At 46.9% G+C, this 68,500-nt stretch overlaps 4 protein-coding genes across 4 annotated transcripts; 1 reads left to right on the top strand and 3 right to left on the bottom strand.

Annotated features, from left to right (window-relative positions):
- The first annotated feature begins 19,247 nt into the window (after window positions 1-19,247).
- Window positions 19,248-20,246, top strand: LOC142827691 (olfactory receptor 52R1-like). The gene has a single exon (XM_089777352.1). The coding sequence runs from the start codon at window positions 19,299-19,301 to the stop codon at window positions 20,244-20,246; it is 948 nt and encodes a 315-aa protein (XP_089633478.1). The 5' UTR covers window positions 19,248-19,298.
- Window positions 20,247-25,362: 5,116 nt separating this feature from the next.
- LOC102451476 (olfactory receptor 52M1-like) lies at window positions 25,363-26,304 on the bottom strand. The gene has a single exon (XM_006113774.5). The coding sequence runs from the start codon at window positions 26,302-26,304 to the stop codon at window positions 25,363-25,365; it is 942 nt and encodes a 313-aa protein (XP_006113836.5).
- Window positions 26,305-46,196: 19,892 nt separating this feature from the next.
- On the bottom strand, window positions 46,197-47,138 carry LOC102451709 (olfactory receptor 52M1-like). Its single transcript, XM_014568872.3, has one exon. It carries the CDS (start codon window positions 47,136-47,138, stop codon window positions 46,197-46,199), a length of 942 nt encoding a protein of 313 aa, XP_014424358.3.
- Window positions 47,139-56,158: 9,020 nt separating this feature from the next.
- On the bottom strand, window positions 56,159-57,100 carry LOC102451946 (olfactory receptor 52M1-like). Its single transcript, XM_075898372.2, has one exon. The coding sequence runs from the start codon at window positions 57,098-57,100 to the stop codon at window positions 56,159-56,161; it is 942 nt and encodes a 313-aa protein (XP_075754487.2).
- Window positions 57,101-68,500: the final 11,400 nt, after the last annotated feature.

The following is a 68,500-nucleotide window of genomic DNA, read 5'->3' as shown; positions in this document are numbered from 1 at the left end:
TACCTTCCCATTGACAGTAGAGGCCATAGCACAGACAATGTTCTGGTCCCCATGTGAGGGCATGGCGTGGTAATTCGAACATGCAGAGCTTTGCTGCAACTAGTGTTACATGTTTCCAACAAGTTTTGTACAAAATATGCCAAGTGAGAGGCCTGTAAAAAGCTGATGATTTACAGACTCTGGTTATGAGCTTTGTGTGCCTGCCTGGGTCTTTAGTTGGAGACCTGGGCACTAGCTGCGTGTCCATATTTCATGCTGAAAGACATCAGAGACTCCAAATTACACTGAACGGACTTTCCTGCAAACCTTCCATCTGGAATGTGGGTATTGGCATCCATCCACAAAGACCTGAGTCATGTGTTCTTGGGGGCTGGTTTCTGTGGCTCCAAACCCCACCTTGGGAGAAAGTTTCACCCACTGAGAACAATGGGATTCCCTCCACATGGACAAAGATATACAACGAGTCCAGGAAATCCCTCCATTTTGCCTCTATCCTGCTTCTCACCTCTGGAGGATCTTTGCTCTGAACTGAAGCTCTGAACAAAGGACTGTCTACCCATCCCAGCGGCTCCAGACACTTATCAAAAGTCAGCCATTTATTCCTTCAGTGCTACAAGCCTGTATGAAGATGTCAATGTATGTTAGGATTTGATTCATTAAGATATTAGCTAATTTCCTTCCTTCCTTCCTTCCTTCCTTCCTTCCTTCCTTCCTTCCTTCCTTCCTCAAAATAAACGTTTAGATTTTAGATTCTAAAGGATTTGATACAGCATGCTCTTTTGGTAAGATTCTAGGTCATAAATTAATTTGGGATTATGGCTGGTGCTTTGGGTTCAGAAGAATCTTTTTTATTTGGTAAGATTGGTAAAATTAATACCAGTCAATGGCAGGGTTCATGGACAACATGTCTTCTAGGGTATGTCTAGACTACATGCCTCTGCTGGCAGAGGCATGTAAATTAGACCACCCAACATAGTCAATGAAGCGGGGATTTAAATCAGCTGATTCAGCTGATTGTCGGCACAACGCGGCAGTCAAGACGCAGATTGGTCGGCAAAGAACGCCTTTGCCAACTGATCCTGCAAACCTCGTTTCACGAGTCATTGGTCGGCATACCCTTAATGTCCTCTAATGACAGGACACGTTTGGTTGATTAAGGGGATCATACAGGTTCAATAGATGTCAACATTCACTGTCCTAGGGATAAATATTGAGTTACAGATGAACACTGTGCAGTTTCAGCAGAACCCAAGCAAAGTGGACTGAAAACGGGCTCAGTGACCGATTTCAGAAAGCCGCTGTCCCTGGGCAATTGTCAGTGAATGGGGTGGTTTCTAGTGGGGTTCTGAAGATTTCTGTGCTAAGTCTGATTCTGCTGCTCAATATTTTCATCAAAAATCTGGAACTAGAAAACAGAACCTCACTGCAGATAGTTTGTGGACAACCCAGAGACTGGCTGAGTGGTATAATGAGAAGGCTAGGAGAAGCACACTGATTCATCTGGAGTGTTTTAAGCTGAGCCCACGCAAATCAAAAATTTTCACTCTCTACAGGAGGCCCCCAACTTGCGACCGCTTGAGTTCCGACCCCCTGCACTTACAACCAGTTTTGTAAACGTGGAAGGGGCAACCCCCCCGACTTACGTCCTTAGCCCGCATTTATGATGGTATATGGCGCCTATCGTAAATGAGGGTTTGAAATACAACGTCCCCAATTTGTTGCGCTGTCCCCAGAACCAGTCGCAAGTCAGGGGACTCCTGAATTTATAAAACATTTTTTCCTGCTGGGTGACAGAATATTCCTGCCAGAATATATGGAGATATACCTATCTCATAGAGCTGGAAGGGACCTTGAGAGGTCATTGAGTCCAGTACCCTGCCCTCATGGCAGGACCAAGCACCAACCCTGACAAATTTGCCCCATATCCTGAAGTGGGCCTCTCAAGAATTGAGTTCATGACCCTGGATTTATCAAGCTAATGTTCAAACCACCAAACTATCCCTTGCCCAAATGATCACATCATGTCATCAGCATCAACAGGCTCTCTCAGCGAAGCGAAAGCTGCCAGAAAGAGGGGGTTAGCAAGGGCAGCGAGCAGAGGGTGCAGGCCCCTAGTAATAATTTTAACCTCTCAGAGTAGGGAATGTGGGAGAAGCCCACAGCCCAGGGCACTGTATTATGGAACGCAGGGACCTTGGACGGGATTTCGGGATCATCATGGAGATCCAACTCCTCTTGAGCTCCCAGGCTACGTCTACACTGGCATGATTTTCTGAAAATGCTTTTAACTGAAACGTTTTCCGTTAAAAACACTTTTTGCGGAAAAGCTTCCGTGGCCAATCTAGAAGCGGTTTTCCACAAAAAAGCCCCGATTGCCATTTTCGCAATCGGGGCTTTTTTGCGGAAAACAGTACTGTGCTGTCTACACTGGCCCTTTTGCGCATAAGTCTTTCGGAAAAAGACTTTTGCCCGAACGGGAGCAGCATAGTATTTCCGCAAGAACACTGACGATCTTACATGAGATCAATGTTCTTGCGAAAATTCAAGCGGCCAGTGTAGACAGCTGGCAAGTTTTTCCGCAAAAGCAGATGATTTTGCGGAAAAACTTGCCAGTCTAGGCACCGCCCTAGTGTGATACAGGGCCCAAATGGGCTGATGGAATCCTTGTAGGCAAAGCCAGGGAGTGGTGAGTGGGAACATGGGATACGTGGTATTGGCAGACTGTGAGCTGCCCTGGGACCCACGTTTCAAAGGGATCTTGAGAAATTAGAGAGGCAGAAGGATAGGGCCACAAAAGTGATTGGAAACTGGAGAAAATTCCAAACACTGAGGCTGTGTCTACACTGGGCCACTTATTCCGGAAAATCAGCTGCTTTTCCGGAATAAGCTGCGAGCTGTCTACACTGGCCCCTTGAATTTCTGGAAAAGCACTGACGATCTACTGTAAGAAATCAGCTGCTTTTCCGGAAAAAACTATGCTGCTCCCGCTTGGGTAAAAGTCCTTTTTCCAGAAAACTGTTCCAGAAAAGGGCCAGTGTACACAGCATAGTAGTCTTTTCCGCAAAAAAACCCTGATCGCGAAAATGGCAATCAGGGCTCTTTTCCGGAAAAGCGCATCTACATTGGCCACGGACGCTTTTCCGGAAAAAGGGTTTTTCTGGAAAAGCGTCTTGCCAATGTAGACGTTCTTTTTCCGGAAATACTTATAACGGAAAACTGTTCTGTTTTAAGCATTTCCGGAAAATCATGCCAGGGTAGACATAGTCTGAGAGACTTAAAGGACTTCATTTATGTATCACAAATAGTAATAGTCTCTGTAATCTAGCAGAGAAAGGCAGCACAAGGGCCAGTGGGTGGAAGGTAAAACCTGACCAATTCTGTTGGAAATTAGGGCCAAATATTTAGCAGGGATGGTGCTTGCCTATTGAAAGAAATAGCAAAGGGAAGTAGTGAGTTCTCCAACTCAGCATGTCTGCAGATCCAGAGTGGAGGCTGTCCGGGAAGATCTGTAAGAGGGCCTGTCTACATTTGGAATGCTGCAGATGCCATACTGCTTGCTGTGTCTACACTGGGCCACTTATTCCGGAAAAGCAGCCGCTTTTCCGGAATAAGCTGCGAGCTGTCTACACTGGCCCCTTGAATTTCCAGAAAAGCACTGACGATCTACTGTAAAATTGTCAGTGTTTTTCCGGAAAAACTATGCTGCTCCCACTCGGGCAAAAGTCCTTTTCCGGAAAAACTGTTCCGGAAAAGGGCCAGTGTAGACAGCACAGTAGTCTTTTCCAGAAAATAACCCCGATCGCCAAAATGACAATCGGGGCTTTTTTGCAGAAAAGTGCATCTACATTGGCCACAGACGCTTTTCCGGAAAACGGGCTTTTCCGGAAAAGCATCCTGCCAATGTAGACGCTCTTTTTCCGGAAATACTTATAATGGAAAACTGTTCTGTTTTAAGCATTTCCAGAAAAGGGTGCCAGTGTAGATGTAGCCCTTTAGTGTAGACATTATATCCATCCACAAATAGGTGTTCCCTGCAGCATAGGTAATTCCACAGCCTGAGAGATAGTAGCTAGATCCATGGCAGAATTTGCTGACCTCATGGGCTACGTCTAGACTGGCATGATTTTCCGGAAATGCTTTTAACGGAACAGTTTTCCGTTAAAAGCATTTTCAGAAAAGAGCGTCTAGATTGGCACGGACGCTTTTCCGCAAAAGCGTCCGTGCCAGTCTAGACGCGCTTTTCTGCAAAAAAGCCCTGATCACCATTTTCGCGATTGGGGCTTTTTTGCGGAAAAGAAAGCTGAGCTGTCTACACTGGCCCTTTTGCGCAAAAGTTTTTCGCAAAAGGACTTTTGCCCGAATGGGAGCAGCATAGTATTTCCGCAAAAACACTGGCAATCTTACATGAGATCGTCAGTGCTTTTGTGGAAATTCAAGCGGCCAGTGCAGACAGCTGGCAAGTTTTCCCAGAAAAGCGGCTAATTTTCCGGAAAAAATGGCCAGTCTAGACACAGCCATGTTGTTTATCCTGTGGCTAGGCTGACAGAGCTGCATCTCCTGGGTGTGGATAACATAAGAACATATGAATGGCCGTACTGGGTTTTTTCTTGTATCGCTGTTTCTAAATAGGCAAATGCAGCGTATTGTTGGAGGCTCAGTGTGTCAGATACGATAGGTTTGAGGACCACTCTCAGCTCTGGCCAGCTGGGGGCCTTGGTCCAGTGTTGGACACCGCTGCACAGAAGGTCTATGGGGAAAGGGGAAAGCTGCCGAGGTCAGTGACAAAGTGTTCAGAGGCTGGAATACCAGATACACGGAACAGCTGAAGGGGCTGGGTGTGTTTAGTTTGGAGAAGTGGAGATTAAAGGGCAACATGAGAGCATTCTGCAAATCCTTCAAAGCCCAGCCCCCAAAAAGGTGAAAATGCTGTTCTGTCTTGCAGACTAACTGGAAGAATAAGAGGACAATGGAACAGAAGGTTGTGGACTCAAAGTTTTCCAAGTCAAGCAGGAACTTTAGCGTCTGTCTGCTATGTACATTGGACAAACATCTCAGACACTTCGCCGAAAGATCAATGCCCACAAAACAGACATTAGACAGGATCACAAAGAAAAAACAGTTTCTTGCCATTTCAACCAGAAAGGTCATTGTCTCAACAACTTAATTACCTGCATCCTGCTTCAAAAGCCTTTTAAGACTGCACTTGAAAGAGAATCCTCTGAACTGTTATTCATTCTAAAATTTGACACTTTACACCTGAGTCTGAACAAAGGATCTCGTTATCTTACCCATTACAAAGATAGCTTCCCCAATTATCACCTCTAATATCATTAGCTCACAGACATTTACCTCCCTGCTCCCATCCCCCTGCTGTTCTGAAATGTGATTTGTCCTTTCCATATGTGTTCATTTTTTAAAAATTGTATCCTTTGGTATATATGGTTGTGACAATTTTCTTCCACTATTTGATCTGAGGAAGTGGGTCTGACCCTCGATATCTATATAGATATCAATATCTCTACCTCTGTCTCTATCTCTGTCTATATCTATGGCTAAGTCTAGACTACAAAGGTAAGTCTGAAAAAGATATGCAAATTGTGAACCATAATTTTTTCATTTAGTTCTTAGTGAATTTCATTCTATTTTCCTCAGATCATGTCACTCCATTGTCTAGATCATTTTAAGTTATAACCCTACTCTTCAAAACATTCGAACCCTTCCCAACGTGGTGTCATCTGACAACTTTATAAGTGTATAAACCTCCTCACCTCAAAAAAGATATTTTGGCCTTGGAAAGAGTTCAGAAAAGGGCAACTAAAATGATTTGGGGTTTGGAACGGGTCCCATATGAGGAGAGGTTAAAGCGACTGGGACTTTTCAGTTTAGAAAAGAGGAGACTGAGGGGGGATATGATAGAGGTCTATAAAATCATGAGTGGTCTGGAGAGGGCTGATAAAGAAAAGTTATTTATTACATCCCTAAATAGAAGAACTAGAGGACACCAAATGAAATTAATGGGTAGCAGGTTTAAAACGAATAAAAGAAAGTTCTTCTTCACACAGTGTGTAGTCAACCTGTGGAACTCCTTGCCAGAGGAGGCTGTGCAGGCTAGGACTATAATAGAGTTTAAAGAAAAGCTAGATAATTTCATGGAGGTTAGGTCCATAAAAGGCTATTAGCCATGGGATAAAATGGTGTCCTTGGCCTCTGTTTGTCAGAGGCTGGAGAGGGATGGCAGGAGACAAATCACTTGATCATTGTCTTTGGTCCACCCTCTCTGGGGCACCTGGTGCTGGCCACTGTCGGCAGACAGGATATTGGGCTAGAAGGACCTTTGGTCTGACCCAGTACGGCCGTTCTTATGTTCTTATGTTCTTATGTTCTTATGATGTGCACAAATGGGAGAGAATCCAGAAAAGAGAAACAAAAATGATTAAAGATCTAGAAAACATGAACTATGAGGGACCACTGAGACAACTGGGTTTGTTTAGTCTGGAAAAGAGAAATCTGAGGGGGGGCAACTATAACAGTTTTCAATAACTTAAAATGTTGTGACAAGGAGGGTAAAAAATATTCCTCTGATCTCTGAGGAAAGGACAAGGAACAATGGGTTTAAATTGCAACAAGGGTGGTTGAGGTTGGACATTAGGAAAAACTTCCTATCTGTCAGGGTAGTTAAACACTGGAATGAATTGCCCAGGGGGGTTGTGGAATCTCCATCACTGGAGCTTTTAAAGTGCAGATTGGACAAACACGTTTTAGGGATGGTCTACATGGTGCTTTGTCCTGAGCTGAGGATAATGGACTTGTTGACTTCTCAAGGGCCCTTCATTCTGTGTAACAGTCCATGCTCTGCCTAAGCCCGGTGAAACTACCAGTAAATGAAGCAGAGAGGCCTTTATATTTACTGTCCCACAAAATAGGATGAAGGGAAAATTCAATTCCAATGAATGTCTGAACATATAACACTTAAATACAAAAAAATCCACATTTGACCTGTGGAACTCCTTGCCACAGGCATTACTGGATTGGGGTGCTTCGGTGAATGGGATTCCCTGATGGACTGGCCATGGCAGATGGCACTGGTGAGACCAGCTTTAGTAAAGGCTGCCTGACAACTTGAAAGGGAAAACCTCAGTTTCCACTGTTTGTAAATTTTCCAAGCATTAGTTGTTCAGAGTGAAATGTCCCCTGTGGGGTCTCTGGCCCAGATGGAATTGTGGGTTTTGAAAGTTTCAGATGTAACAATTCAGCCAACTTCTCAAATGGAACCAAGGAAAAACGAGTCTTGTCCATGCTGCTCTAATGAGGCGCCTGCCCTCTCTATGCATTGCATGATATAAGTCAGCGAACAGTCACCCACCTGCCCCGGATCCTAGCCAGAGCCCAGCGGAGGAGGGGCAGTCTCAGTGCGTTACTACACAGCCGGCTCCTCCGGTCTGAACTTACTTCTCACTCCAAGAGGTGAGAATGTGGCCTGAGACATCTATGGGCCAGGACCTCAGAATTTCACCTTGTATGTTACATCTACTAACCCCTGTCTCTCTGAAGGACGCCCTGTACCACTGCCATGCAGCCACCGCCTCAGGGCGGGAGACCTTCACCTGAGGTGAGCAAAGTGGGAAATTTTGTGCAGTGATACTGGAGCAAACTCACTGTCTGTGCGAAGGCCTCTGGGATGTTACTGGCCGTGCAAGAAGAACCCACGCTTAGGGTATGTCTAGACTACATGTCTCTGTTGTCAGACGCATGTAGATTAGGTTACCCAGAATACGGAAATGAAGCCACTATTTAAATAATCGCAGCTTCATTTAAATATAAATGGCTGCCACGCTCTGCCGACCAGCTGATGATCAGCTGTTTGGTGGCAGATCGGGGCAGTCTAGACGCACTATGGTTGACAAGGAAGCCTTTGTCAACCTGCGCAGGTAAACCTGGTTTCACAAGGCATACCGGCGCCGGTCAACAAAGGTTTCCTTGTCGACCGTGGCATGTCTAGACTGCCCCGATATGCCAACAAACATCTGATCATCAGCTGGTTGGCGGAGCGTGGCAGCCATTTAAATTTAAATGAATCTGCGATTATTTAAACCGCGGCTTCATTTCCCTATGCCGGGTAACCTAACCTACATGCCTCTATCACCAGAGGCATGTAGTCTAGACATACCCTTACTGTCTAGGCCATTGTGCCCACGTAGCACTGGCTTGGCCGAGCAGGGGAGCCCCTCAGCAAGAGACCGTACCTATGAATCCTGAGAGAGAAGAGTCTTCCCTCAGACAGCCGGGTCCCACACCTCTCAGCCCAGCATCTGCAGCAGCTTCCTACGCCGAGAGCCAGGAGAGGCCTGTGCAGTGTTTATAACAGAGCGCCGGGCAGTCCCAGAGGGGTTTGCTCAAATGCTAGGGGGGAATGTAAATAGGCTGGAGACCAGCCTGTCTCTGCTTCTGTGCTACTTATCCAGCTGTAGGAGTAAACAGCAATTAAAAGACCTTCCCAAAGTAAGGTGACAATTCTGGAGCTCTGGGCATGGTCAGGGAGGAATTGGCTGCTCTGTGAATTTGTGTGTATTTGGAATTATACCGATTAGGAACAGACAAAGGATAATGAGTACATCTCGCTAGGATCTGAAGGGGTATGTAGGTAATACACAGACAGAGGCCTGACAAGCACACATGGTGACTGGCAATAAGGGATCAGAGACCTGTAATTCTCCTCCATAACTATCATTATACGGTGCAGCCCCTTTCACTGAAGGTTTTTGGGAAGACCTAGGAATGTCAGTGTGATCATAGCCCCATTGTGCAGAGGCCGGACGGCAGAGAGAATCCAGGAGTCTTGCCTTTCTGGCCATGCCCACGGTCTCTCAGTCACCTCGAACCTTCATCATCCTCTCTAGGGCTGTGGCTAGACTACACTTCCCTGTCGACAGAAAGATGTAGATTAGGCAAGTCAAAATTTCTAACGAATCAGGGATTTAGCTATCCCATGCTTCATTGGCATAAACATGGCCGCCGTTTTTTTTTCGAAATGGAGCTTTTTGGAAAAAAACGGCAGTCTAGATGCGGAGCTGTCGAAAAATAACCCCCTTTTCAAAAGATCCTGTATTCCTCAAAAATTGAGGTTTACAGGATCTTTCCAAAAAGAGTTTCTTTTTCAACAGCTCCACGTCTAGACTGCCGTTTTTTCCGAAACAGCTCTGTTTTGAAAAAAAGTGGCGGCCATGTTTATGCTAACGAAGTGTGGGATATTTAAATCCCTGCTTCATTAGCAATTTCGACGTGCCTAAGCTACATTTCTCTGTCGACAGAGAAGTGTAGTCTAGACATTCCCTAGGTGACTCTGAGGGTTTCAGAACGAGCTGGCGTGTGGGAGCTCCCCGTCCATGGGAGGGGTGAACCCCGGGAATCCATTTCTGCTTCCACTCAGAGATCTGGCCCCCAGCACAGTCCCTGGGCCCTGCTTGAGGGAACAGGCTTAGTAAAAGCAATGCCAACAGAAGGTTAAGATAGGAACGGCCAGAGTGGGTCAGACCCAATGTCCATCTAGCCCAGTGTCCTGTCTGCCGACAGTGGCCAATACTAGATGCCCCAGATGGAATGAACAGAACTGGGAATCATCCAGTGATCCCTCCCCTGTCGCCCATTTCTAGCCTCTGACAAACAAAAACTAGAGACGCCAGTCCTGCCCAGCCTGGCTAATAAGTATTGATGGGCCTGTCCTCCATGAATGTCTCTAGTTCTTCTGTGAACCTGGTTACAGTCCTGGTCTTCATCAACAACAAGGGCCCTCTGGCTCCCTCTGCCCCACGGGCTGTCCTGGAACAAGGGGGACCTGTAGGCAGGACAGAGGCTGGATGAGCGTTGGCGTTGGGTTTGCTCTCTGCCCCTCGGTTCATTCCCTCTCTGTGTCTCCCGGGAGACCTGGAATCGGAGGTGCCAGGCTGAGGCAGACTTTCTAGCCCTGCCCCGGGACTGAACAAATTCTCCTCTCTGAGCGGATGAGAAGCCCCGTATCCATCTCTATTCCCGTTACCAACACTCTGTAGCTGGCAAGGGTGGGCTGATCTTCATTTGCAGCCACAGGCAAAGAAGAGGGTGAGCTGGACTATTGTCTTTATTACTTATTATGAAGATTTGTTTCATGGAAGCCTCCAGAAGCTTCCTTCAAGTTCAGGGCCCTTATGCTGGGCCCTTCACAAAGAACGACATTGAAACAGCCTCTTCTGCAAGGAGCTTAGCCATCCATTTAAGAGCAGACACTCACCCTTTCTAGTGAATGTGGCAGAGTATAGTACACAAAGGAAGTGATTATGCAGCCTGCTCTCTAAGAATTGCTGTGTCTGGCTCTTCATTGGGGTAGTTCCATCAGGAATGCACCTTGCCTATTGAGGGCAGTAGATTTCTACACCACAGTATAGTCTAGCTACATCATGTTCTGTTCTCTCCAAGTCCCATCAGGCCTGCATCCTCTGGGGCCCACAGCAGCCTGTTGAAGTTTTGAGAATATTGACAATGTACACAGCAGTGTACAAATTATGGGAGCTCAGGAGTCAGTTCATAAACTGCTGGAGGCTGGCTGGGTCCCATTGTGATGCAACTGGCCTCCTGGTAGACGGATGTAGGCTGGATGGTGAAGGAAAGGCAATCTTCTTACCTGATGGTCATTCAGAGGGATCTCCCTGTCTCCCTTGGTTAGGTCTAATGGAGGGATAAAGTCCGTGGCACCCAGCTGCTTGAGTGGTTGTTCACTTGGAGCCTGGGGTATGCACCAAACAGAGAGGAGACATGCACTCTCCTGAAGTCAGTGCGCAATCGGACAGCTCCATCCTGGGACCAGGAACTTGGAACTACCCCAGCAGCTTCTGGCTACTTCTGTACTATTCAGAGCTATTGTCATGTCTAGTTACGTCTGCACCTAATAACCCACTATCTGTTTGAGGGGGGCCTGGTGCCTGCCCTCATGTTCTGGCTGGGAATGGTGGGGACGTATTGGCTCGTCACCTTCATCCACCATGGCTGGGCTGACAGGAATGTGGGGAAGGCTGATATTAGCCGCTCTACCTGCTTCTGCTAATTGGAGTCGAGCTCCTGGCTAATTGCCACAGGCCTTGGCTCCATGGATTCATTGGCCAATGGCCCCTCTGTCCGGTTGTCTCTCCGGTTGTCTTATGTATAATAATTTGCCAAGCCTATGAAGGGTTGGCCAAGCCTATGGGGCCCACTTTGTTCCACAGCACCTGGTGGGTAGGGAGAAGGTAAGGCCTTTTATCCACGGGAATGTTCTGTTAGGGCTGCTTTTGCTAAGTCTGTTCCCTGGGGGTATGTCTACACTACAGCGCTAGTTCGAACTAACATAGTTCGAATTAGTAAATTCGAACTAAGCTAATTCGAACTAAGGCGTCTAGAACTAAAAACTAGTTTGAATTAGCGTTTTGCTAATTCGAACTAGCAAGTCCACATTGAGTGGACTCTGAACAGGGCTCAAGGATGGCCGGAAGCAGTGCCGGCAGGGCATCAGAGGAGGACTTAGAGCGTGGAGATGCTGTCTCAGGCTAGCCGAGGGCTGCACTTAAAGGGTCCCGACCCCCACCCCGGACAGACAGTTCTAAGGGGTGCCCCGCTTGAAAACCAGTCCTGGCTTGGAGTGCCCGGAGTGCCCACACTGGGCACATCACACCACTCGGCCATCAGCCCGGCTGCACTTGCCGCAGGCTGCCATCTGGGGAGAGGGGGCAATCGGGAGGCTGCAGGAGAGCTTCCACCCCCAGAAGCCCGCAGAGCCAGCCCAGTCCTCCCCATCGGGGGCTCGTACCCCATTCCTCCCTCACCTCATTCCACTTACCCCTCCCTAGCCCCCCTTCTTATTGATGTACAAAATAAAGATAACGTTTCTTCCAACATTGACTCTGTCTTTATTGAACAAAACTGGGGGAGACTGGGAAAAGGAGGTGGGAGAGGGGAAGAGAAAGGCTGGGAGAGGGGAGGGCAACTAACATGATCAGGGGTTGGGAACAGGTCCCAGATGAAGAAAGGCTACAGAGACTGGGACTGTTCAGCTTAGAAAAGAGGAGACGGAGGGGGGACAGGATAGAGGTCTCTAAAAGCAGGGGTTGGGTGGAGAGGGTGCATACAGAAAAGTTCTTCCTGAGTTCCCATAAAGAGGGACTAGAGGACACCAAAGAAAAGGAATGGGTAGCAGGCTTGAAACTAGTAAGAGAAAGTTGTTCTTCACAAAGCAAATAGTTAACCTGCAGAACTCCTTGCTGCAGGACGCTGTGAAGGCTACAACTAGAACAGAGTTTAAAGGGAAGTGAGATCAAGTCATGGAGGTTGGGTCCATGGAGTAGTCTTAGCCAGGGGGTAGGAGTGGTGTCCCTGCCCAAGGTTTGTGGAAGGCTGGAGAGGGATGGCTCGAGACAAATGGCTTGGTCACTGTCTTCGGTTCATCCCCTCCAGGGTCCCTAGGGTTGGCCGCTGTTGGCAGACAGACTACTGGGCTAGATGGACCTTTGGTCTGATCCAGGACGGCCATTGTAAGCTCAGGGCTCAGGGTCGGGGGTCTCAGTGGACCCCCATGATTCTCTTGCACACCTGCTCCTGGGTGGCCAGGCTGGCAGCTCTCCTGCCCTAGCCAGCCACTTTCCTGTGCCTAGTGCGGAGATCGTGGACAAGGTCCATGATGTCCGCACTAGCCCAGGAAGGTGCCCGCCTCTTGCGGTCCAGGGCAAGCTCCCGGGAGCCGCCAGCCTGGTCCCAGGAAGAGGGGGAGGGCTGGGGGACATCGGGTGGGTGGCTCTGTGCCGTAGCCAGCCCGTGCCCCTTTAAGGGGTCCAGGGCCGGGAGGGGGGCATAGAGTTTCCCTGGTGTTGGCCAGAGTGGCCACCAGGGAAACCTGGGGAGGGCTAGCCTCCCACTAGTTCGAATTAAGGGGCTACACACCCCTTAATTCGAACTAGTAAGTTCGAACTAGGCTTAAGCCTCATAAAATGAGGTTTTCCTAGTTCGAACTAAGCGCTCCGCTAGTTCGATTCAAATTCGAACTAGCGGACCGCTTGTGTAGCGGCTATGAATGTTAGTTCAAACTAATGTCCGTTAGTTCAAACTAACATTGTAGTGTAGACATACGCATAGAGTGCCCCCAGTGGCTGTGAGGCATTGGCAGGTCTCTGAGGGTGCGTCTACACTGCACCCTCACCTCGAAATAAGCTACGCAATTTGAGCTGTGCAAATTGAAGAGCTTAGTTGAATCTTCTTTCGGAATAGCTTATTTCATCATTTGGCCCCGTCTACACAGTGCCAAATTTCAGAATAAAGCACTATTCCGAAACGTCCCTTACTCCTCATGGAACAAGGTTTACAGGGGCATTGGAATAGTGAGCCCATTATATTTCGAAATAATGGACTTGTTCAAAAGACATGGAATAGCTCTTCTGGGATACTGGAAGCAACCCAAAATAGCGGCGCAGTGTAGATGTACCTTGAGTGGGAGCATAAGTGGAGTCCCAGAGTTCACACCTCACGGGAGCAGGGAGCTCCCACACTCCAGTTAGTTCTGAAACCCCCAGATTCACCTTGGGAGAATGGGGAAGGCTCCACCTCCCTCTTCCAGCCTTTGCTCAGCCTCCCACCTTAAGAACAGCCCCTGTGAGAGAGGGAGTCCTTTTCCCTCTTGACATGATGGATTGACAAGAGGATGTGTCAGGGAAGTCAAAACTCCTGGCTTCTCCCTGTCCTCCTGACACTCAAACTCTAGGGCTACGTCTAGACTGCAAGCCTCTTTCGAAAGAGGCTTTTTCGAAAGATACTTTCGAAAAAGCCTCTTTCAAAAAAGAGTGTCTAGACTGCAAGCAGTACTTTCGAAAAAGCAAGCCGCTTTTTTGAAAGAGAGCACCCAGGCAGTCTGGATGCTCTCTTTCGAAAAAGCCCTGTTTGCATTCAAGAACGCCTTTTTTCAAAAGAGCACTTTCAAAAAAAGGCGTTCTTCCTCGTGAAATGAGGAGTACCGCCGTCGAAAGAAAAGCCGCGTTCTTTCGATTTAATTTCGAAAGAACGCGGCTGTAGTCTAGACGCGGGTGAAGTTTTTTCGAAAAAAGGCTACTTTTTTTTCGAAAAAACCCTGAAGTCTAGACACAGCTTAGGTGACCTAGGTCTATTCATGTCTCCCGGAGTTTCAGTTCACCACCGAACTATGATCCCTTAGTGACAGCCCTGTGTGACTGCAGGAAATGCTCATGCCTTTCCTCAGTCTTCCTTCTCCGTATCTGTATCCATCCTGGGTATTTACTGAGAATCAGACTCCATGGAGACGTGGGCATTATCTCTTGCGTTCTTCCTAATCAACTATAATTGTTTAATACATACAAACCCCCAGAGCAGCCAATTTCTCCCTGATTCAGCCCAGAGCCCAGGAGTTCTCCTCTCCCTTTTCAAAGCTTCCTTAATTGCTGTTTATTCCTGAAGCTAGATACAGAGAACAGGAGCACCTGTAGGTTTGTCCCCAACCTCTTTGCATCCAGATGCTATTTCTCCCCCAGAGGCAAAGCAAACTCCTCTGGGACTGCCTAGGGCTGTTATAAAGAGTGCACACCTCTCTGTTGGCTCTCAGCGTGGGAGGCTGCTGCAGATGCTGACCTGAGAGAGGTGGAGATGCGGCTGCCGGAGGGGGATTCCCAGAGAAGACTTTTCCATCTCCAAATTCACCAGAACCATCTCTTGGTGAGGAGCTCCCCTGCTCGACAAACCCCAGTGCAACGAGGGCATGTTGGGATACAGAGTAAGTCGGGGGTCTTTTCTGCACTGCACGGCCATTAAACAGCCCAGGGGCCTTGCCACAGATGGTGAGTTTGTTGCAATGTCATGGGGAAAGATCTCACTTTTTCCTATGAGCTGCCCCTGGCTGATGGCCTCCAGCCCCAAGGTGGCTGCATGTCAGTGGCACAGGGGGATCCATCAGGAGGAAAGATAGAATCATAGAACACTAGGACTGGAAAGGACCTCGAGAGGTCATCGAGTCCAGTCCCCTGCCCTCATGGCAGGACCAAATACTGTCTAGACCATCCCTGATAGACATTTATCTAACCTACTCTTAAATATCTCCACTTGATGTACCATACAAGGCCAAATTGTGAAGCTGTGGCATGTAGTTTGTTCTGGCCACATTGAGGCAAAACTCCCATCGAAGTAAGACCAAGTAAAATCCTTTGGAGCCAGTTGCGTGTCAATGCACAGAGAGTGTTACTTCCTCCTCTTGCATTGCAGGGCTCTGGCTGTTAAAATCGGGTAGTGGGAGGATGTTCCCTGACTTTCAGCTGCTGGAAAGTATGGTGGTGCTCACGGTTGGTTGCCATGCAGGCAACGCATCTTTCCTCCGAACTTCATTTGTGATGCCTGATAGTTTCAGAAAGCAGTCAATGTGGGACACTAATGTGGGACACTCCAGTCCACATGGTTAACGTTCGAAACTGCAAAGGAGCTGGAAAAGAGGGGATGAAGTCAGACATATGAAGTGGGCATGAAATCACAAGTCCAGTGTGTCTCCCATCAGGCCTGGTAACAACAGCAACATTTGTAATCCTAGATGCCAGAGATCTAATAAAATACAGGACATAGGGGAGTCAAATCCTCACATTGCAGTTGCTCATAAAAGATCCCCAACTTTTGTTTTTCACTATTCAGCTTTAATGTGAAGGGGATGAGAGCGTAGAAAATAGGGACGAGGAAAAACTTTTAGTCTCCTTGGAGGCAGACAGCATGTCCCGAAGGAGAGTGAAACCGATGGGACAATCCCAAACTTGGATGAAAATGGCCAGATCCCTCATTTTGACTGGGTGTTACCCAGTGACAAGGCAACAGAGAATATGGATAAGAAACCACCAGTCTTACGACAGTCCCAGGTACTTCCAGATGTTTAGTGCCTGTTAACGTAAGAGATGAGTCTGGTTTTGGTTCTGTGCAGTGCTTTAATGAATAGTACAACATATAATTCAAAGATGTGGACATTGGATGCTACATAAATTCTATGTTCTTTGGTTCAGTCTCAGTGTTTTGGTTTTTTTTTTTTTAATATAACATGATGCTGGTAAATTGTGATGCTGTTTGATGTGAATGTGCCTGTGTGAAGATCGTGTCTGTTTCAGAATTGTAGCAGGGTCCAGAAAAGGGAAATTTTGGCCCTGCTATAGGCCAGTGAATCAGGTCAGGCAGATTGACAGAGCAGACAGGGCAATGAGGATGTCAGGAGATCAGGGCTGGTCTCATTATCTGTGTGGCCGTCTGGGCCAGAGAAGGGCAGAGTTAAGGGGAAAGAAGGGCCCGGGATGGGATGGGAGCAGAGCCACACTGGCCGTAGCCAAAGTGGCCAGAGCCAGAGAAGCAGCCAAGCAAGCTGGGGGCAGAGCAGAAACATTGACTTAGCCACCACCTCACTGCCATGTGGATTAACAAGTGTAGATGGCTCCCAAATAAATCAGGAAAAGCATCCAACCTGGTCTCCAGACATAGGGAGTTGGAGAAACCACCACTTTACTTTGCAGTTTCTCCCAACGGTCAATCACCCTCGGTGCTAATTGTTTGGCCTTTTATTTCCAACTGGAATTTTTCTGGCTTCAGCTTCCATCCACTGGGCCTTGCTTTGTTTTTCTCTGCAAGATTGCAATGTGAGTGATTACCACAATTTCTCCCATGAATTTCTCACTTGATCATTTTTTTAATACGATAAAGAGATTACTTTCTTTCAGGCTTTCACTGGTATTTTATCACATCTGCCCTCATTGTTTTTGTGGGGGCTTCTGCACCCTCTCCAATTTTTCAACATCCATTTTGAATTGTGCACACCAGACCTGCATATAGTCAGTTTCAACAATGCCATGTGCAGAGGTAAAATCCTTCTCCTTATCCAACTCACCTCTCTCTGGTTTAGGCATCCATGGGTCATATCCACCCTTTGGGCCACAGAATTGCACTTGGAGCTCATGATGAGTTGGGTTTCCACGGAGAGTCTTTTAGTGCCACTGTGTTCCGTGATATAGCTCCCTAGTCCTTGGGCCAGGCTGCATTCCTTTTCTGAGAGAATACATTTGCATGTGACTGAATTAAAACCTTTTCTTTGCCAGGATTCTTCAGAGCCGTTGGTATGCCAGACACGGCCTACTCAGTGTACCAACTCTGTCAGTCTTGGTTTTCTCCCCAAATTGTATCTGAACTGCTTTTGTCTGAACTCATGAAACTGTAGAACTGCCTCAGAGCTAGGACTGATTCCATGTGTTGCTCTACAGAAATTCTAGTGTTCATTTTGTATCTGAATATTTCCCTCACTCAAACAAATGTCTCTGAGAAATAGAAGTTTATCACATGTATGTAATGCCATTGATCAAACAAATGTGTCCTCTGAAGGATGTATTTGGGTTTGTTTCAAAATAACTTTTTTCCATGGACTGTATAGTTGACTGCCATTAATTATTCTCCTAGACTTCATTTTGAACTAATGCCTTTGTTTTTAATAATGTAATTTTTAATAAGAATGCCCCTCTCCCTTTTATTTCCCTTGGCTGTTGCCTGATTGTGCACTTCTGGGTCTGAATATGATGTGCGGTTCATTCGTCTGCTTGTAACTATGGTGTTTGACTCTCAGGTTCTTCCGTAGATGTTGCTGAACATCCTCCTTGACAGCTAATCTTCTAGGAAGCATCCCATCACCTCAGGTGATAAGAGAACCTCACACTGCCTCTTTCCAAATGCAGAACACAACTATTTCTTCAACACATCAACCTTTTCTGCAACTTTAAACTGTTTCCTTTCTCCCTCTAAGAACTGTCCTAATTTTTTTCTAGGAATTGTTTAGTTCTTCATATACTTACCAACTTCCTTTTTTCTGATTCTTAACCCTGCCATGAATGCATTTCTCCATGATTAATTGACTGTAATTTCTCAATTTTCATGATGCCTGATTTGTATTGCAAGTGTTCTATTTTTCATTGTCCATATATCTAATATATGGTTGTTTTCCCTCCTAATTGCTATTCACACTTTGCCTCTCAATTTTATTTTCATTTGCTTTTTTCGATTTGGTTTTTTTGTGTGTGTTTTTGTAGTTGTTTTTTGTTTGTTTTCTTTTGCCAAAGCTGTCTACATTGTTGACTGTGGAATCATTTTTTATTAACTACCGGTAACTAATAAACTCTTCTGAAAGATCTCCCAATTTTCATTCCCATTTCTTTCAGAATTTTCCTTGTAATCAGATTAGCTGATAATTCATCTCAATTGTGAAGCGCTTTGTTTTTATAGATATTATTGGCTTTGAATTAGTCTCTCTTTGCCCACTGCAATATCATCAACTCTCTTCTTTTGCTCTCTTCTTCTGAATCATGTACCCTCTTTGTGGAGGATCAGAAGTTAAAATAGGAAAAGAACAAGTTAAAACTTACTTAGAATTATTACATGTCTTCAAGTCAGCAGGGCCTAATGAAATGAATCGTAGAATACCAAACGAGGGAGTATCGGAGCCATTAGCCATTACCTTGAAAAAATCATGGAAGTCGGGAGAGATTCCAGAAGACTAGAAAATGGCAAATATAGTGTCCATCTATAAAAAGGAAAATAAGGTTAACCAGGACACTGTGGCTCAGTTGTCCTTACGTCTGTGTCAGGACACGATAATGGAGCACCTACTCAAGGAATTAATCTGCAAACATTTGGAAGACAAGAAGGTGCTAAATAACAGTCAGAATGGATTGGTCACAAACACATCATGTCAATCCAAACTAATAGCTTTCTTTGACAGCATCACAAGCCTTGAAGATAAGAGAGCAGTGGTAGATGTGGTATACCTAGTCTTTAGTAAGCCATGCGATTGAGTCTTGCATATTCTTCTTATCAATAAACTAGGGAACTACAATGTGATAAGGTGGGTGCATAAGTGAAGCTGGTATGGAAAGGTCTTATACTTTATCTTGGGTTTCATTGCATTACAGATCAATGAGGAATGACCACTAGGAATGATTGACGTACAGTGCCCCATTAAATATGGAATTGACATAAGTAGGGTCAGTTCTTCATAGCTCATTTCTCCAACTAACGAAAATGTTCTGTTTCAGTTTGTGAAGGGTGACACATTTGCTTCATCCATGAGAATAGCTTCCAAAAGTGCATGTATATCTCATATTTACATTGTCTCTCCATGCAGGTATTTGTACTGTGACCATCGCCTTTGACCCTGGGCACATACAGGACATCAGAGGAATATATGGTGAATGTAGGAAACAACCTTCTGCCTCAGAGTTGGATACCTTCTCGCCTATTCCATGCCTGATTCCAACACAACCAACTTCACCAACCCCTCCACCTTCATCCTGCTGGGCATCCCTGGCCTGGAGACAGCCTATGCCTGGATCTCCATCCTATACTGCATCACGTACATCATAGCCATATTGGGGAACTTCACCATACTGTTCATTGTGAAGACAGAGCCGAGCCTCCATGAGCCCATGTACTATTTCCTCTGCATGCTGGCCGTCACTGACCTGGTCTTGACCACATCCATCATTCCCAAAATGCTGGCAATCTTCTGGTTCAATTCCAGGGAGATCGATTTCAGTGCCTGCCTCACCCAGATGTACATCATCCACTGCTTCTCAGCGATAGGGTCAGGATTCCTCATGGCCATGGCGTTAGATCGCTATGTGGCCATCTGTGATCCCCTGAGACATTCCACCATCCTCACAAACCCTGTTGTAGCCAAGATTGGTCTGGCCGTAGTGCTGCGCGGCAGCATACTCGTCCTCCCCGAACTCTTCCTGGCAAGCTGGTGGCCATATTGCAAAACAAATATTATTCCCCACTCATACTGTGAGCACATAGCCTTGGTGAAGCTGGCCTGTGCTGACATTCGCATCGCTAGTTACTATGGCCTTTCTGTAACATTCTTGGTGATTGGAGTGGATGTATTTTTTATCACTGCATCTTATATCCAGATTCTCAGAGCCATCTTCAGCCTCCCCACAAAGGACGCCCGGATCAAAACTTTTGGGACCTGTGGCTCTCATTTTTGTGTCATTTTAGCTTCTTATATCCCAGCTCTCTTCTCCTTTCTCACCCAACGATTTGGCCACAATGTGCCCCGGCATTTCCATATTCTGATTGCCAATGTGTACATTCTCTTGACCCCCATGGTAAACCCCATCATCTATGGGCTGAGGACCAAACAGATCCGGGACAGGCTACTTCAATTCATTTCTCATAAAGGGACCTAAATTGTTCTCCTTTTGCTCTGGTTCTCTAACTGAGCTATTTGCAGAGCAGTTGTGATCAATTGAGTCAGTCCAACAGAATTGCCTTCTATGGTGAGGCAACTGGCTCTGTGGATATGGGGAAGGCAGTCGATGTGGTGTAGCTTGGCTTTAGCAACACTTTTGAGAGCGCATCTTGCATAATTCTTGCCAGCAAGTTAAGGAGGTATGGATTGGATACATGGACTGAAAGGTGGCTAGTTTGTCAGACTCAATGGGTAGTGATCAACAGCTCGATATTTAGTTGGCAGCCAGTATTCTCCAGGGCTGTGTCTACACTGGCACCTTTTTCCGGAAATGCTTAAAACGGAACAGTTTTCCGTTATAAGTATTTCCGGAAAAAGCGCGTCTACATTGGCAGGATGCTTTTCCGGAAAAGCCCTTTTTCCGGAAAAGCATCCGTGGCCAGTGTAGATGCGCTTTTCCGCAAAAAATGACAATCGGGGCTTTTTTGCGGAAAAGACTACTGTGCTGTCTACACTGGCCCTTTTCTGGAACAGTTTTCCGGAAAAAGGACTTTTGCCCGAGCGGGAGCAGCATAGTTTTTCCGGAAAAGCAGCTGATTTCTTACAGTAAATCGTCACTGCTTTTCCGGAAATTCAAGGGGCCAGTGTAGACAGCTCGCAGCTTATTTCGGAAAAGCGGCTGCTTTTCCGGAATAAGTGGCCCAGTGTAGACACAGCCCAGGTGTCAGTCCTTGGGCTGGTTTTGTTCACCAATTTCATTAATGATCAAGATGAAAGGACGGATTGCAGCCTCAACAAGTTTGTGAATGACACAAAACAAGGGAAAGAGGTAAATATGCTGGAGGCTAGGGATAGGGTCCAGAGTGACCTAGACATATTAGAGGAATAGGCCAAGGAGAACTGCAGAGTCCTGCAGTTGGCATGGCAGAATCCCCAGCACCGTTACAGGCTAGGGACTGACTGGTTAAGCAGAAGTGCTGCAGAAGAAGGACCTGAGGTTTACAGTGGACGAGAAGCTGAATATGGGTCAACAGGGTGCTCTTGTATCCAAGAAGGCTAACAGCATATTGGGTGCAGTAGGAGGAGCATTGCCAGCAGATCTAGAGAAGTGATTATTCCCTTTTATTCAGCACTGGTGAGGCCACATCTGGAATATTGCATCCAGTTCTGGACCCTCCACTACAGAAAGGATGTGGAAATACTGGAAAGAGTCCAGAAAAGGGTAACAAACATGATTAAGAGGCTGGAGCACGTGACGTACAAGAAAAGACTGAAGGATTTGCACTTGTTAAGTCTCCAGAAGAGAAGAATGCGGGGTGGGGTGGTGCAGGGTTTTGATATCTGCTTCAACCACCTTAGGTAAGGTTCCAAAGTGGAGAGAGCTAGCCTGTTCTCAGTGGTGGCTATTGGGAAAAATAATTTCCCTCTTGAGGTTAGGACAAGAAGCAATGGGCTTAAACTGCAGCAAGGGACGTTTAGGTAGCACGTTAGGAAAAAGTTCCTAACTGTCAGGGTGGTGAAACACTGGAATAAATTGCTCAGGGAGGTTGTGGAATCCCCATCTCTGGAGATATTTAAGAGCCGGTTAGACAGACACCTGTCAGGGATGGTCTAGACAGTGCTTGGTCCTGCTGTGAGGACAGGGGACTGGTTTGATGACCTCTTGATGTTCCTTTCAGTTCTAGTGATTCTAGGATTTCTCTTGGAGGGTGCTGAAGCACTGGAACGGGCTACCTAAAGAAGTGTTGGAATCTCCATGCCTAAAGGTTTTTAAGAGGAGTGCCAAGCCCTGGCTGGGATGATTCAGTTGGGGTTGGTCCTGCTTTGAGCAGAGCATTGGACTTGACCTCCTGAGGTCTTTTTCAACCTTAATCGGCTACGATTTTATGGTTCTAGGCCATCTTTTCTGAATACACTACTGAGAGTCAGAGACATTTAAATCCTTTCTGGGCATGTCTGTGCCATATTAGCATGATATGATGTGGAGTTAGTCTAATTACAACAAACTGAGTTGCCACTTTTCTCTCTGCTGATAACTGCACCCTCAAAACTCCACCCTTTGAGCCATCTAATCTGCCAAGGATCTCCCCCTGCCTTGCCTTATCCTCCTCAAGTCCCGTTCTCAAGTCCCATTCTTGCTCTTCTCTTCAACTTCACTGTAACATGTGGGGTCATTTTGACCTTCATGCCGCCAACGTGATCTTCAAGAGGAGGAGGGAGAAAACTTGTTCATCTTGGCCTCTGAGGATAGAACAAGAAGCAATGGGCTTAAACTGCAGCAAGGGAGGTTTAGTTTGGACATTAGGAAAAAGTTCCTAACTGTCAGGGTAGTTAAACACTGGAATAAATTGCCCAGGGAGGTTGTGGACTCTCCATCTCTGAAGACATTTAAGAGTAGGTTAGATAAATGTCTATCAGGGATGGTCTAGACAGTATTTGGTCGTGCCATGCGGGCAGGGGACTGGACTCGATGACCTCTCGAGGTCCCTTCCAGTCCTAGTATTCTTTGATTCTATCTATGGAGTATGGAATGGTTCATGGTTTTAAACCTGCAAGTCCAAGCCATCCAGGGTGTTTATAGTGATCACCCAGATATTGAGGGAAACAGCCTCTTTCGTCCTTTGAATCCAAGCAGCGGTTGGTCTTAGAAAATCACATGGCCACCCCAACAGATAGGGACAGAGCATGTCATAGTCCATGGAAGAGTGGAATGTAGAAAGAGAATTCCCGCCTAAAGTGGAATCTATAAAACCACGGGAAGGTAGCAGTTTTCTTTGGCTTTGGCTGGGATGGCACATCTAAGGGGATAACTAAAGACCACAGGGAACAGGAGACTTCCCTGGCTTCGAGGCTTATTTGGAACATGAATCGTTTATCATACATTCCTACTGAGGTTTCAGTGTTAGAGTTAACTATGTGTTTTCTGTTATTTTAATTTCACAGTCTAATTTGCTTTGTCTGTTCTCACTTATAACCATTTAAATCCTACTGTTTGTACTTAATAAAATCACTTTTGTTTACTATCAAGCCCAGTGTAAATAATTATTACCTGAAAGAGCAACCAGTAGCACCTCCTCCTTTCATTGCTAAAGGGGGCTCACCCAAATAATTCATTGGGGTTCTGGTCTCATTTGGAGAGCGGTATCCCAGGAAGATGGGCCCCAAACTACATTTTCCTCGGATCTGAAGTGGTTCAGTGTCTGTACGACTCATCACAGGGGTGGGGGGCGACCAGTGATCTCAGCTCTGTGCCTTGTCTGAAAGGACTCTGATGCAAGGAATACTCGTCTTTATTCAGCACTGGCGAGGCCACATCTGGAGTACTGCAGCTGAAGGGTATGCATGTGTTCATTTTAAACAAAATGTGGTTTGGAAATTTGGTATGCATAAAGAAGCATGCTGTGGCTCACCACCCTAGGAACAGTCTAGAAAAGACCAAGAGGAGGGAGGTGAACTCAACATGTGGAGTGGAGAAGTACAAGCATGTGACAAACAAAGCCATATATGGAAAGGTTGAATGTGATTGGTTTAGAAGTTTGTGTTATGTAACCTGTTATGTAACTGCCATGTGCTATAAAACAGCAAGGGGAGGGGCTCCTTGAATCATAGAATCATAGAACTGGAAGAGACCTCAGAAGGTCAAGTCCAGCCCCCTGCTCTAGGCAGGACCAATTCCAGCTAAATCAACCCAGCCAGGGCTTTGTCAAGCCGAGACTTAAACACCTCTAGGGATGGAGACTCCACTACTTCCCTAGGTAACCCATTCCAGTGCTTCCCCACCCTCCTAGTGAAATAGTTTTTCCTAATATCCAACCTGGACCTCTCCCACCACAACTTGAGACCATTGCTCCTTGTTCTGCCATCTGTCACCACTGAGAACAGCCTCTCTCCATCCTCTTTGGAACCTCCCTTCAGGAAGTTGAAGGCTGCTATCAAATCCCCCCTCTCTCTTCGCTTCTGCAGACTAAACAGACCCAAGTCCCTCAGCCTCTCCTCATAAGTCATATGCTCCAGCCCCCTAATCATTTTGGTTGCCCTCCGCTGGACCCTCTCCAATGCATCCACATCCTTTTTGTAGTGGGGGGCCCAGAACTGGACACAATACTCCACTTGCTCAAGGGGCTCTGGCTGATTTTAGTACCAGGGACTCTCCCTTTGTCCACATTGAATAACGTCTTGCTGAATTGAATTGAAGTATCGAAGACCCTTGATTCTGCCCAGCACCTGACTCTCTGGGAACCACAAAATCCCAACACATCCAATCCTAGCCCTCCCACCCCATTACCGAAAGGATGTGGACATATTGGAGAAAGTCCAGCCGAGGCCAACAAAAATGATTCGGGGGCTGGAGCACATGACTTATGAGGAGAAACTGAGGGATTTGAGCTTATTTAGTCTGCAGAAGAGAAGAGTGAGGGGGGATTCGAAAGCAGCCTTCAACTCCCTAAAGGATGATTCCAAAGAGGAAGGAGAGAGGCTGTTCTCAGTGGGGGCAGATGGCAGAATGAGGAGCAATGGTCTCAAGTTGCAGTGGGGGAGGTCTAGGTTGGATATTAGGAAAAACTCTTGCCATAGGAAGGTGGGGAAACACTCAGATGGGTTCCTTAGGAAGGCTGTGGAATCTCCATCCCTAGAAGTTTATAAGTCCTAGCTTGACAAAGCCCTGAGTGTGATGATTTAGTTGGGGTTAGTGCTGCTTTGGGCAGGGGTTGGATTCAATGACTGAGGGATCTTCCAAGCCTAGGATTCTATGAACTGGCTTTCCCACTTATCTCTTAACACACATTCCTCATTCTCACACCCACAAAACAGAACTGATTTCTTTGTTACGTACACACTATATGAATATTTAATCACAAACAACAAATTACAGTTTCAAGAAAACCCAATCATCATACTCAATTACTTATTTCATAACACTAATATTAAAACCTAAAACAGAATTATACAAATTTATTCCTGATTTTAGACACAATATTCTGGCTGGTGCACCTTTATCAATGGCCCTTGCTGATTTCAGAAAGGGTGGCCGGCAGAGTACACTGTGGCACATTACTTTGCATTTTAGCTCCATGGACACACTGAGAGCCAGATCCCCAGGAGAAAACTTTACACTATTTACGAGTAACAAGCCAGTGCAGACTGCTCCGGATCTGTTTGGTCTTTACTCCATAGAGGATGGGGTTGAGCATGGGGGGCAGCAGAAAGTATAGGTTGGCAATAAGAACTTGGACATGCTGGGGAAAATTCTGTCCAAAACGGTAGATGAGGGAGGAGAAGGCACTTGGGATATAAAAGATTATGATGGCGCAGAGATGTGAGCCACAGGTCAAAAGTGTCTTTTGTCGGGCGTCCTTTGTGGGGAGGCTGAAGATGGCTCTAAGGATCTGCAAATAGGAGATGGCAATGAAAATCCCATCCAGACCCATGACAAAGAACATCACAAAGAGGCCGAAGTAGCTATTGACACGGGTGTCGGCACAAGCCAGTTTAACTACGGCCATTTGTACACAATATGGCTCAGAGATGACTTTGGTTCTGCAATATGGCCATCTCCTCGTTAGTAAGGGATAGGGCAGTGTGACTATGCCACTGCGTAGCACCACGGCCAGGCCAATTTTGGCCACCAAACTGTTTGTCAGGATGGCGGAATGTCTTAAAGGATGGCAGATGGCCACATAGCGATCAAAAGCCATGGCTGCCAATATCCCAGACTCGATTGCTGAGAAGCAGTGAATGAAGTACATCTGGGTGAGGCAGGCATTGAAGTCTATCTCCTTGGAATTGAACCAGAAGATGGCCAGCATTTTGGGCAGGGCAGATGAGGTCAAGACCAGGTCAGTGATGGCCAGCATGCAGAGGAAATAGTACATGGGCTCGTGGAGGCTCGTCTCTATCTTCACGATGAACAGGATGGTGAAGTTCCCCAAGATGACTATGATGAACATGGCACAGAAGGGGATGGAGATCCAGACATGGGCCTCCTCCAGGCCAGGAATGCCAATCAGGATGAAGGTGGAGGGGTTGGTAAAATCAGTTGTGTTGAAATATGACATGGGGTAGGTGAGAAGGCATCCAACTCAGAAGCAGAACCGTGTCTCCTGCATCTATTGTATGTTCCCGTGACTTGTTTTATATGCCCAGTCTCTAGGGCGATGGTCACAGTATCGATACCTGGATGAAGAGACAATGACAATGGAGAGACTACTGCAGGATATTTTCATGGCTCCTGCAGATTGTTCAATCTTCACACACAGAGCAAAGATATTTTCATTGTGCAGAGTAGTGACTCATGAGTCACTGGTTCCACTAATGATAATTCTAGAAATTTCTATGTTTGATGAATTCCTAATTGTCGTGGTAAGATTAATAGGCATTAGAGGGGAACAGGAGTGTGGATATGTGTTATCCCTCATTGTTTTCTAATGGAAAGATACCAGGATAGATATTCAGTGCTGTAAGGAGTTCCTGTTAACCTGGTAGATAAATGTGTGCGAATGGAAAATAAAAATCTTTGATGAGACATGTTTTGGGGATACCTCCCAACTAGAATACACCTGAGAGAAAAGATCTGGTAGTCACTTGTAGCACCACCATGCCTGCATCAAGAACTTTGCAATTGATGTTAGTATGTATTCGATTCTCTTATCAATTTTTGTTTCCTTCCTTCCTTCCTTCCTTCCTTCCTTCCTTCCTTCCTTCCTTCCTTCCTTCCTTCCTTCCTTCCTTCCTTCCTTCCTTCCTTCCTTCCTTCCTTCCTTCCACAGAATGCTTTTTCTGTAAGATTCCTAGTTATAAATTGGCCTGGTCCTTTGGGATCAGAAGAACCTTTTTATTAGGTATACAGCTACACTGTGGGCAAAAGTCGAATTAAGCTATGCAACTTTAGCTAAATCAATTGAGTAGCAGAAGTCGAAATAGCTTAACTCGGCTTTTGGCACTGTCTACAAGGGGTATTCCGGGTGCTCCTGGAGGAGAACTGCAGTGTCCGAGGGAATTACTTGTATGTCTTCTTAAATTATATTTGATTAGTAACAAAACAAGGGGTAATGCCTAGGCCTTCCCAGGATCTGGTGGATGGGCAGATAGCAGAGAGACAGACCTGGAGAAGATACCAAACTGGGTGGGGTTGCAACTTCTTTGGAGGATAGGGACATAATTCAAAATGACCTTAGCAAGTTAGAGAAATGTTCAGAGGTAAACAGGATGAGGTTTAAGAAAGAGAAATGCAAAGTGCTCCACTTAGGAAGGAACAATCAGTTCCATACATACAAGATGGGAAGCGACTGTCTAGGAAGGAGCATGGCGGAAAGGGATCTAGGGGTCATAGAGGACCACAAGTTGAATATGAGTCAACAGTGTGATGCTGTTGCAAAAAAAGCAAATATGATTCTAGGTTGTATCAACAGCTGTGTTGTAAGCAAAACTCGTGAAGTCATTCTGCCACTCTACTCTGCACTAGTTAGGCCTCAGCTGGAGTACTGTGTCCAGTTCTGGGCGCCACATTTCAAGAAAGATGTGGAGAAATTGGAAAGGGTACAGAGAAGAGCGACAAGAATGATTAAAGGTTTAGAGAACATGACCTATGAAGCCAGGCTTCATGAATTGGGCTTGTTTAGTTTGGAAAAAAGAAGATTAAGGGGGGACATGATAGCGGTTTTCAAATATCTAAAAGGGTGTCACAAGGAGGAAGGAGAAAATTTGTTCCTCTTGGTTTCTGAGGACAGGACAAGGAGTAATGGGCTTAAAGTGCAGCAGGGGAGGTTTAGACTGGACATTAGGAAAAAATTCCTAACTGTCAGGGTGGTCAGATATTGGAATAAATTGCCAAGGGAGGTGGTGGAATCTCCCTCTCTGGAGATATTTAAGAACAGGTTAGATAGACATCTGTCAGGGATGGTGTAGATGGAGCTTGGTCCTGCCTTCAGGGCGGGGGGCTGGACTCGATGACCTCTCGAGGTCCCTTCCAGTCCTATGATTCTATGATTCTAAAATTCTATGCTAAGGATGATTGAAGGGGACACCAACAGCGTGAAGTTCTTTCTTTACTTGATTGGGATGCGTTGGAAATGAGGACCGCCAGTCTTGGGCTGCAAATAGCTCTGTCCCTGAACATTTTACCCTTAATGGATACTCTCAGCAGTGCCCTCCAAAGCCACCTTATAGCACCCGAATGGAAAGGGATAGAATGTGACCTGCTCTGGACATATGCTCGGTTTGGGTCGTCCATCTCTAGAGAGAAGACAGCTGATTGAAGGGGGTTTCTAAGCCAGGCTATGAGACTGGAGGAGGCTGCCATAGGACTGCAGGCTGGACAGGGATAGGGAAGTGAAAAAATGGCATATAATAGAATAGAGCAAAATACTTAATTCTCTCAAAAAGGCTCATTCCACAAAGCTGAGGTAAATAACCAGAGAAACTGACTAGGAGAAAAAATGCAGACAGAAAAATAGGCATGAAAATTGGGAGTTCTTTAATTAGAGATATTAGACAGGCTGTGTCCAGACTCAGGGTTTTTTTCGGGAAAAGTAGCCTTTTCCCGAAAAAACTTCCCCTGCGTCCAGACTCAAGCCGCGTTCTTTCGAAATAATTTCGAAAGAACGCGGCTTTTCTTTCAATGGCGGTAAACCTTGTTTCACAAGAAAGAACGCCTTCTTTCGAAAGTTCCTCTTTCGAAAGAAGGCGTTCTTCAATGTAAATAGGGCTTCCTCGAAAGAGAGCATCCAGACTCGCTGGGTGCTCTCTTTCGAAAAAGCGGATTGCTCTTTCGAAAGATCCGCCTGCAGTCTAGACGCGATCTTTCGAAAGAGGCTCTTTCGAAAGATACTTTCGAAAGAGCTTCTTTCGAAAGTAGCCTGCAGTCTAGACATAGCCACAGAGAAAAAGTCAAAATCCCACAGTTAAGCAAGTGTTCAATTATAGATAAAAATGTGGCTAAGTGTCAACTTAAAGGCAACAATTGGGGGAAGCAATATCAAACAAATGAGAAAAGGAGGAAGTAGTTGGCGAATAATATAGATTGTATATAATGAAGATCAGTAATGCTGATAAAAACACTAGGGAAAATTCCATGCTTTGCTGGGTTAAGGCTCAAAAGGGGAGGTTTTAAAATATAGTAAGAAGAAAGAAATACTAGAGAATGCATAGGCAAATTCTTGAATGAGAAAGGAAAGCATCTTCCAATTTGCAAGAAGATGTGTTCAAGAAATAGATTTGTGCAGCATTTTGAAAGAAGCAATAGGATGCACCAATCTCATATCAGGTGCTGAAAAATTTTCCAATCCAATGGCACTGAAAAAGATGGTTAAACAGCATCTGCAGTAGAACCGTAGGGTGTGTCTAGACTACATGGCTCCGTCGATGGAGCCATGTAGATGAGGCAGGACGACAAAGGGAAATGAAGCGGTGATTTAAATAACCGCCGCTTCATTTGACTCAAAACGGCTGCCGCGCTGTGCCGATCAATTGTTTGTCAGCACAGCACAGAACTCTAGATGGGGATTTGCTGAACCCAGGACCCTTCGTCGGCAGATCTTTTATGTCTTGTGAAACAGCATTATTTCAGAATAACAGCTGTTATCCCGAACTAACTTTCTGAGCATCTACACAGCAAGCCTGTTATTTCAAAATAAGTTCAATATAACGGGCGATTTATTCTGGATTCTGTATACCACATTCCACGAGGAATAACGCCTCTTCCAAAATAGATAGTTTGGAACAGAGGTAGACTGGGTGCCCTACTGCTGCTCTTTTGAAATAGCTCCTTTCCCAGGCCATTCAAAGTAATTACTCGCCCATGCTTCCTGGGGCTCTACAGTGAGGTAGCATGTCTGCATTAGGGGAGCCTGCCTCAGATTCATTTCAAGGCTTCCCTGCAGTGTAGATGTTCTATTTTGAAATAAGCTATTTTGGAGCATTTCTTCCAGAATAGCTTAATCTGAATTAAATGTGCAATGTAGACGTACCCTTAGAGTTCTGAACACCCCAAGGGTGCTAGAAGAGGGCTTGAGCCCTTGATCTCTGGCTCCCAAGGTGGGTACCTTCTCCACTGTGTCACTCTAGGAGTCCCCCCAATGTTCCTACATTTTGGGCCCCCCTTATAGGTCCTATGTCTGAAGGGTTATGAGCTAACAAGTCAACTTCACTTCACAAACCGAACCCAGCAGTGCACAATTAAGCATCATCAGAGTAAAAAAAAAATAGCAACCACGTCAAATACAGGACAGAACTCTGTTAAATGTAGAGATGTAAAATTAAAAGACATTGAAAAGACTTGACAAAGCTAAGACCCAATAAAACTGTTATGGGACTAGTTTAAAATGTGTAGGAATATAGTGAATGACACTCAATAATAGGTAATATTGAGAGCGGGTCTTGTAAAAACAATACTATTTCTTTCCGTAATAACAGTACATGTTTGGTTGATGAAGGAAACACACTGATTCCACGAGCTTCAAATTCTCTGAGGCTTTCCCTTGACTAGTGGTAAATGTTCAGATAAAAATGAGCAGTGCACAGAATCTGTAGAGCATGAGCAAAGTGGACTGAAAACTGGTTAACTGAGATCTGAGAAAGCCATTGTCAATGGCCCACTGTCAGTGACTGACTGATTCTAAAACAAAATACAGGACTATGTAGCACTTTAAAGACTAACGAGATGGTTTATTAGATGATGAGCTTTCGTGGGCCAGACCCACTTCCTCAGATCAAGTGGGTCTGGCCCACGAAAGCTCATCACCTAATAAACCATCTTGTTAGTCTTTAAAGTGCTACATTGTCCTATATTTTGTTTCAGCTACACCAGACTAACACGGCTACATTTCTATCACTATTCTGACTGAATCTAGTGGTCCTCGGTAGAGCCTGACGCTGTTTGATATGTCCATCAATAATGTGACGTAAATAGAAACTCACTGCAGATATAATTTGGGGATGACCCAAAGACTGGCCGAGTGGTACAATGAGGAGATGAGGAGGCCAGGGCAGGCTCATGGATTAATCTGGAGTGCTGTTGAGCTGAGTCTAGGGGAGAAAAATGGCAGGTCATTGTGAGTCACAGAAACGATTGGAAACTCAAGAAAATTCAGGACACTAAGAGGCTTAAAACTTCATTTGTGTATCTTAAATAGGAATAATGGGCTCCTCAATCTAGCAGAGAAGAGTAGAACAAGACCCAGTGTGTGGAAGCTAAAACCTGACAAATTGCTGTTGGAAATAGGGGTCAAATATTTAGCACTGAAGGTGATTAACTGTTGAAGCAAACAGCGAAGGAGAAAGGTGGATTCTCCAGCTCCACATATCTGCAGATCCAGACTGGATGGATTTTATAGAAGATCTGCTTGAGGGATTGACTACCCTTAAATGCCACAGCCACCATTGTGCTTCATTGCGGACACTAATTACATGGACAGCAGAGTTTTTCCCTGCATGGGGAACCCAACTCCCCAGAAGTGGTAGCAAGATCAGTGGTAGAATGTATTGATCTCATGCTGTTTACACAGTGGTTAAGTTGAAATAGCTACTTCTCTCTGGGCATGGATTTATTGCTGTTTCGAAAAAGGCAAACACAAGGTATTTTGGAGGCACAGCGTGCCAGCTACGTTAGGCGTGAGGACCACTCTCCTCAGCTCTGATCAGCCCCGTGCTGGGGACTGGGTCCAAAGTAGGTCACTTCTGTATAGAAGGTCTGTGGGGAAACAGGAAACAGGAAAAGGTGCCGAGGCCAGAGACAAAGCTATTCAAAGATGCAAGATGAATGTGACAGCTGAAGGAATTAGACATGTTTACTTGGAAATTCAGAGACTAAATGTGAACATGACAGTGCGTTTAGCTGTAATCTCAGGAAAAAACTTCCTTACCAGAAGAATAAGAGAACAATAGAAGAAAAGAATCAGAAGTTTGTGAAAGCTCCTTCTATGGAAGCATTATAAATGAGGCAGGACAGTTGACTGGCTATAATTCTACAATATAAACTCCTACAGTGGACCGGGTCTGAGTGACACACAAGTACAGGAATGACAGGTTGAAATGTAATGTCCTATATTACATATGGTGTAGAAGGGTAGCACTTGCTAAGGAAGGAGAAGCATGGCCTTAATTTGAGATGGACATAGGAGACAGAATTGTTGACAGTTGCTAGGTAAGGATAAAGGAGTAAAAAGTAAGGGTGAAATTATAGTTGGGACCTTCTACAGACCACCTGAGATGGAAGAAGTGTTGGATGAGGCTCTCTTGAAACAACTAGCAACATTATCCAAAGCACAGGTAGTGATGGGTGTCTACACCTACTTATAAGTTTATTGGGAAAGTCAAACCTCATAGATTATACAAGTTTTGGAAATGTATTGAAGTTTTGGGGTTTTTTTATTCTAGAAGGTGTAGAGTGCTACAAGGAAAAGGCAGCTTGGGCGAAAGTTCTCATGAAATGAAAGAATTCATGATTCTATGAAATGGTAGACGGGAAAAGAGAAAAAAAATATAATGGATTTAAGGGGTAGAGATAGAAATGTAGCCGTGTTAGTCTGGGGTAGTTGAAGCAAAATGCAGGACAATGTAGGGGGATTTAAGGGGGGCAGACTTCAGCAAACTCAGGGAGCTGGTAGCTAAGATACCATGGGAAACAATTGTAAGAGGGAAAAAACACCTGAAAAAAGTTGGCAGGTTTTCAGAGAAGCGTTATTAAGGGCACTAGAACAAACAATCCCACAATCTAGCAAAGATAGTCAACGTGGCAAGAGATCACCTTGGCGTAACCAGGAGATCTTGAATGATCCAGAAATAATTTTTTTTTAAAAAGAGTCCTACATAAAGTGGAAACAAAATGAAGTTAAAAAGGATGAATATCAACAAATAACACAAGTATCTAAGCACACAATTAGAAAGGGGAAAGCACAGAATGAGTTGAATCTAGTAAAAAGTAACAAGAAGACATTCTAGAAATATATTAGCAGCAAGAGGAAGACCAAGGACAGGATAGACCCATTGCTCAGTGAAGAGGGAAAAGAATATCACAAAGCTGAAATGCTTGTAGTGCTTAATGACCAGGGCTCAACAAACTGAGGCAAGAGCTACTCGCCAGCCCCTCGCCACGTATGCTCCAGACCGGCCCTGTGCATGCGCGCAACCCCGGTGAATGGGGCGCATGGAGTGACTGGCTGAAATCTACTCACCACGGGCGAGTAGAAACAGCAGTTTGTCGAGCCCTGTTATTGACATTGATTGATTGGTGTTGATTGGATGCCTAGTGGATGTCACTGAAAATGGGGGAGGCTCAGATGTCAAAACAGGAAAAAGAAGTTAAAAATTACTTATACAAGTTAGATATCATCCAGTCACCAGGTTCATCATGGAAGATGGGAGAGATTCCAGAAGACTGGAAAAGGGCAAATATAGCGCCTATCTACCAAAAAAAGGGGAAATACGGCAAGCCAGGGAATCACAGAAACTTGCCCTCATCCTCTGGGCCAGAAAAGATAATGGAGCAAATAACTTGTCTCCATGCCAAGGCCTCTGGGATGCAGAGCAGGAAGGACCCCGCACTTACTGTCTAGGCCGTCGTGCCCACGTTGCACTGGGTTGGTTGAGCAGGGGAGCCCCTTAGCAAGAGATGGTACCTGCGAGTGCTGAGAGGAAAGGATCTTCCCTCGTGTCGGCACGTCCCACACCTCTCTCAGCCCAGCGTCCTATGCTGAAAGTTGACAGTGGTGTGCGTACTGTTTATAACAGAGCGCCGGGCAGTCCCAGTGGGCTTTGCTCAAACGCTAGGGGGGAATGTAAATAGGCTGGAGACCAGCCTGTCTCTGCTTCTGTGCTACTTATCCGGCTGTGGGAGTAAACAATAATTAAAAGACCTTCCCAAGATGAGGTGATCATTCTGGAGCTCTGGCACGGGTCAGGGAGGAATTGGCTGCTCTGTGTATTTGCATGTATTGGGAATTATACGGATTAGGAACAGACAAGGGATCATGAGTATGTCTCGCTAGGGTCTGATCCTCTGTATGTGCCTATTGTGAAAGTAGAAAGAATTATAATGTAAGAGAAAGATGAATTGTGCTGTAATAATTGAATAAGTTAAAGGAATACTGCTTGTCTCTGAACAGGAAGAAGAAAAGTATGTTAATGTTGTTTGTAGGTATGCAGATCAATGTGCTAGCCAGGTGGGCCTGAGTTAACAGGAAAAGGAACATTAAGGGTACCTCTAAACTACATGCCTCCGTTGACGGAGGTATGTAGATTAGCCAGATCGGCAGAGGGAAATGAAGCCGCCATTAAAATAATCGCGGCTTCATTTAAATTTAAATGGCTGCCCCGCTCTGCCGATCAGCTGTTTGTCGGCAGATCGGGGCAGTCTGGACGCGCCGCGCCGACAAAGAAGCCTTTCTTGATCGGCACAGGTAAACCTGGTTTCACGAGGCATACGTTGTCGACGGAGGCATGTAGTCTAGACACACCGTTAGTTCGAATTAACTTTGATAGGCGCTACACAGGCAAACCGCTAGTTCGAGCTTAATTCGAACTAGCGGAGCGCTTAGTTCGAACTAGGTAAACCTCATTCCACGAGGACTAATGCCTAGTTCGAATTAACTAGTTTGAATTAAGGTCTGTGTAGCCACTTAATTCGAACTAGTGGGAGGCTAGCCCTCCCCAGCTTTCCCTGGTGTCCACTCTGGCCAACACCAGGGAAACTCTTCTGCCCCCCTCCCAGCCCCGGAGCCCTTAAAGGGGCACGGGCTGGCTACAGTGCCCGTGCCAAGTGCGAGTCTGCCAGCACCCAGCCAGCAGACCCTGCACCTGACATGGCTCGAGCCAGCCACCTGCTGCCACCCAGCCCTCTGCCTCTTCCCGGGACCAGGCTGGTGGCTCCCAGGAGCCTGCCGAGGACCACAAGAGGTGGGCACCTGCCTGGTCTAGTGAGGAGATCATGGACCTCATTGAGGTTTGGGGGAAAGCCTCCAATGTTCACGATCTCCGCACTAGCCACAGGAATGCGGCTGTCTACAGCCGTATGGCTGACAGCCTTGACACCAGAGGCCACATGCGGACCCGGGAGCAGGTCCACTGCAAGGTCAAGGACCTGCCAGCCAGGGGCCGACCCGGAGGCCTGCTCGCACTTTGAGGCCCTGGATCGCATCCTGGGGGTTCATGCCGTCCATGCCCCCCTGAGTGGTGATTGACCCCGGGGTAGAGGGCCCCGTCCCTGATACGGAGGAGGAGAAGGAGAAGGAGAAGGAAAAGGAGAAGGAGAAGGAGAAGGAGGAGGATGCCGAGAGCCAGGAGCCTGCAGGGAGCCTGCCCAGGACCCAGGACTCCTGAGGCATCCCACAGAGCATATCGGCTGTGTCATCCGAGGCCGAGGAGGGCTCCGCATGTGAGTGCCATCATGCTCCCTTTATGTGTACAGAGGGGATGGGGGGAGAAGGAGTCCAGGGACCATGCGCCTGGGCCTTGCCCACCATGGAGCAGCAGTTGGGTGTCATGCAGGGGCCCTGGCCTTGCAGAGGGGGGCTGGGTTTCACCCACCGTGTCCCCAGGGAGAACTGACCACTGCTCTTGTTTCACCACAGCCGCAGCACCTGAGACCTCAGGGTGCACCATCCCGCCTGCAACAGCCACCCGCACCCGGGACAGCAGGTGCAGCAGGAACCTGGAGGAGTACCAGCGGTGGCACCTCCGGCTACTGAAGCACCAGCTCCGCAACCGGGACCACTGGGTCCGGGAGGACCTGCGGCTGTGGCAGCAGAGCTTGGAGGCGCTGGAGGAGCAGAACCATGCCCTCAGAGGACACCTCCAGACCTTGGTGGGCGGGTTCCTGCCTCCTCCTGCTCCAGCCCCTGTGGCCGTCCCAGCTCTTGCTCCTCCTCCCGCCCCTGCTTCCCCTCCTGCCTCCTCTGCACCCCCCATCCCTCCTGACCCACCCTCCACTCCCACTCCCCCCCGACGCACCCGCACCCACAGTGCTGCGAGACAGAAGATCCAGCAGGACCCCCAGCCCTGAGCTTTCCCTTCCCTTCCTTCCCTTCTAGCTCCTTGCTCCCAGGTTTCCCCCCTCCCCTCTCCCACCCTTATTTCTCCCTCCCCCAACCCCAGTTCTGTAAAATAAAAATAGATTGTTGTTTTCAAAACAGGTGTCTTCGTTTAACATTAGGAAGGGAGGTTAGGGAGGGGAAAAGAGAAGGAGGGTAGGGTGGAAGAAAGCCCCAATGGGGCATGCAGGGAGAGTTCAGTCCTTCTCCTCAACCTGGAAGCTCTCCTGCAGGTCTTCCCGTATCCAGACGGTCCCCCGCCAGGCCTCCCTGATGGCAGCAGTGCGGGGCTGAGCGTAGTGGCCAGCCATGCAGTCAGCCTCAGCCATCCAGGCTGGCAGGAAAGCCTCCCCCTTTCACTCGCACAAATTGTGCAGAACGCAACATACTGCCACCACGGGAGGGATATTGTGATCTGCGAGGTCGAGGCGGGTGAGGAGGCACCTAAATCTGGCTTTCAATCATCTGAAGGCCCCCTCGATCATGATGCGGGCCCTGGTGAGCCTGGCATTGAAGGCCTGGCGGGAGGGGTTGAAGTGCCCCAAGTAGGGCTTCATGAGCCAGGGCTGTAGGGGGTAGGCCGCATCCCCCACCAGGCACACGGGCATGTCCATGTCCCCGACCCTGATGTGGTGGTCGGGGAAGAAGGTCCCGGCCTGCAGCCTCTGGCACACGGAGGAGTTGCGGTACAGCCGTGCGTCGTGTGCCTTGCCGGACCAGCCCACATTAATGTCCGTGAACTGGCCCTGGTGGTCACACACAGCCTGCAGGAGGATGGAGAAGTACCCCTTGTGGTTAATGTACTGGGAGGCCTGGTGTTCCAGGGCAGGGACGGGGATATGCGTCCCGTCGATGGTCCCCCCACAGTTGGGGAAGTCGAGGGCGCCGAACCTCTGGATGACGGTGTCTGGGTCAGCGAGGCAGACCACCCTCCAGAGCAGCACCTGGTTGATGGCCTTGACCACCTGCAGAGAGACACAGCAAACCGTGAATCACTGGGGTGTCTGGGTGGCTGGGAGTGTTCATTCCCTGGCACTGCACTCCTAGAAGTGACCCCTGCTGTGATCCTGGCCGCCACGGGCGGCGTGTAGTACAGCTAGGACAAACTGAACCCTCCCAGGCGGGGCACTGTCGCCTCCTCCCCCGCTTTTCCTGGGGCAGCCCATTCACTCCTTGCAGTGCCCTTCCGCCCCGGCCCAGGTGAGTGCCGCACCTGCATAAACACTGCTCCAACTATGGATTTCCCCACGCCAAACTGGTTCACGATGGTTCAGTAGTTGTCCGGAGTGGAGAGCTTCCAGAGGGCGATGGCCACACACTTTTGGAAGGGGATGGCGGGCTTCATGCGAGTGTCCCGTCGCTGCAAAGCAGGGGCGAGCCACTCGCAGAGCTCCAGGAAGGTGTCCCTCTTCATCCTGAAGTTCTGGGTCCACAGTCTGTCTCCCCAGCGCTCCAGGATGATACGGTCCCACCAGTTTCTGCTGGTGTCCAGACGTCAGATATGGCGGGGCATGCTGGCGTTCGGGCGCTGCTGCAGCTCCTCCATGGCCCCCAGGGAGGCCAGGTGGAGAGGTAGGGGGCTGACGTGCACCAGGTGGTGTCAGGCAGCCTCCAGCCATTGCTGGCAGACTTGCAGCAGCAAGTCCAAGAACTGGAGCAGAATGCCCAGGGTGAGTTCTGGCTCTAAGTTGCCAACTGCAGCTGCGTCCCCAATGGGAACTGCCGACACATGCAGGTGCAGAGAAAAATGCTTTGCTGTCCCTCGGTGAGGTGGGCAAGCAAGCGGAAAAGCTGAGAACCGGCTGTCCTGGGGGGGGGGGGTCCTTTTAAGCACAAGCCTCAGATAACCTCAGACAGCAGCCACACAAAGCAACTACTGACCTGATGCCCTGCCGGAACCGGTTTCAGCTGCCCTTAAATGTGACCCAGTGTCCAGTCAGTGTGGACGCGCTAGTTCGAATTAGAGAAATGCTAATTCAAACTAGTTTTTAAGTCTAGATGCGCTAATTCAAATTAGTTTAGTTCGAATTAGTTAATTCGAACTAAGTTAGTTCGAATTAGTGCTGTAGTGTAGCCATACCCTCAGGGTGTGTCTAAACTATATGGCTTCATTTATGGAGCCATGTAGATTAGGCTGATTGGCATAGGGAAATGAAGCCGCGATTTAAATAATCACAGCTTCATTTAAATTTAAATGGCTGCCGCGCTGAGCCGACAAACAGCTAGTCTGGACACGCCCGCGCCGACATGAAAGCCCTTTATCGACCTCCCTGGTAAACCTCATCCTACAAGGCATAACAGGGAGGTCGATAAAGGGCTTTCAGGTCAGCGCAGGAGCATCCAGACTAGCTCACTGAGCCAACAAACAACTGATCGGCTGTTTGTCGGCTCAGCGCGGCAGCCATTTAAATTTAAATGAAGCCGCGATTATTTAAATCGCGGCTTCATTTCCCATTGCTGATCAGCCTAATCTACATGGCTCCATCAATGGAGCCATGTAGTTTAGACACAACCTCAGAGACCTGCCCACACAGCACAAGCCCTTAGAAGTAGACTAACTCCACATTTTATCATGCTAATATGGCATAGACATGTCCGGAAAGGGTTTAATGTCTCTCTGACTCTCAGTAATATATTCAGAAAAGAGGTCCAGAACCATAAAATCATAGAAGATTAAGGTTGAAAAAGACCTCAAAAGGTCATCAGGTCCAACCCCAACTGAATCATCCCAACCAAGGCTTGTCACTCCTGGCCTTAAAAACCATTTTAGGCATGGAGATTCCACCACTTCCTTAGGTAGCTCATTCCAGTGCTTCACCCCTCTCCCCGTGAAATCATAGAATGCTAGTAGTGGAAAGGACCTCAAGAGGACGTCAAGTCCAGTCCCCGGCCCTCATGGCAGGGCCAAGCACTGTCTGTCTATCCTGCTCTTAAATGTCTCCAGTGATGGAGATTCCACAACCTCCCTTGGCAATTTATTCCAGAGTTTAACCACCCTGACAGTTAGGAAGTTTTTTTTTCCTGATATCCAACCAAGATGTCCCTTGCAGCAATTTAAGTCCATTGCTTCTTTCCTATCCTCACAGGACAATATTTTTTCCTAATAGCCACCACTGAGAACAATCTAGCTCCATCTTCTTTGGAAACTCACCTAAGGAGGTTGAAGGTAGATATCAAATCACCTCCCCCGTTCTTCACTTCTGGAGACTAAACAAACCCAAATCCAGCAGCCTCTTCCTGTAAGTCATGTGCGCCAGCCTCTTAATGATTTTTATTGCCCTCTGCTGGACTCTTTCCCATATTTCCACACTGTAGTAGGTTCACTCACTTTTATGCATGGATGACTCCCTCAGGGTGGCCTGTGGAGAAGTCACTTGCTGTGGGTAAGTCACCCAGGGTTGTGAGTTCAATCCTTGCAGAGGCCATTTAGGGATTTGGGGCAAATATTTGTCAGGGGTGGTACTTAGTCCTGCTGTGAAGGCAGGGGACTGGACTCAATGACCTTTCAAGATCCCTTCCAGCTCTAGGAGAAAGGCAATCTCCATTAATTTAATTTGTTCCAATGCTGACGTGCCCCCTTTGGGTGAGGTGTTCTATTCAGGTCACTGTCCTCTGGCAGTGACCACTCCGCTCTTTGTCTGCGCCCTCTTCTGGGAGGGAGTCGTTGTTCTTCCTTTGGTCCTCCTCCAGGGTCCTCCCTACTTCCTGGGACCCCTAGTTCTTCCCGGGAACACCCAGCTCCCTCCTGGAACACCCAGTTCCGCTGTACCCTCCTGGCCTCAGTGGCCAATTGCCAGTCCCTCTCTAGTTCCCCGAGGCAGACTGCAGTTTCTGCAGGCCCCTCCTCCCTGGCCATGGGCACACCTCTGCCACTCGGTTGCCTCCTGCAACCCTGCCTTGCAGTCATATGGCCTGAGGATTCCCTAGCTTGAACTCCCCCAGCCTACTGCAGCTGCCTCCGTGCACGCCATAGCTCGTGGAATGAGGAGTAACGGTAGTTTGGACTAGGAAGCCTAGTCCAAACTACCTAGTTCGTGCCGCGTGTAGCCGCGCGGCACGGGGTTCGAACGAGCAGGGATTTAAAAATGGCGGCACCCAGTTTATGCAAATGAAGCCCGGGAAATTCAGTTCCCGGGCTTAATTTGCAAGTGCGGTATGCCTACATTACCTCCTAGTTCGAACTAGCGGGGTAGTGTAGACATACCCCAAGAGTGTACACTTTGGGGTAGGATAAATGGTGGCAGTGCAAATGCCAGATAGATAAGTTCCTATTATTTCTGTGAACTTTGTTAATTGATTTTATTCACCTGTTAATCTGGTAAATCTAGTTTCTTTAAGTTGTTCGGTAAAGGTCGTTCATTCCAATGTAATCAATAAGATGTATATTATTTAGAATTTGTAATTGGTGTCCTGGAGTTGGATCCAGATTACTGATGGACTAATTTTATTCCTGGAGGCTTCCAAGGCACATCAGTAAGGGTGTGTCTAGACTACCTAGTTTTGTCGACAAAAGTGGACTTTTGTCGACAAAACTATACCAGCGTCTACACTACCGCTGAGTTCGGTCGACATAACGTCGACAGAACTCAGCAGTTTTGTCGACACTGGCATACCTCATTTTACGAGGTGTCGACAGAAGGTGTTATTGCCTGTAACATTGCGTCCAGACTACGGAGTTCTGTCGACAAAGCAGCTTGCTTTGTCGACAGAACTCAGTGTGTCTGGACGCTCTTTGTCGACGGAAGTTTTGTCGACAGATACTGTCGACAAAACTTCCGTCGACAAAACGCGGTAGTCTAGACGTACCCTTAGTGTGTACAGGGCCAGCCAGGTGGAGGCACCACCATTGTATATTCTTTATGAGCCAGGGACTGCAGCAAGGGGGTGGATAGGGAATCCCACGGGCACTCAGGGTCTCCTTTATTGTTAAAACCGTCAGGCGCCCAGGCACACCTGCTCCCGAGTAACCCGGGGAGGAAAAAGGGTTGTGCTGCAGGGTTGCTGTGGGTCTGATACTTCTCTGTCAGCAGCCACAAGACTGGCAGGGCCCTTTTCCCCAACATCAGGTGTCTCTCTTGGAGGGATGATACTCCCCCACATCTGGCCTGCGAGGCCTTTTGGCTGCTGGAGTCTCCCTGCACTGAGCCTTCTGCCCAGCTGCTCACTCTGGTCTCCCTCACTCTGCCCAGCTGCTCAGCACACCCAGATCTGGACTGCAACACCTCCAGCTCCAATCACATCTCTAATCTGAGCACGGCTGCTGTTTCTTCTCTGCCCCCAGCACCCTCGGCTGCTTCTCTGGCTCTGGCCCGTCTGGCTATGGCCAGTCTGGTTCTGCTCCCATCCCAGCCCGGGCCCTGCTTTCCCCTTAACTCTGTCCTTCGGTGGCCGAGGCAGCCCTAGTTCACACAGATAATGAAACTTGCCCTAATTTCCTGACATCCTCATTAGCCAGTCTGCTCTGTCAATCAACCTGACTTGATGCACTGGCCTCTCTCTGTTGTTCCCGATGCCTGTCAGTCTCCAGGTCCTGGTTTCTCATCCACCTTTCACCTTCCTCTTGGTGCTGGGAAAGGACCGATCAAAACCGCTCACTAACTTTTAGCAGAGCCAACACTTCCCTTCTCTGGACCATGCTACAATTCTGAAACAGACACAATTTACCAGCATCATGTTGTATTAAAAAACAAACCCAAAATATTGAGACTGAACCAAAGAACTTAGAGGCTGCGTCTAGACGGGCAAGTTTTTCTGCAAAAGCAGCTGTCTACTTGCCAGCTGTCTACACTGGCCGCTTGAATTTCCACAAGAACACTGACTTCCTACTGTCTGAAATCAGTGCTTCTTGCGGAAATGCTATGCTGCTCCCGTTCGGGCAAAAACCCTTTTCCGGAAATGCTTTTGCGCAAGAGGGCCGGTTTAGATAGCTGAAAACTGTTTTGTGCAAAAAAGCCCCGATCGCAAAAATGGCAATTGGGGCTTTCTTGCGCAAAACCACGTCTAGATTGGCACGGTCGCATTTCCGCAAAAAGGGCTTTTGCGGAAAAGTGTCAGTGCCAATCTAGACGCTTTTTTCCGCAAATGCTTTTAACGGAAAACTTTTCCGTTAAAAGCATTTGTGGAAAATCATGCCAGTCTAGACGTAGCCAGAGTGTATTTAGCACCCAATAGCCACGTCTTTGTAAAACCAAAGCTTGGGATCTTTGTGAGCAACTACATTGTGTGGATTTGACTCCCACATGTTTGCAGATGGTACCAAACTGGGTGGGGTTGCAACTTCTTTGGAGGATAGGGACATAATTCAAAATGACCTTAGCAAGTTAGAGAAATGGTCAGAGGTAAACAGGATGAGGTTTAATAAAGAGAAATGCAAAGTGCTCCACTTAGGAAGGAACAATCAGTTCCATACATACAAGATGGGAAGTGACTGTCTAGGAAGGAGCATGGCGGAAAGGGATCTAGGGGTCATAGTGGACCACAAGTTGAATATGAGTCAACAGTGTGATGCTGTTGCAAAAAAAGCAAAAAATAGGTTGTATCAGCCGGTGTGTTGTAAGCAAAACCCGTGAAGTCATTCTGCCGCTCTACTCTGCACTAGTTAGGCCTCAGCTGGAGTACTGTGTCCAGTTCTGGGCGCCACATTTCAAGAAAGATGTGGAAAAATTGGAAAGGGTACAGAGAAGAGCGACAAGAATGATTAAAGGTTTTGAGGACATGACCTATGAAGCCAGGCTTCATGAACTGGGCTTGTTTAGTTTGGAAAAAAGAAGATTAAGGGGGGACATGATAGCGGTTTTCAAATATCTAAAAGGGAGTCACAAGGAGGAAGGAGAAAATTTGTTCCTCTTGGTTTCTGAGGACAGGACAAGGAGTAATGGGCTTAAAGTGCAGCAGGGGAGGTTTAGATTGGACATTAGGAAAAAATTCCTAACTGTCAGGGTGGTCAAATATTGGAATAAATTGCCAAGGGAGGTGGTGGAATCTCCCTCTCTGGAGATATTTAAGAACAGGCTGGATAGACATCTGTCAGGGATGGTGTAGACGGAGCTTGGTCCTGCCTTGAGGGCGGGGGGCTGGACTCAATGACCTCTCGAGGTCCCTTCCAGTCCTATGATTCTATGATTCTATGATTCTATGTCCTGTTAACCTCTGGCATGTAGGGTTCCAAATGCTGCCGTGGTTACCAGGCCTGATGGGAGCCACACTGGACTTGTGATCTTGTGACTTATGGACACAAATATGCAGAACTCTAAGCTGCTCGGGATAAATTGCCGCATGTAACCTATCAGTCTTCATGTCATTATCCACTAAGTCTGCATATCTTATTTTGGTGTATGGCTCATACTTGTGTGTAAAGTTAGATCTATGGAGTATGGAATGGTTCATGGTTTGAAAAGTGCAAGTGCAAGCCATCAAAGGTGTTTATAGATGATCACCCAGACATCAAGAGAAATAGCCTCTTTTGTCCTTTGAGTCCAAGCAGTGGTTGGTCTTAGGAAGTCACATGGCCACTGTGGGAGGGCCCTGTTCCCTCCCCAGAGCTCCCTTCCCCTTTCCCTTGTTTTAGACCATTACACCCACACTCGGGTTGTGTCCAACGTGTTTATTGTTCACAATCCCAGTCCCACTTGGACTTCACTGAGGCCCTCACGCCTCTCGGAGCACTCTTCACCTTCCCAATGTGGAGCGGGAAGTAAGGGGACCTGGGCCTGCCCTCACCTCCGGGTCTCAGCCCAGGGCCCTAGGGAGGGGGAGATGTCTTTCTCTCTGCCTCCTGTGCTCAGTGGGGATGCCTCCCAAAATGCACTGACCCACAGGCTTAAAAACCCTACCCTGGGCTTCTTCTTACTCACCCCGTCGTACTCTGGGACTAACACGTTACAACTCGAACGTGTCCTGCTCCGGACCCTTCCCACCGGAAACGTTCAGCTCACTGGAACCTGGACCCTCTCCAGGCATCGTCCTCCCCCCACCTGGGGATTGGCCCATTTAAATCCCACACCCTTGGTGTCGCCCCACCCCTAGGCGTGTCCCTGCCGGTGCCTCTGCCCCTGCCCCGTGCTGCAATAGGTGGGTTTCCCCCTGAGGGTACCTGTGAGTGCTCGTACGCCAGCATCAGCATCTGGCCAAGGCACCATTTCCCTGCCAGCTTCTACCTCCGGTGGCGTGTCCTTGGCTGCCTCTCCCAAGTGTGCGGCCCTGACCCAGTCACCACTGGTGGTCCCTGGGGAAGTCGGCATTCCCAGGTGCTCCCCACCATGGGGGGCCAGCGGTTTGGGGGAGAGGAGCCCACCTGCTCTGTCACAGCCACCTCAACAGGTAGCGGTGAAGTAAGTCATTGTCCATGGAAGAGTGGAATGGAGAAAGAGACTTCCCACCTAAAGTGGAAACCAGTGGTGGATTTAGGGCAGGGCGAGCGGGGCGGCTGCCCCAGGCCCAGTGCTTCCTGAGGCCCCACGCATGTGCTGTGTCAAAGGAGGGACCCCGCAAAATTTCGCTGCCTGGGGCCCCGCGGCACTGCTATAGATTCCACCAGGGGCACTCTCATCCGCCCCTGGTGGAATCTATAACACAATGGGAAGCTAGCAGTTTCTTTGTCTTTGGCTTGGGTGGCACACCCAAGATAACTGCAGACCCCAAAGAAAAGGGGACTTCCCTGGCTTGGAGGTTTAGGTGGAATAAGAACAGTTTTAGGCTGAGTTCATAATACGTTTGTACTGAGCTTTTAATGTTAGAGTTAGCTAAGTGTTTTCTATTACTTTAAATTACAAATCTACTTTATTCTGCCTCTTCTCACTTATTGTCACTTAAATCCTACTGCTTGTACTTAAGAAAATCACTGTTAATTGCTTTCAAGCCCAGTGCAAATAATTGTGACCTGGGGGAGCAATCAGTATGCACCTCCTCCTTTCCTTTTTGAAAGGGGTTTACCTAAATAAATCATTTGGGTTTAGATACCATTTGGGGAGTGGCATCCGAGGAAATTGGACCCAAACCTGCATTTTCCTCAGACCTGAAAAGGTTCAGTGTCTTGGCTGGAAGGACTCTGACACAAAGAATATTCATCTTTATTTGGCACTGGGGAGGCCACATCTGGGGTATTGTGTCTATTTCTGAGCCCCATTAAAGAAAGGATGTGGACACATTGGAGAAATTCCAGCCAAGGGCAACAAAAATACCGAGGGGGCTCGAACACATGACATATGAGGAGACGCAAAGGGATTTAGGCTTATTTAGTCAGTGGAAGAGAAGAGTGAGGGGGGATTTGGGAGCAGCCTTCAATTTCCAGAGGGAGGTTCCAAAGAGGATGGAGAGAGACTGTTCTCAGTAGTGAGGGATGGCAGAACAAGGAGCAATGGTCTCAAGTTACAGGCGGCAGGTCTAGATTGGATATTAGGAAAAGCTCTTGCCCTAGGAGGGTGTGGAAGCACTGAGATGGGTTCCTTAGGGAGGTGTGGAATCTCCATCCCTAGAGGTTTTTAAGTCCCGTCTTGACAAAGCCCTGGCTGGGATAATAGAGTTGGGGTTGGTCCTGCTTTGAGCAAGGGGTTGGACTCGGTGACTCCCAAGGTCTCCTCCACCTATCTCTTAACACACATTCCTCATTCTCACACCCACAAAACAGAATTGATTTCTTTGTGACATGGACTCCATATGAATATTTAAGCAGGAGCATCAAAGTCCAGTTTCATTAACACCCAGTCATCATACCCAATTACTTAGTTCACAATACTAACATTAAAACCAGAACAAACTTATACAAATTTATTCCTGACCTGGAGTCACCTTAAGACACAATATTCTGTCTGGTGCACCTTTACCACTGGCCCTCGCTGCTTTCAGAAAGGGTGGCTGGCAGAGTACACTGAGGAACAATACTTTGCACTTTAGCTCTGAACGCCAGAGCCCCAGGAGAAAACTTTGCACTATTTACGAGTAACAAACCAGCGCAGCCTGCTCCAGATCTGTTTGGTCTTTACCCCATAGATGATGGGGTTGAGCATGGGGGGCAGCAGGAGGTACATAATGGCAATAAGAACTTGGACATGCTGGGGAAAATTTTGTCCGAAACGATAAATGAGGGAGGAGAAGGCACTTGGGATGTAAAAGATTACGATGGCGCAGAGATGTGAGGCACAAGTCAAAAAAGTCTTGAGCCGAGCGTCCTTTGTGGGGAGGCTGAAGATGGCTCTGAGGATCTGCATGTAGGAGATGGCAATAGAAATCACATCCAGACCCAACACAAAGAACATCACAAAGAGCCCATAGTAACTATTGATGCGGGTGTCGGCGCAGGCCAACTTCACCACGGCGATGTGCACACAGTACGGCTCAGAGATGATGTTGGTTCTACAATATGGCCATCTCCTCGTCAGTAAGGGATAGGGCAGTGTGACTATGCTGCTGCGTAGCAACAGGGCCAGGCCAATTTTAGCTACCGAAGGGTTTGTCAGGATGGTGGAATGTCTCAAAGGATGGCAAATGGCCACATAGCGATCCAAAGCCATGGCTGCCAATATCCCAGACTCAATTGCTGAGAAGCAGTGAATGAAGTACATCTGGGTGAGGCAGGCATCGAAGTCTATCTCCCTGGAATTGAACCAGAAGTTGCTCAGCATTTTGGGCAGGACAGATGTGGCCAAGACCAGGTCGGTGATGGCCAGCATGCAGAGAAAATAGTACATGGGCTCGTGGAGCCGAGACTCTGTCTTCACAATGAAGAGGATGGTGAAGTTCCCCAAGAGGGCTATGACGTACATGGCGCAGAAGGGGATGGAGATCCAGACATGGGCCTCCTCCAGGCCAGGAATGCCAATCAGGATGAAGGTGGAGGGGTTGGTAAAATCAGTTGCGTTGAAATACGACATGGAGCAGGCGAGAAGGCATCCAACTCAGAAGCAGAACAGTGTCTCCTGCATGTACCGTATGTCCCCCTGACTTCCTTTATATGCCCAGGCTCTAGGGTGATGTTCACAGTACCTATACCTGGATGGAGAGACAATGACAATGGAGATTACTGCAGGATAATTTCATGGCTGCTGCAGATTGTTCAGTCTTCACACACAGAGCAAAGATATTTTCTTTGTGCAGAGGAGTGACTCATGAGCCACTGACCTCACTAATGTCAATTCTAGAAGTTATGTCCGAAGAATTCCTAAATGTCATAGTCAGGGAAAGCTTAATAGGCATTAGAGGGGAACAGGAGTGTGGATATGTGTTATCCATCATTGTTTCTTATTGATAAGACACCATATAGCTAGTCAGTGCTGTAAAGAGTTCCTATTAACCTGGGAGATAAATATGTGGGAATGGACAATAAAAATATTTGATGAGACATGCGTTGGGGAAACCTCCCTACCAGAATACACCTGAGGGAAAAGATCTGGTAGTCACTAGTAGCACCACTGTGCCTTCATCAAGAACTTTGTAATTGATGTCGGTATGTATATTCAATTCCTTTATCAATTTTAACTTTCTTTCTTTCTTTCTTTCTTTCTTTCTTTCTTTCTTTCTTTCTTTCTTTCTTTCTTTCTTTCTTTCTTTCTTTCTTTCTTTCTTTCTTTCTTTCTTTCTTTCTTTCTTTCTTTCTATCACAGCATGCTTTTTGGGTAAGATTCCTAGTTATAAATTGGCCTGGGAAAGTGGCTGGTCCTTTGGAATCAGAAGTACCTTTTTATTAGGGACTTGTCTACACTTCCAGGATTAAGATATGCAATTTAATAGTTCCACAATTTCACATTTGAGTTCTTTCAGAGCTCTTCAGTGAATGCCATCGGGTCCCGGTGACTTGTTACTGTTAAGTGTATCAGTTAATTCCAAAACTTCCTCTAATGACACTTCAATGTGAGACAAGTCCTCAGATTTGTCACCAACAAAGGACGGGTCAGGTTCAGGAATCTCCCTAACATCCTCAGCCGTGAAGACTGAAGCAAAGAATTCGTTTAGTTTCTCCGCAATGACTTTATTGTCTTTAAGTGCTCCATTTGTATCTCTATCGTCCAGGGGCCCCACTGGTTGCTTATCAGGCTTCCTGTTCCTGAACATATTGTTATTACCTTTGGAGTTTGCATAGCTGCAGTCAAAATAGTTTAATTCGGCTTTGGCACTGTCTACACTATAGGAAGTTGAAGGAAGAACACTCTTCCTTTGACTTCCCTTACTCCTCATGAAGTAAGGGTTAGGGAAGTCAAAGCAAGAAGTTTACTATATTGAAATTCTTTTGAAATAATGGCTTGCTGTATAGACGTGCATTCTGTTATTTCGAAATAACGTCAGACCAGGGCAGTAGTTCATAGTCAGCTGGAAGGACAGAACAGGAAGGGTTCTGCAGGGATCATTCTGGGACTGGTTCTGTTCGATACCTTCATCAGTGATTTATATCACGACATTGATAAAGTTTGTGAATGATGCAGAGCCGGGAGGGGTTGCAAGTGCTTTCAAGGAGAGAATTGTGATTCAAAATCATCCGGACCAACTGGAGAAAGGGTTTGAGGAACATAGAAGGAAATCCAATAAGGGCTAATTGAACGTAACCCACATGAGAAGAAACAATCCATTGCACTCATAAACATGGGAACTGACTGCCTACGAAGGACTGTTGAAAGAGATCTAGCAGTCATTGTGTGCAACAAATTAAATAATAGTGGGACACAGCTGCAAAAAAAAAAGCCAACATGATTCTGGGATGCAATAACAGGAATATTGTGAGGAAGACACAAGACATAATTGTTCCCCATTGCTCTGCTCGACTTAGGCCTTGTCTGGAGTATTGTGTCGAGAGATGGGTCCAAATTTCAGGAAAGATGTGGACAAATTAGAGAAGGTCCAGAGAGGAGCAGCACAAATTACTGAACTTCTAGAAAACAGGACCTATGCATGAAGATGGAAAGAAAAGACTTTGAAGGGACATGGTAACAGTTTTCCAGTAGCATAACGTTTAAATTGCAGCACAGGGGGGTTTAGATTGGATATTAGGAAAAACTTCCTTTCTGCCAGGGTGGCTTACCACTGGAATAAGTTGCGTAAGGTGGTTGTGAAATCTCCATCACTGGAGCTTATAAAAAGTAGGTCTAGATGGTGCTTCCTCCTGCACTGAGTTCAGGGAGAGGACTTCATGACCTTTTGAGGTCCCTTCCTGTTCTCTATTTCTATCCAATGGTCCATCTCCGCCATACACCCTGACTACGTCTACACTGGCATGATTTTCCGGAAATGATTTTAATGGAAAAGTTTTCCGTTAAAAGTATTTTCGGAAAAAGCGTGTCTAGATTGGCAGGATGCTTTTCCAGAAAAGCACTTTTTGCAGATAAGCGTCCGTGCCAATCTAGATGCACTTTTCCGCAAAAAAGCCCCGATCGTCATTTTCACGGTCGGGGCTTTTTTGCGGAAAAGAAATCTCTGCTGTCTACACTGGCCCTTTTACGGAACAGTTTTCCGGAAAAAGACTTTTGCCCGAATGGGAGCAGCATAGTTTTTCCGGAAAAGCACTGATGATTTTACATTAGATCGTCAGTGCTTTTCCGGAAATTCAAGTGGCCAGTGTACACAGCTGGCAAATTATTACAGAAAAGCGGCTGATTTTCTGGAATAACTGGCCAGTGTAGACACAGCCCCTATGAATCTACCCACCAATATACTAGACCAGGCATTTCTATTTACTCTTTCCCACAGCACATGAACAAGGGATTCACCTTTCTTAAAGGATCCACTGTACCACTGAAACACTGTCAGTCACTCCAGGACTAGAGGGGTGACAGAGATGCAGCCGTGTTAGTCTGCTGTAGCTGAAACAAAAGACAGGACTACGTAGCACTTTAAAGACTCACAAAATGGTTTATTAGGTGATGAGCTTTCGGGGGCCAGACCCCCTTCCTCAGATCAATATGTGGAAAAAAATTGGAACAACCATATATACCAAAGTGACACAATCAAAAAAATGAACGCACGTAAAATTGACAAATCAAATTTTAGAACAGAGTGGGGGTGAGGGAGGAAGATTAGCATCTGTGAGGAAATGACATAGGGGTGATAATTGGGGAAGCTATCTTTGTAATAGGTGAGATAATAAATGTCTTTGTTTAAACCCATACATAAAGTGTCAAATTTAAGCATGAATGACAATTCTGAAGCTTCTCATTGAAGTCTTTAATTCTGGCCTGGGCCACGAAAGCTCATCACCTAATAAACCATCTTGTTAGTCTTTAAAGTGCTACATAGTCCTGTCTTTTGTTTTTGGACTAGAGGGTATCTCCTAGGGTGGGCATGGTGCACAGAGAAGAGGGACTGGGTACTGGAACAAACTCACCCCCTGTGGCAAGAGTTCTGGGAAGTTTAGTGGCCGTCGAGAGCAGAAAGGACCCCCGACTGACTGTCAGTCTCATCATGCCCACGTAGCCCTGGGTTCGTGGAGCAGGGGAGCCCCTCAGCAAGAGCTGGTACCTGCTAGTTCTGAGAGGGGCGTGTCTTCCCTGGGAACCCCCTCAGGCAGCCGCGTCCCGCGCCTCTCTCAGCCCAGCATCTGCAGCGGCATCCAATGCGGAAAGCGAGAGCAGGGGTGTGCACTGTTTATAGCAGAGCCCTGTACAGTCTCTGGGGTGTTTGCTTGCATGCTTTGGGGGATGTAAACCAGCTGGACACAAGCCCATCTGTGCTTCTCTGCTACTTATCCGGGTGTAACCATAAACAGTAATTAAGGAATCCTCCCAAAGGAAGAGGAGAACTCTTGGGCTCTGGGCAGAGTCACTGAGGAATTGTCTGCTCTGGGCATTTCTGTATTTTTAAGAATTATACTGATTAGAAAAAAACCCAATGGATAATGGGTAGATCTCCCGAGGGTCTGTTGTCCTGTAAATGCCCAGAAGGGATATGTAAGTTGTAGACAGACAGATCTGGAGGCATAAGACTGAGTGTGTTTTCTTTCTTTCTTTCTTTCTTTCTTTCTTTCGTTCTTTCTTTCGTTCTTTCGTTCTTTCGTTCTTTCGTTCTGCACGTGGGGCTGTTGATGAAGGAGCTCAGACTTGGAATTCTCTTCAATAACCATCATCATTTTACAAAGTAGAGATTTTACCTCCAAAAACAGGAACTCTCTGATCCAGCAACATCTGTCATCCAGCAGAACCACGGATGCTCCTTTAAGCACAGCCCTCGGCTAGCCTAGTGATAGAGATGTAGCCGTGTTAGTCTGGTGTAGCTGAAACGAAATACAGGACAATGTAGCACTTTAAAGACTAACAAGATGGTTTATTAGATGATGAGCTTTCGTGGGCCAGACCCACTTCCTCAGATCAAATAGTGGAAGAAAATAGTCACAACCATATATACCAAAGGATACAATTGAAAAAAATGAACACATATGAAAAGGACAAATCACATTTCAGAACAGAAGGGGAATGCGGGGGGGGGGGGGGGCGGGAGGTAAATGTCTGTGAGTTAATGATATTAGAGGTGGGGAAAGGTAAATGTCTGTGAGCTAATGGTATTAGCTCTAATTATCACCTCTAATACCATTAGCTCACAGACATTTACCTTCCTCCCCCCCTGCATCCCCCTTCTGTTCTGAAATGTGATTTGTCCTTTTCATGTGTGTTCATTTTTTTTAATTGTATCCTTTGGTATATATGGTTGTGACAATTTTCTTCTACTATTTGATCTGAGGAAGTGGGTCCAAAGAGTCCTCTCTGCTGCCCTTGTGCCTCTCTCCTGTCCCAGCTTCTGCTGGCTCATCCAGGCTCTGTGGTTTGGAAGGTCTCAACCATCCCCTCCTCTCTCTGGGTATGTCTACACTACAAAGTTGGTTCGAACTAACAGATGTTAGTTCGAACTAACTTTCATAGGCGCTACACTAGCGCTCCGCTAGTTCGAATTTAATTCGAACTAGTGGAGCGCTTAGTTCGAACTAGGAAAACCTCATTCTACGAGGACTCAGCCTAGTTCGAACTTACTAGTTTGAATTAAGGGCTGTGTAGCCCCTTAATTCGAACTAGTGGGAGGCTAGCCCTCCCCAGGTTTCCCAGGTGGCCACTCTGGCCAACACCAGGGAAACTCTATGCCCCCCTCCCGGCCCCGGACCCCTTAAAGGGGCACGGGCTGGCTACGGTGCCTGTGCCAGGTGCAAGCCTGCCAGCACCCAGCCAGCAGACCCTGCACATGGCACGGATCGAGCCAGCCACCCGATGCCCCCCAGCCCTCCCCCTCTTCCTGGGACCAGGCTGGCGGCTCACTGGAGCTTGCCTGGGACCACAAGAGGCGGGCACCCGCCTGGGCTAGTGCGGACATCGTGGACCTCGTCCACGACCTCTGCACTAGGCACAGGAAAGTGGCTGGCTAGGGCAGGAGAGCTGCCAGCCTGGCCACGCAGGAGCAGGTGTGCATGAAAATCAAGGGGGTCCACTGAGACCCCCGACCCTGAGCCCTGAGCTTACAATGGCCGTCCTGGGTCAGACCAAAGGTCCATCTAGCCCAGTAGCCTGTCTGCCGACAGCGGCCAACCCTAGGGACCCTGGAGGGGATGGACCGAAGACAGTGACCAAGCCATTTGTCTCGTGCCATCCCTCTCCAGCCTTCCACAAACCTTGGGCAGGGACACCACTCCTACCCCCTGGCTAATACCACTCCATGGACCCAACCTCCATGACTTGATCTCACTTCCCTTTAAACTCTTTTCTAGTTCTAGCCTTCACAGCCTCCTGCAGCAAGGAGTTCCACAGGTTGACTCTTTGCTCTGTGAAGAACAACTTTCTCTTACTAGTTTGAAGCCTGCTACCCATTCCTTTCCTTTGGTGTCCTCTAGTCCTTCTTTATGGGAACTAATGAAGAACTTTTCTGTATGCACCCTCTCCACCCAACTCCTGCTTTTAGAGACCTCTATCCTGTCCCCCCTCCGTCTCTTCTTTTCTAAGATTAAAAGTCCCAGTCTATTTAGCCTCTCTTCGTATGGGACCTGTTCCCAACCCCTGATCATTTTAGTTGCTCTCCCCTCTCCCAACCTCTCTCTTTCCCTCTCCCATCTCCTTTTCCCAGTCTCCCCCAGTTTTGTTCAATAAAGACAGATTCCATTTTTGAACACAATTGTCCTTTATTTTGTACATCGAGAAGAGGGTCTAGGGAAGGGTAAGTGGAAGGAGGTGAGGGAGGAATGGGGTACGAGCCCCCGATGGGGAGGACTGGGCTGGCTCTGCGGGCTTCTGGGGGTGGAAGCTCTCCTGCAGCCCCCCAATTGCCCCCTCTCCCCAGATGGCAGCCTGCGGCAAGTGCAGCCGGGCTGATGGCCGAGTGGTGTGATGTGCCCAGTGTGGGTACTCCGGGCACTCCAAGCCAGGACTGCTTTGCAAGCGGGGCACCCCTGAGAACTGTCTGTCCGGGGTGGGGGTCGGGACCCTTTAAGCGCAGCCCTCGGCTAGCCTGAGACAGCATCTCCACGCTCTAAGTCCTCCTCTGATGCCCTGCCGGCACTGCTTCCGGCCATCCTTAAGCCCGGTTCAGGGTCCACTTAATATGGACATGCTAGTTCGAATTAGCAAAACGCTAATTTGAACTAGTTTTTCGTTCTAGAGGCGTTAGTTCGAATTAGCTTAGTTCGAATTAACTAATTTGAACTAAGTTAGTTCGAATTAGCGCTGTAGTGTAGACATACCTTCTGTTCCCTCCAGTGGGAGGTTCCATCCCTTCCCAACCCACCTCTCTACAGAGACTCTGGAGAAAAGTGATTCGATCTAGAATCCTGCTGGTACATTCCTCTGCTGGGAGACTTTTTGTTCGGGGTCAGAGTCTCCACCTCAGCTTCCTGCCTCTTAATACAAGCGGCTTGTGCAAATGGGGCGTGTCATGGGGCGTGAAAATGCAAAGTGCTCCACTTAGGAAGGAACAATCAGTTCCATACATACAAGATGGGAAGCGACTGTCTAGGAAGGAGCATGGCGGAAAGGGATCTAGGGGTCATAGTGGACCACAAGTTGAATATGAGTCAACAGTGTGATGCTGTTGCAAAAAAAGCAAATATGATTCTAGGTTGTATCAACAGGTGTGTTGTAAGCAAAACTCGTGAAGTCATTCTGCCGCTCTACTCTGCACTAGTTAGGCCTCAGCTGGAGTACTGTGTCCAGTTCTGGGCGCCACATTTCAAGAAAGATGTGGAGAAATTGGAAAGGGTACAGAGAAGAGCGACAAGAATGATTAAAGGTTTAGAGAACATGACCTATGAAGCCAGGCTTCATGAACTGGGCTTGTTTAGTTTGGAAAAAAGAAGATTAAGGGGGGACATGATAGCGGTTTTCAAATATCTAAAAGGGTGTCACAAGGAGGAAGGCGAAAATTTGTTCCTCTTGGTTTCTGAGGACAGGAGAAGGGGGAATGGGCTTAAAGTGCAGCAGAGGAGGTTTAGATTGGACATTAGGAAAAAATTCCTAACTGTCAGGGTGGTCAAATATTGGAATAAATTGCCAGGGGAGGTGGTGGAATCTCCCTCTCTGGAGATATTTAAGAACAGGTTAGATAGACATCTGTCAGGGATGGTGTAGACGGAGCTTGGTCCTGCCTTGAGGGCGGGGGGCTGGACTCGATGACCTCTCGAGGTCCCTTCCAGTCCTATTATTCTATGATTCTATGATTCTATGGCTCAAAGAGACAAGGACACAGAAAGCTCCTTCAAAGAGTGACATCAAGCAGTTGCCACACAACTAGACTTGATCCAGACAGTCTCTTTTTAGCATTTTGTGTCTTGTTGCTAGTGAGGCTTGGCAGGTGCTCCGTGTTGAATTAGAAAATCAGACTGAAAAGGGGATGTTGGCTCTACCTGGTCACATAGGGCAGGAAGGACTTGTCTGGTCATTAACCCTGCTCACCTGGGGCCATCCCACTCGTGCAGCTGGGTCAACTTTCAACTTTGTTTGCCCCAGCCTGGGAGCAGAGGAAGCCCAGCTGTAGCAGGGAAGAGGTGGAGAAGATCCAGTGGGTGATGAGAGGCAAGGGGTATAAAAGACACGGGTAAGGCCTGGGTGAAGTGGAGATATGAGCTGGGGCACAACTGACTAGTTCAGGCAGACGTTTAACAATATGGAAGGCCTAAAGCCGTCCTCTTCAGCCAGACTGAAGAGTAACAGCCATTAGCTGTACAGGCTGGAGTCACATACTCACCTCCCATCTAACCTGCATTAAAATAGTGTCACACCAGGCTATAGAGAAGGAGACCTTGAGCTAATAGCCCCCACTATCACCAGACAAAGAATCCGATCTCAAAATGGGTAGAGAAAACATGGCTTCACAGCTTTCTGTCTGGCCAGAAATTGCTTATCAATACCTGAGGCTGTGGAATCCTCTGATTATTGTCCTCACATTCCTATTGTTTGCCTGTGTGATATCTGTCCGATTTGTATCTCTTTCTGCCTGCTGGATAATTAATTTTGCTAGGGGTAAATCAACTAAAGTGGTGAGGTATCATTGGTTAGGTAAGTCCATTACCGTACATTACGATTGGTTAGTAAAATTACACTAAAATAATTGGTGAAGATCTCACTAAGCAGGACTCAAGTTTCACTATATAAACTGTTGTCCAAGAAGAATATGAGGGGGAAAATCAGAAAGAGGAAAAAGGAAGAAGGAAGGAAAATTGTGCGGCGAGGAGAGAAGTGAGGCAGGACACAGCCCCTGGGGAAATAGGCAGAAAAGAGAAAGGGTGTTGGGGTCCAGTTGCCAGCAATTTGAAAAGTGGCAGCCCTACGCGTTACAGAGTTTGTCACTCTACCATCTGACACCCTGAGACAGCATAGCACGGCCAGGAAAGGATGTAACATGCAAAGGAACTGACTTAGGGAAGCAAGCCCAGCACCAGGGCAGCAGACTGAGTTGCACAGAACCTGGCCTGAGAGTCAGAGCACCAGGAGAAAACGTTACACTATATACGAGTAACAAGCCCGAGCAGCCGGCACCTTATTTGTTTGGTCTTTACCCCATAGATGATGGGGTTGAGCATGGGGGGCAGCAGGAAGCACATGTTGGCAAGGAGAACATGGACATGCTGGGGAAAATTCTGTCCAAAACGGTACATGAGGGAGGAGAAGAGACTTGGGATATAAAAGATTACAATGGTGCAGAGGTGAGAGCCGCAGGTCCCAAAAGTCTTCAGCCGGGCATCCTTTGTGGGGAGGCTGAAGATGGCCCTGAGGATCTGCATGTAGGAGATGGCAATAGAAATGACATCCAGACCCAACACACAGAACAGCACAAAGAGCCCATAGTAATTACTGATGCGGGTGTCGCCGCAGGCCAGTTTCACCACAGCGATGTGCACACAGTACGGCTCAGGGATGATGTTGGTTCTACAATATGGCCACTGCCTTGCCAGTAAGGGATATGGTAATATGAATGTGCCACTGCGCAGCACCACAGCCAGGGCAATCTTGGCCACAAAAGGGTTTGTCAGGATGGTGGAATGTCTCAGGGGATGGCAGATGGCCACGTAACGATCCAAAGCCATGGCTGCCAATATCCCAGACTGAATTGTTGAGAAGCACTGAATGAAGAACATCTGGGTGAGGCAGGCATTGAAATCAATCTCCCTGGAATTGAACCAGAAGATGCTCAGAATTTTTGGCAGAGTGGACGTAGACAGGACCAGGTCACTGATGGCCAACACGCAGAGGAAATAGTACATGGGTTCATGGAGGCTCGGCTCCATCTTTACAATGAGCAGGATGGTGAGATTCCCCACAATGGCTATGACATAGATGCCAGAGAAGGGGATGGAGATCCACACATGAGCTGTCTCCAGGCCAGGAATGCCCAGCAGGATGAAGGTGGAGGGGTTGGTGAAGTTCTCTGTGTTTGATTGTGACATGGAGTTGGAGAGAAGGTGTCTAACCGTGAAATAGAACAGTGTCGCCTACATCTATCGTCGTTTCCACTGACTTGCTTTGTATGCCCAGGCTCTGGGGTGATGGTCACAGTACCAGTATCTGCATGGAGAGACAATATTAACAGGAGTTGCTGTATGTATAATTGGAAACGGTTCTTCCTCATTGCACATTAATTAAATGAAAATAAGGACAGTGATCCCATACTGTACGGGGTTCCTCATTCACCTGATTCTTATAATAAGAGAAGGGGGGAAACCACCCAAATCTTTGACAAAACATGTGCCAGGGGAAAACATAAGAACATAAGAATGGCCGTACTGGGTCAGACCAAAGGTCCTCCTAGCCCAGTAGCCTGTCTGCCAACAGTGGCCAACACCGGTGTCCCAGAGAGGGTGGACCAAAGACAACGAAAACCCCAAGTAGAACACACCTCAGGCAAAAGATCTGGAAATACTTGCTCATTCACGTGTGGCTAAACCAAGACAGTGTTCAGATACCTATGTGATGTTGTTGGACTGTAATTTGAACACAAAGACTGTTGTTGAAACAGCTGTTCTATGTTTGGAACAAATCTTGTACAAAGTATGCCAAGTGAATATCTAGAAAAAGCTTATATGCGCTCAGTTTTTGTCACCCAGTTACTCTAATGGAGAGAACAGACTGAAAGGGAATTTCTAAAGCAGGTTCTGAGGGTGGAGGAGGCTGCTACATGACGACGGACTGAAAAGTCTGGAAAGGTTTAGAAAAGAGAAAAGAAAGGGGCGTATGATAGAAGCGAGCAGGTTAGCAGTTTTGAAAGAATAAGTAATTCCCCAAAGCAACCAGCAGAACTAAGTGGGAGGAAAAAATTAGATAGAAAAATAGGAATGAAAATGGAGAGTCTAGACCATCCCTGATAGGTGTCTATCCAACCTGCTCTTAAATATCTCCAGAGATGAAGATTCCACAACCTCTCTAGGCAATTTATTCCAGTGTTTAACCACCTTGACAGTTAGAAATTTTTTCCGAATGTCCAACAACAAGCTAAATATGAGCCAAGAATGTGACGCTGTTGCAAAAAAGCAAACATGCTTCTGTTCTACTCTACTCTTATTAGGCCTTAATTGAAGTATTCCACAACCTCCCAGTTGCATCTGACGAAGTGGGTCTTTGTCCATGAAAGCTTATGCTCCAACACTTCAGTTGGTCTATAAGGTGCCACAGGACTCCTTGCCGCTTTTGCAGATTTAGACTAACACGGTTACCCCTTTTGATAATTGAAGTATTTGTGCAGTTCTGGGCACTGCATTTCAAGAAAGATGCAAAGAAATTGGAGAAGGTCCAGAGAAGAGAAACAAGAATGATTAAAGGTTTAGAAAACATGAGCTATGAGGGAAGATGGAAGAAATTGGGCTTCTTTAGTTTAGAAAGGAGAAAACTGAGAGGGGACGTGATAGCTGTTTTCAACTATCTAAAAGGGTGTCACTAGGATGAGGGAGACAAGTTGTTCTCCTTGGCCTCTACGGATAAGACAAAAACAATGGGCTTAAACTGCAGCAAGAGAGGGTTAGGTAGGACATTAGGAAAAACTTCCTACCTGTCAGGGTGGTTAAACACTGGAATAAACTACCTAGGGAGGTTGTGGAATCTCCATCCCTGGAGATATTTAAAAGCAGATTGGATATACATCTATCAGGGATGGTCCATAGGATACTAGATCCTGCCGGGAGGGCAAAGGAATGGACTCGATGACCTTTCAAGGTCGCTTCCAGTTCTAGTGTTCTATGGTTCTATGATTGTGCCGAGAGATAGGTGCCAAATTTCAGGAAAAAGGTGGAAAAATTGGAGAAAGTCCAGAGAGGATCAGCACAAATTATTGAAGTTCTAGAATAATTGACCTATGGTGAAGATGGAAAGAAAAAACTTAGAGGGAGCATGAGAACAGTCTGGCAGTATCGAACAGGTTACAAGTAGGAGGTTGAAAACATATTCCTCTTAATCTCTGAGGACAGGACAAGAAGCATTGGGTTTAAATTTCAGCAGAGCAGGTTTAGGTTGGACATTAGGAAAAACTTCCTACCTTTCAGGACAATTCAGCGCTGGAATAAGTTGCCTAAAGTAGTTGTGGAAGATAGAAAACATGGCAAAAGACCAGCTTGGCTTAACAAGGAGATCTTGCATGATCTCAAAATTAAAAAGGAGTCATATAAAAAATGGAAACTAGGACAAATAACAAAGGATGAATATAGGCAAGCAACACGGAAATGCAGGGGCAAGATTAGAAAGGCAAAGGCACAAAATGAGATCAAACTAGCTACAGGCATAAAGGGAAACAAGAAGACCTTTTATAATTACATTAAAAGCAAGAGGAAGACCAAGGACAGGGTAGGCCCACTGCTTTGTGAGGAGGGAGAAGGAGTAACAGGAAACTTGGAAATGGCAGAGATGCTCAATGACTTCTTTCTTTCGGTCTTCACCGAGAAGTCTGGAGGTGTGCCTAATGTAGTGAATACAAGCAGAGACAGGGTAAGTTTAGAAGATAGGATACACAAAGAACAAGTTCAAAATCACTTAGGAAAGTTAGATGTCAGCAAGTCACCAGGTCCTGATGAAATGCATCCCAGGATACTCAAGGAGCTGATAGAGGAGGTATCTGAGCTTTTGGCTATGATCTTTGAAAAATCATGGCAGACAGCGGAGATTCCAGAAGACTGGAAAAGGGCAAATATTGTGCCCATCTATAAAAAGGGGAATAAGAACAAGCAAGGAAACTACAGACCGGTCAGTTTAACGTCTGTCCCAGGGAAGATAATGGAGCAGGTAATTAAGGAAATCATATGCAAACACTTGGAAGGTAATAAAGTGATAGGGAATAGCCAGCATGGGTTTGTGAAGAACAAGTCATGCCAAACTAATCTGATAGCTTTCTTTGATAGGATAACGAGCCTTGTGGATAAGGGAGAAGTGGTGGACGTCATATATCCAGACTTTAGTAAGGCATTTGAAACGGTCTCACATGATATTCTTATTGGTAAACTAGGCAAATATAACTTAGATAGGGCCACGATAAGGTGGGTGCATAATTGGCTGGATAACCATAGTCAGAGAGTTGTTGTTAACGGTGCTCAATCCTGCTGGAAAGGGATAACAAGTGGAGTTCCGCAAGGGTCTGTTTTGGGACCCATACTGTTCAATATCTTCATCAATGATGTAGACATTGGGCTAGAGAGTACGCTTATTAAGTTTGCAGATGATACCAAACTGGGTGGGGTTGTAACTTCTTTGGAGGAGAGGGACATAATTCAAAATGACCTTAGCAAGTTAGAGAAATGGTCAGAGGTAAACAGGATGAGGTTTAATAAAGAGAAATGCAAAGTGCTCCACTTAGGAAGGAACAATCAGTTCCATACATACAAGATGGGAAGCGACTGTCTAGGAAGGAGCATGGCAGACAGGGATCTAGGGGTCATAGTGGACCACAAGTTGAATATGAGTCAACAGTGTGATGCTGCTGCAAAAAAAGCAAATATGATTCTAGGTTGTATCAACAGGTGTGTTGTAAGCAAAACTCGTGAAGTCATTCTGCCGCTCTACTCTGCACTAGTTAGGCATCAGCTGGAGTACTGTGTCCAGTTCTGGGCGCCACATTTCAAGAAAGATGTGGAGAAATTGGAAAGGGTACAGAGAAGAGCGACAAGAATGATTAAAGGTTTAGAGAACATGACCTATGAAGCCAGGCTTTATAAACTGGCCTTGTTTAGTTTGGAAAAAAGAAGATTTAGGGGGGACATGATAGCGGTTTTCAAATATCTAAAATGGTGTAGACGGAGCTTGGTCCTGCCTCGAGGGTGGGGGGCTGGACTCGATGACCTCTCGAGATCCCTTCCAGTCCTATTATTCTATGATTCTATGAATCTCCATCACTGGAGCTTTTATAGAGTATGTCTACATGGTGCTTCCTCCTGCACCGAGTTCAGGGAAAGGACTTCATGACCTTTTCATGTCTCTTCCTATTCTCTATTTCTATCCAATGGTCTATCTCCACCATACACTCTATGAATCTACCCACCAATATAATAGACCAGGCATTTCTATTTACCCTATACCATAACACATAAACAAGAGATTCACCTTTCTTAATGGATCCACTGAAACATTGTCAGCCACTCCAGGCCTACACGGCATTCCCTGGAGCGGGCACGATGCACAGAAAAGAGGGACTGGGTCCTGGAGCAAACTCCGCCCTTTGGCAAGAGTTCTGGGATGTTTAGTGAGAATCCATAGCCCTGGCTTGGTGGAACAGGGGAGCTCCTCAACAAGAGATCATAGAATCATAGAATAATAGGACTGGAAGGGACCTCGAGACGTCATCGAGTCCAGCCCCTCGCCCTCAAGGCAGGACCAAGCTCCGTCTACACCATCCCTGACAGATGTCTATCTAACCTGTTCTTTAAATATCTCCAGAGAGGGAGATTCCACCACCTCCCTTGGCAATTTATTCCAATATTTGACCACCCTGACAGTTAGGAATTTTTTCTAATGTCCAATCTAAACCTCCCCTGCTGCACTTTAAGCCCATTACTCCTTGTCCTGTCCTCAGAAACCAAGAGGAACAAATTTTCGCCTTCCTCCTTGTGACACCCTTTTAGATATTTGAAAACCGCTATCATGTCCCCCCTTAATCTTCTTTTTTCCAAACTAAACAAGCCCAGTTCATGAAGCCTGGCTTCATAGGTCATGTTCTCTAAACCTTTAATCATTCTTGTCGCTCTTCTCTGTACCCTTTCCAATTTCTCCACATCTTTCTTGAAATGTGGCGCCCAGAACTGGACACAGTACTCCAGCTGAGGCCTAACTAGTGCAGAGTAGAGCGGCAGAATGACTTCACGAGTTTTGCTTACAACACACCTGTTGATACAACCTAGAATCATATTTGCTTTTTTTGCAACATCATCACACTGTTGACTCATATTCAACTTGTGGTCCACTATGTGGTCCTAGATCCCTGTCTGCCATGCTCCTTGCTAGACAGTCGCTTCCCATCTTGTATGTATGGAACTGATTGTTCCTTCCTAAGTGGAGCACTTTGCATTTCTCTTTATTAAACCTCATCCTGTTTACCTCTGACCATTTCTCTAACTTGCTAAAGTCATTTTGAATTTTGTCCCTATCCTCCAAAGAAGTCGCAACCCCACCCAGTTTGGTATCCTCTGCAAACTTAATGAGCGTACTCTCTATCCCAATATCTACATCATTGATGAAGATATTGAACAGTACGGGTCCCAAAACAGACCCTTGAGGAACTCCACTTGTTATCCCTTTCCAGCAGTATTTAGAACCGTTAACAACAACTCTCTGACTACTGTTATCCAGCCAATTATGCACCCACCTTATCGTGGCCCTATCTAAGTTATATTTGCCTAGTTTATCAATAAGAATATCATGCGAGACCATTTCAAATGCCTTACTAAAGTCTAGATATATGACATCCACCGCTTCTCCCTTATCCACAAGGCTCGTTATCTTATCAAAGATGGTACCTGCAAGTTCTCAGAGGGACGAGCCTTTCCTGGACGTTTCCCTCGAGCAGCCACGTCCTGCACCTCTCTCAGCCCAGCAGCAGCAGCAGCATCCGATGCGGAAAGCGAGTGCAGGGGTGTGCACTGTTTATAGCAGAGCCCTGTGCAGTCCCTGGGGTGTTTGTTTGCACGCTACCAGGGGACGTAAACAGGCTGGACACAAGCCTGTTTGTGCTTCTCTGCTATTTTTCCAGGTGTAGCCATAAACAGTAATTAAGGAATCCTCCCAAAGGGAGAGGAGAACTCTTGGGCTCTGGGCGGGGTCAGTGAGGAATTGGCTGCTCTGGGCGTTTGTGTATTTTTAAGAATTATACTGAGTAGGAAAAAAACAATGGATAACGAGTAGATCCCCTAAGGTTGGATGTCCTGTAAAGGCCCAGGAGGGATATGGAGGTTGTTGACAGACAGATCTGGAGACAGAAGACTGAAGTAATTGCTATCTTTCTTTTTCTTTCTTTCTTGTGGCTTATGGGGCTGTTGACCAAAGATTGCAGAACAGAAATTCTCTTCAGTAAGTATCATAATTCCATGCAGTGCAGGTTGTACCTCCAAAAACCAGAACTCTCTGTTCCAGCAACATCTGTCATCCTGTAGGAGCATGGATACTCCTGGATGAGCAGGAGGGCCAGCTCGCAAGCAGCCCACTTAGGGGCAGCAGGAGACCTAGGCCACAGCCCCACGGCAGCACAGAACATGAGCCCCATGGCAGCCCAGAGCCCTGCAGCTGCATGGGACCAAATTAAATTAATGGAGATTGCCTATGCTCTAGAACTGGAAGGGATTTTGAAAGGTTGTTGAATCCAGTCCCCTGCCTTCTCAGCAGAACTAAGTATGATCTCTAACAAACGTTTTGCCCCAAGTGGCCTCTGCAAGGATTGAACTCCCAACTCCGGGTTTAGCAAATCTATGCTCAAACCACTGAGCTAGCACACCTCTTCAGCTGCTGGCAGTTTCTTGGAGCACAGGGCAGGGTCTAGAGCTCCACATTAATTCCCCGAGCACAGGGCCAGGATGCCACAGCAACCCTCAGGAACACAGGGCTGGAGTTGAACTCGTGACAGCACAAGGCTGGCTCCTCAGAACAGCCCATTGGAGCATGGTGCCGGGGCTGGAGTCCTGAAGCAGCCAGACACCTGGAGGTCACGGCCGTGGCCTGAGTCCTGTGGCTGGCCCCTATCACTGAAGGATCTTGCAAAGACCTAGGACCATTAAAATATCGGTATGAAAATGGGCCTGTTACTCCCCATTACACTAGTTTAAAGCAAGACCCAGTTGCCGTGTGTAACCCTCTAGAAAAGGGGTAGCCGGGGAAAGGGGGAGTAACAGCTCTAAGAATGGGGGGTTACATGGGACATTGCTATGTCAACAGCCACACATCACACCTCAGACAGTCACCCAGGAATATAACCCAATGACAAACACCGCTGCCAAGTCTGTCCACACATCTCTACAAGCAACACCATCACATGCACATCCTCTGATGTGATCCATGTCATCCAGTGCCAGCAGTGCCCCGTGCGATAGTTATTGGCCTAAGACAAAGGATAAATGGTCACAAAACAGACACCAGAAATGGTAACACACACAAACCTGCAGGGAAAATTTTAACCTGCCCGGTCACTCTATCTTGGATTCAAACGTAGCCATTCTTCTATAAAGAAATTCCACTGGCCAATTACCCAGAGAGAGTGCAGACATGGGATTCATCTGCAGATTTGATACCCTTACCCTGGGCTTGACTGAAGACATTAACTTTTTAACGCACTACAAAGCTAATTTCCCCTGCCTTTGACATCCACATTTTCACATCAGAAGGGATGAATCAGACTTATCCAGCCCACTTAATTAGCTTCATTAACACGAGTCAATTAACAGGTACTTCTTTGGTGTTATATATACCTTGGATTCTGTTATTTCCACTCCAACGTGTCTGATGAAGAGGGTCTTACCCACCAAAGCTCATGGTAATATGCATATTTGTTAGTCCCTAAGGGCACGTTTAAACTACAACACTGTTTCAGGATACTGGAGTATCCCAAAATAGCTATCCCATGTCTTCAGAGAAAGCCCGTTATTTCAGGATCGCTATTCCAAAATCCCTGTAAACCTCATTCGACGAGAAGTAGGGAACATTTTGGAATAGCGCTTTATTGTAGACTGCGCCAAATGGCGAAATAAGTTACCGTATATACTCGAGTATAAGCCGACCTGAATATAAGCCGAGGCACCTAATTTTACCAAAAAGAACTGGGAAAAAGTATTGACTCGAGTATAAGCCTAGGGTAGGAAATGAGGCAGCTACTGGTAAATGTAAAAAATGAAGATAGATACCAATAAAATTACATGAATATTTATTTCAAAGAAAAACAATAACCTAGCTCTGTAAGTGGAAAAGGGGGTCAACAAAAACAATATGGTATCAAAAATACCGTAACTTTAAAAGTACAACAACCTTAGCTCAATCAGCAACCAAGCTAACACACAAGAGCTAAAATCCTTCAAAACTGGAGTTCTCCTCCTCATCATCTGTATGTCCAAACAGAGCTTCAGCTGGTGTGAGGTTATCAGCATAGACATTGTCATCATCACTGACAAACTATTATGGAGTAGTTTTTTAAGAAAGCATATTGGAATGTATTTAACTCACTTAGAAGCAGTCCCAGCTCTACGAACATCAAAATGCAGTATGTAGAAAAAGTTGAAAGAAAAATATAGTAAATCTGCCCTCTTCCACAACAAGTAAAAATAGCACCTAATGTAGCATCATTGCCAATCTACAGCAGCTATTCAAGTATATGAAAGTTTAAGTAAAATACTTCCAACTTAATCTTAGAAATGTTTTATACCCTTTTAATATATCATTTTTTAAAAAGTTCCTATAAAGCTACATGTGGCATTTCATTTCTTTTCACAAGTTTTAGGAACTGAACTGAGCACTTTTAATATGCTCTGGATTATAAATTCTCTTTAAAAGTTTATTGTGAAATACTGGCAAAACCAATTGTCATTCAACTGGTATATAAACGAGACCCAAGAGTATAATGAATTTCTATCTACAACATTTAGTCAAATCCACCAGGGAAGGGCAGTAATTTCTTTTAAAGTAGAACCCTTTAATTGTTCCTACGTACCTTCCAATATTCAGTTGTATTAAATACATTTCTTCAGACAATTGTCCTAGTATTCAGTCTTTCTTGTGTTTAGTGCACTAACAATCTGGCGTAAGTTACTGTACTAATATGAAACTATTCAGCAGTTTGACAGATTAAATATTTTTTTAATAAAACAGTACAGGCAGTCCCCGGGTTACGTACAAGATAGGGACTGTAGGTTTGTTCTTAAGTTGAATCTGTATATAAGTTGGAACTGGCGTCCAGATTCAGCCGCTGCTGAAACTGACTAGTGGCTGACTACAGGAAGCCTGAGGCAGAGTTGCTCTGCCCCGGGCTTCCTGGAATCAGCCTCTGATCAGTTTCAACAGGCTGAATCTGGATGCCAGTTCTGACTTACATACAGATTCAACTTAAGAACCCCAAGAGTCCCCAAGTCAACTGCTGCTGAAACAGATCAGCGGCTGATTCCAGGAAGCCCGGGGCAGAGCAACTCTGCCTGGGGCTTCCTGTAGTCAGCGCTGGTCAGTTTCAGCAGAAGCTGACTTGGGGACGCCTGGGGCAGAGCAGCTGGGGTGCTGCTGGGTTGCTCCAGTAGCGCCGCTCCTGGGTGCTACTGGACCAACCTAGCAGCACGCCATCTGCTCTGCCCCAGGCGTTCTGATTCAGCCGCTGCTGAAACTGACCAGCAGCGGCTGAATCAGGACCTGGGGCAGAGCAGCTGGGGTGCTGCCGGGTTGGTCCAGTAGTGCCCAGAGCGGGCGCTGCAGGACCAATCGGCAGCGCCCCAGCTGCTCTGCCCCAGAGTCCAAAACAAAAGCCTGGTCTGCTGGGGGGGGGGGGGAGCACACTAGCTGCGCCCCCCCCCTCCCCAGCAGACCAGGGACACGGGGAGCAGAGCCTCTGAGGCGCGGGGAACCGCCGCTGCTGCCGCTTCAATCTGGGTGCCTGTGGTCTGCTGGGGACCGTCCCCAGCAGACCACAGGCTCCCGGACTGAAGCCGCAGCCGCGGGGGGTCCCGCGCCTCTGAGGCTTTGCTCTGGCAAAGCCTCAGAAGCGCGGGAACCCGCCCGGTGCCCCTGGTCTGCTGGAGACGGTCTCCAGCAGACCAGGGGCACCGGAGCAGCTTACGAACGGGGCTTTCTCGCCCCGACTTCCGGGGCTAGACCCGGCTAGACCCGGCCAGCGGCAGAGACGTGCTGAGCCCGCCCGAGACGCTGTTCTCGAGACGCTGACTCGAGTATAAGCTGAGGGGGGCATTATTCAGCACAAAAAATGTGCTGAAAAACTCGGCTTATACTCGAGTATATACGGTATTCTGAAATAACATCCAAATAAGGTATGCATTTGGCATAGCTCTATACTGTGACGCTATTTTGGGATACTTACAGAATATCTATTAACTATTCTGTGTCTTTTGAACAAGCCCATAATTTCAAAATTTAGCGCGCTGTCTATTTCAATGACCCTGTAAATCTCGTTCCATGAAGATTAAGGGATGTTTCGGAATAACAGTTGATTTCAAAATTTGGCTCTTGTGTAAATTACATGGCCATGGGATAAAAGGGAAGGTCCTTTCTTGGATTGAGAACTGGCTAAAAGACAGGAAACAAAGGGTAGGAATAAATGGTAAATTTTCAGATTGGAGAGGGGTAACTAGTGGTGTACCCCAAGGGTCAGTGCTGGGACCAATCCTTTTCAACTTATTCATAAATGATCTGGAGAAAGGGGTAAGCAGTGAGGTAGTAAAGTTTGCAGATGATACCAAACTGTTTAGGATAGTCAAGACAGAAGCAGACTGTGAGGGACTCCAAGACGATCTCACCAAACTGAGTGATTGGGCAACAAAATGGCAAATGAAATTTAATGTGGATAAGTGTAAAGTAATGCACATCGGGAAAAATAACCCCAACTATACGTACAGTATGATGGGGGCTAATTTGGCTACGACAAATCAGGAAAGAGATCTTGGAGTTATCGTGGACAGTTCTCTGATAACTTCTACACAGTGTGCAGCGGCAGTCAAAAAGGCAAATAGGATGCTAGGAATTATTAGGAAAGGGATAGAAAATAAGACCCAGAACATCTTACTGCGCCTGTATAAAACTATGGTAGCCCACATCTTGAATACTGTTTACAGATGTGGTCTCCTCACCTCAAAAAAGATATTTTGGCCTTGGAAAGGGTTCAGAAAAGGGCAACTAAAATGATTAGGGGTTTGGAACGGGTCCCATATGAGGAGAGGCTAAAGAGACTGGGACTTTTCAGTTTAGAAAAGAGGAGACTGAGGGGGGATATGATAGAGGTCTATAAAATCATGAGTGGGGTGGAGAGGGCTGATAAAGAAAAGTTATTTATTAGTTCCCATAATAGAAGAACTAGAGGACACCAAGTGAAATTAATGGGCATCAGGTTTAAAACTAATAAAAGGAAGTTCTTCTTCACACAGCGTGTTGCCAGAGGAGGCTGTGAAGGCTAGGACTATAATAGAGTTTAAAGAGAAGCTGGATAAATTCATGGAGCTTAGGTCCATAAAAGGCTATTAGCTAGGGGATAAAATGGTGTCCTTGGCCTCTGTTTGTCAGAGCTGGAGAGGGATGGCAGGAGACAAATCGCTTGATCATTGTCTTCAGTCCACCCTCTCTGGGGCAACTGGTGCTGGCCACTATCGGTAGACAGGGTACTGGGCTAGATGGACCTTTGGTCTGACCCA

Source organism: Pelodiscus sinensis, chromosome 1, assembly GCF_052426305.1.
Source record: "Pelodiscus sinensis isolate ZL-2025 chromosome 1, ASM5242630v1, whole genome shotgun sequence".
NCBI lineage: Eukaryota > Metazoa > Chordata > Testudines > Trionychidae > Pelodiscus > Pelodiscus sinensis.
Note: the sequence above shows the minus strand (reverse complement) of the source record. Positions and strands in the feature narration are given on the sequence as shown.

What these genes read in the sequence shown, in the direction of transcription:
- LOC102451476 (XM_006113774.5), bottom strand. Translation starts at nt 26,304, where the DNA reads ATGTCATATTTCAACACAACTGATTTTACCAACCCCTCCACCTTCATC.
- LOC142827691 (XM_089777352.1), top strand. Translation starts at nt 19,299, where the DNA reads ATGCCTGATTCCAACACAACCAACTTCACCAACCCCTCCACCTTCATC.
- LOC102451946 (XM_075898372.2), bottom strand. Translation starts at nt 57,100, where the DNA reads ATGTCACAATCAAACACAGAGAACTTCACCAACCCCTCCACCTTCATC.
- LOC102451709 (XM_014568872.3), bottom strand. Translation starts at nt 47,138, where the DNA reads ATGTCGTATTTCAACGCAACTGATTTTACCAACCCCTCCACCTTCATC.